Source organism: Helianthus annuus, chromosome 5, assembly GCF_002127325.2.
Source record: "Helianthus annuus cultivar XRQ/B chromosome 5, HanXRQr2.0-SUNRISE, whole genome shotgun sequence".
Taxonomy (NCBI): domain Eukaryota; kingdom Viridiplantae; phylum Streptophyta; class Magnoliopsida; order Asterales; family Asteraceae; genus Helianthus; species Helianthus annuus.
This window is the reverse complement of record NC_035437.2, coordinates 93,854,323-93,915,270: the sequence shown is the minus strand read 5'-3', so window position 1 is coordinate 93,915,270 and position 60,948 is coordinate 93,854,323. Positions and strand designations below refer to the sequence as shown.

The window sequence follows — 60,948 nt, the reverse complement described above, 5'->3', positions numbered from 1 at the left end:
GGAAGACCCCTATCTTTTCAAAATGTGTGCCGACCAGCTCATCCGAAGGTGTGTCTATGGTAATGAAGCACGAAGAATTCTCCATCATTGTCATGAAGGTCCATACGGAGGACATCATGGTGCCGCAAGTACCGCACGAAAGGTATTTGATTCAGGATTTTACTGGCCAACCATTTACAAGGATGCACAAAACCTTGTAAAGACATGTGATGCCTGCCAAAGATCAGGTAATATTTCTTCCAAAAACGAAATGCCTCAAAATGGCATTCTCGTCTGTGAAATCTTTGATGTGTGGGGACTCGATTTCATGGGACCTTTCCCACCTTCAAAGGGAAACAAATATATACTTGTGGCAGTCGATTACTTGTCTAAATGGGCAGAGGCCGAGGCTCTTCCAACAAATGATGGAAGAGTGGTGGTAAAATTTCTGAAAAAGCTGTTCTCTCGTTTCGAGACACCAAAAGCTTTGATAAGTGATAGAGGTACCCATTTTTGCAATCATCAACTCGAAAAAATATTAACAAGGTATGGGGTCTATCACCGGGTCTCAACAGCATATCACCCTCAAACAAATGGGCAAGCCGAAGTGACTAATCGAGGTTTAAAGCGAATACTTGAAAAAACCGTAGGAATAAATAAAAAAGAATGGGCCGATAAATTAGACGACGCTTTATGGGCTTTTCGAACTGCTTATAAAACCACTATAGGCACAACCCCATATAAACTCGTCTATGGAAAAAGTTGTCACTTGCCAGTAGAAATAGCTCACAAAGCCTACTGGGCAATAAAAAACGTAAACTTAGATTTGGAAAATGCCGGTAAAAATCGATTTTGTCAAATAAACGAATTAGACGAGCTTAGGAATTGTGCATATTCTAACTCCGAAATTTATAAAGAAAGAATGAAAAATTTGCATGATAAATATATTAAATCTAATGAATTTCGGGTTGGAGACCAAGTTCTATTGTTTAATTCAAGACTTCGATTATTTCCTGGTAAGTTAAAATCTAGGTGGTCAGGACCTTTTTCCGTCACCCATGTTTTTCCACACGGTGCAGTAGAAATTAAAACTCGAAATGGGACACCATTTAAAGTCAATGGCCAACGGCTGAAACTCTACCGAGGATCCATTGAGGATGAGGAAGAGGAGATCTCACTTCAGACGATTAACGAATAAACTCATACCCGACATGTTACAGGTAAGTGTACGTTTAAAAACCGGTAAATCGTCTAACCATTTTTTGGAAATAAGGGGCATGCACACGAGCACATAAAAAAATATAATAAAAAAAAAAATTTAAAAAACTTTGCCCGGCACGGGGCCGTGTCCGCTGGACACGGGGCCGTGTCGAGGCGACTGTCGGGATAAAACCCTCTTTTCCTATCAGTTACACCATTCCACACGCCCCGTTTAGCCGAAAACTCTCTGGTTCGAGGCGATTTTCTGCAGTTTTTCTACGTCACCACCAAATCTAACAACGTCAAGGTATGATTCTATCTTCATTAGTAGTTAGATTAGTTACTTGCATGTAGTTAAAACATCAAAAATTGGGGAAAAATCTAGGGTTCTTCATGTTCATCCGGATCGAACTCAAAATTTTTGATGAAATTTGTTAGTAGTAGTTTAGATTAGTGTAGTAGAAAGTAACTAGGCAAGTATTGTTGATAGATTTGTCCGATTTCCAAATAAAACCCCAAACCCTTGTTCTTGAACCGAAAAACACGAAATTGAAAGGGTAAACGGTTTGTTTTGGGAAAAATGACACTTAGGGTTTCATTTTCGGGGGAAACCGCTACTATTGGGCTAAAAATTTTCAGGTTTTCGAAACCGGGACGAAAAATGGAATTTTTGGGTTACAGACGCCTGGACACGGGGCCGTGTCCGCTGAACACGGGGCCGTGTCCAGCCCACTGTTTGCAGTTTCACTCTGATTTTCCTTGTTTCGTACTAATTTTTTTATGTATTCTTTTCAGATGTCGAAATTCACAAGGTTTAGCGCAAATGAACTGGATGCTAGGGCACGGTACGAGGTTCTTCAAACACGACCGGAAGAGTACCCAAGGCGGGCGTGTACTGATTTGCTAACCATGGTGAACCAACTTGACCGCTTCAACAACATTGTGAGGGGTCCACTGCATGTCGCATTGACCACCTGACTACGGTCGGTCCATCAATGCACGATGGAGTTCTATAGCACCTTCATTTTCAACTCGAGATGCGAACCGTTTGACCACGAGGCGGTCGAATTTCGATGTGGAGGGACCACGTATAGAACCTCCATGGCACAGTTTGGATCTATCATTGCGGGGAATGAAGAGAATACCGGAGGGTTACGAGACTTGGATGCAACCGAACGCCAAGCCGCATGGGCTCAAATAGGTGAAGGAATCTACAACCCGAGCAGCACCAAAAGCACCAAACTGAGGGACCCGTTATACCGCTACATCCACAGGCTCCTCACGTACTCGCTGAACCAACGCCATGACAGTAGTGGCGTTGTTGGGTTGAAAGATTTGGTTGTCCTTCACTGCATCCACAACCAGAAGCCTCTAGATGTTCCGTACCTCCTACTGCGAAACATGCACCTAAACCGCCTTGCTCATGCTCCTACACCGATCTTCTTCGGAGGATGGGTGTACCGTCTTTTCAAGCACTTCACGAATATCCCAAGATCCTTCGAAAGGAGTCCATGGTCGGGCCGGGTCCATTATCACATTTGCCGAGCCATGAACTTGCTTTATGAAGCGGAGGACGGGACGGTGAGCTTTCAGAGGACGCAAGGCTATGCATGGAACCCGCAAGAGGCTCTAGTTCTTCATGCACCACATCCCCATTTTCAGTATCCACCCCAAGGCGATCCGGGTCAATCCTCCTCTCAAGGAGGCGGTTTTCCTAACTTCCAAAGTTTACATGATCTTTTGCAGGAAAACCTTATGTGCACCAGGAACACCTACAACCTCGCCAACAACACATACCACCGGGTTGGAGCTATCGAGCACAACGTCAACGATATACAAGATGATATCGGTAGCATCCGGGAGTACATGGCGAGGCATGGGGGCGGAGGTGATGGTAGTGATGAAGACATGGAGTAGGAGGCTGGGAGGAACAAGGGGCTGGCTGGTGATGAGCCCACAGGTTTAAGTGCCCTTCTTATCTATCAAACAATTCATGGCCTGCGTGCCATTTGTCGAACAATTTACTTTCCCTAACTACTTTTTATCTTTATTTTGTTTTTACTTTATGTTTGGATAATGCTTGACAATGGTAAATTAGGATGGTTTGTGCTTGGTTGGTTGGTATTGAATGATTAAACAGGTGCAAAGCAAGGGTTAGAGTGCTAAACATTAGCACTTGCAGCCCCAGGATGGAGAAACCGGGAGAAAAACCTATTTTTCGGGCTAACAGACTGTCCACACGGGGACGTGTCCAGCCGACACGCCCCCGTGTCCATCTCCCAGATCTGCTGTTTGGCTACTGACCTGCAATTTTTTGCCCGACACGTGGCCGTGTTCACCCGACACGCCCCCGTGTCCACCTTCTGTAAGTTTTCGTTACTGGCAGTTCACCACGGGGCCGTGTCCAATGGACATGGGGCCGTGTCCAGAATGCCAGTAACACAAACCTTTGTTTTTAAACACACTTTTATACATTCTAATCAACCAAAAACTTTATTTTTGGACACATTGAGGACAATGTGTAATTTAAGTGTGGGGGGGGGGGGATGCTAAAACCTTGAAATTTTGCAAAATCCTAAACACAAGCCTTACACAAAACTCTATTGGAACCGCTAAACACCCCAAATTTTTTCAAAAACTTTTTCATTTTTTTATTTATTTACTTATCTTAGTTTAAGTTGGGAATAACAAGTTCTAAAAAGGTTATATTTTTACAAGTTTACAACCGATAGCGTCGTGATAAAAAAAGGAACCAACATAAGAAAATTATGAAACGGCATAACAAGTCTAGTTTAAAAATTCGATTATATATGCTTGGTCACATTAAAAACCCATTCCCACAAAAGTGAGTTTTGAGCCTTTATTGAGCATAAAAATACACATATTTAGATTAAATGCTCATTTTTCGTTTCTTGTGTGAATAGCCGCTCGGTCCTTACAAATCTAGAACTTGCCACGACGATACATTCCCGGTCCTTACCAACTTAAACCCAAGTAAGTAAATGATGGAGGCATTAGGACTAACCATTTTTTCTTTCAAAACCATTATTTTTCATTTTTTTTTTACCTACCCAAAATCCCCGTAGATAGCCCCTTTGAGCCAAAACCTTTCATTTCATTACCCCAAAACCCTTTTTACCCACCAAAAACCTTTTTATTTATTTTTTTTAGTAAGAAGTTCGCTTTTTAGTAAACTCACCTTTTTATGTGACGATCAAAAAAAAAAAATATATGATGAAGTCAAAAACAAACAAAAGCTATAAAAGCTTGTTTGGAGAAATACTTCAAAATAAAAAGTCACTAAAAACAAGGTGCTTCATGAAAACCGACGCTTGTTACGATTTTCGCCCTTTTTACTAACCACTAACCAACTACCCACCTTTAAACCCAAGCCTTCACCCAAAAAGTCCTCTTGATATTTACAAAGGTAAAAAGTTAAAAAGGAGGAGGATTGATTGCTTGGCAAGCCTATGGAAGACGTAAGTTCCGTGCCGCTCTCGAGTGATTCACTAAAATATACACCTTCGGCCGAGTGTTGAGTGATCTCCCGTGAGGTATGTGAACTTGTATATAAATGGAATTTTAATAAGGCATGCTATGCCCAAATAAGTAATTTATCTTATGAAAAGTTCAAAATAAATCATAACGAATAGGATTGTAAATAAATAAAAATAAAACCGATAAAAACCTTGGATTCCCGACACTCTAGGACAAGCTAAAAAACTTCTCTTCTACCTATTCCATTTGGGAGTGTAAGCCACATTTAAAGAGTTTTGCTTGAGGACAAGCAAAAGTTCAAGTGTGGGGGTATTTGATGTGTGTAAAATGCAACATATAAATCACATCAATTAAGGCATAAAACTAACCCTTTTTAAGTACTAATGTTGGAAAAATAGTGTTTTTGTCTTCCTTTTGTATTTTCAGGATGACTTGAGCTCAAAATCACAAAAGAAGCAAAAAGACTACTAATTCTACCATAAATACAAGAAAAGGAACAAAAGTGGATTGCCCGGACCCTCAACGGCATCTCCCAAGGCAAAAGAGAAGAAACAGAGTCTGAACACGCCCCGTGTCCAGCGAACACGGGGGCGTGCCCAGGAAGCAGCAGAAAAGACAAACCAGTAGAAGCTTCCATTGCCCACCACGGGGCCGTGTCCAGCGGGCACGGGGGCGTGGTGAAAGTACAGCAGGCGCATTAATTGTAATTCGCAATTACAATTAATGAGGAGAGAGAGTGTCAGGCGGGCACGGGGCCGTGTCCAGCGGACACGGGGCCGTGTCCAGCCTTCTGTTCAGCCTATAAATAGAGGAGCTTGGCTTCATTCTCTCTCATCCCTTGGCACACCACCTCTCTCACACCTCATCCACCACCCACCACCACCATAACACCATCATCCACCACCATCATCCATTGTCCATCGTAGAGTGTGTGAGTCGTCTCGGGATCCAAGATTGATCGTAAGAGTTCTTGACAATCAAGGCCATGTTTGCCTAAGTCTCTTACATCACTTGGTGAAGACAAGTGTTTAGTATAATACTTTTTATTTTTAATCTTTTGCACTTTTTATTTGGTTTTGTATTAATGACTTTAATAACTAGTTACTTATGTTGAAGGTGATCTTTCCTTATCGTTTGTCCGTGGTGTCTTGGCATTATTTTACTGTCTATATAAAATAAAAGATTTTCACCATTCATATCTCCACGGTCTATATGGAGGTATGTTGGCTACCTGGTCGGGGGTTAAGGGAACGGTTTGGTAAGGGTCTTGCCCTTGTTCAGCGTTTAGAGGTCCTGCTTGGGACCTGGGTCAAATTTAGTAGGATCTCCTTCAATGCCCATAGGTATTGGATGGCGGGGATCCAAACTCTTTGACCCCCTCATAAGTTAACTACTATTAATACTATAACCCGGTTATTTAGGACTGTATCCCTGCTGACTCAGACTACTTAGCCGAGGGTAACGTCACCGCCAAAAGCGGGGCCTACCATAATTTGCATTAATAACTTAATTCATTATCTTTCAATAATCCGACCCTTTAGGATTGTATCCTTGCTGACTCAAACTACTGGGTTGAGGGTAACGTCGCCTTCAAAAGAGGGGCCTACTACAATAACTAAGATAATCTCTTAAACAAGTGCAAAAGTGCGAAAATAATCAAAGGTTATACTAATACACGTGTCGGATCCAAGTGATTCATCTTGTCTATCTGTTTTTATTTTTATTTTTATTTTCAGCATTTAGTTAGTTTTTATTAGTTTAAAACATTTTTCTAACTTTTTGATTTGATTAGACGTTGAGGATAAACCGGTATTAAAAGCTCTTGTGTCCTTGGACGACCTCGGTATCTTACCAACACTATACTACGTCCACGATGGGTGCACTTGCCCATATGTGTGTTTAGTGTTAGTGAATATCGTGTTTTATAAATTTAAAACTTGGCTAAAAGTGTAAAACGGGCTTAAATATATATCTAAAAACATATATACACTGACACGCATCATTATTCCTTATACAACTATGGTCGCCTAAAGTGTTTCGTCGGATCCTAATGATCGACCAAATGGGTCAGGTTCGAAAGCATAAGCGATTGTTTAGATCGCTTACCTTTACGACCCTAGACAAGCACAATTCTAAAAGTGACGAGTTAAACATGTTAAAACATGTTTAACAAAGTTTAAAAACAGGTTTGGTATCAAGACAAATGGTCTTGATACCCAAAAGTAGTTTGGTTACAAAATACGCAAGAATACGCATTTTGGCCGAAACTACGACTCGTCCCTAAGCCTATATAACGTGGTAATCAGTAGGTATAGTCACTAGGGACTATAACCATCGTGATTACGCTCACGTTATGAAGTTCAAACGAACTTTGCATTGACCATAAACTAGTCAATGCAGAAAGTCAAACACAGTTTGACTTTAACGCTAAAACGAAAGAAAAGCACGAAAGAATACTTACAGAAGGTCCCCGCAAGATTTGATCCGATTTACCCTCAGGTATGAAGTATGAACTCCAACTTAGAGGGCCAAAATCAGATTCAAATGTGGGTTTTGCAAATGAGAATGGAGTGGTATTTATAGATTTCATGGAACCGTTAAGATCGTTCGTCGAATAACGTGCTTTAATCTTAACCGTACACATGTGCCCATGGTTTTGTAAAGCCATGGGAGCCCCTAGAATGAGTCCATGATATAATAAAAACCATTGAATATTAGCCCATGATATTGCAAAACCATGGGTTAAAACCATCAAATCTCAAAAGTGGACCAAGTTCAATGTATCTGACAGAAATTTCAAAAATGGTCCCTGCACTTGTAAAACTTGATTTTTTTTTTGCACTTTTAAGCCCCGTTAACCCCATTTCAAGGCTCTAAAATAAACTTAAAGTATAGGGAACTTAAAATATGCTCATAAACATCTCGGATGTCAGTTCGTTGGGTCGTATGGTTGTGTTGTTCGGTTAATTACGACGGAAATCGTAATGAACACAAAAACGATCCAAATTACGCGACGAATGGAATTTTTCTTATGCCAAACAATAAAATAAAATATTTTAATGCTTACATAAATTTTTGGATGTCCGGATGTATTCAGGACGTAAGATATGTGCGAAAATGCAAACTTATGCACTTTTGACGCTTTTAGTCTCTATTGATCAAATAAGTTTATTTTAGCATACCGAACCCCTCAAAGCCTATTTCTAAGCTATGTAAAGGATATTTAGGGTATGTTTAACTTATGATCAAGTTCCGGAATGTTAGTTACAGTACGAATCGGAATACTTTCACAGTTTGTCAATTTTAGTCCCTGTAAGCGAATTAACTTGATTTCGGCACACCAAACCTTCCAAAACTTATTTCTAAGTTGTGTAAAGGTTATTTGAGGTATTTTAAGCCTATGTCACTATTCCGGAGTGTTTTTTGCATTAAACTGGTTATATTTATGCATCAGTGCGCGTATAACCTTCTAGAAAGCGATTTAGGGCCCGAAATCGAACAAGAATTGATATGTGCAAATGATACACATATTTATAAAAATCCCAAGTATGAAACACAATATTTCATTGGTTTGGTAATTGTTTGATGGTTGAAGTGACAAAGGTGTCACACCTACATTCTAGATCGGAACCTAATCTAAGTGCTTTCGACCCGTTACGAAACCATTAAGGTATCTTACGCTACTCTAACACGTCGTTAGCGCAAAAGCGCGTTCGAGACGTTTAACTAGTCCTATGACAAGTATTATATGCCTAAACATGTTTAATTATGTTACATAATCAGTTAGGTGACAAATGTTTAGGTTACATATGCTTAAAATCCAATTATGCATGAAAAGGGCATTTTGGTTATTTTCCTAAGGCATATAAACTACCTATCATACAACTACTTAAACTAGGTGACCATAAGTTATAACCTCGGAAGGTTATTCCCTATGCAACTATGGTCACTAATCATGCTTGGTCAGATCCTAATGATTGACCAAACGTGTCGAGTTCGAATGTCTAAGCGGTGGTTTAGACCGCTTGACTTACGACTCGAAACAAGCACTAAACTATAAGTGACGAGCTAAACATGTTGGAACATGTTTAACTAAGTTAGAAAACAGGTTTTGATATTAAAACAAAGTGTTTTGATACCCAAGAGTAGTTTGGTTGCAAAATACGCTTAAATGCGCATTTTGACCGAAACTACAACTCGTCACTACGCCTAGTAAACATGGTAATCAGTAGGTATAGTCACACGGGACTATAACCATCGTGATTACGCTCACGTTGCGAAGTTCAAACGAAGTTCGTCTTGACCAACACGTGGTCAAAGCAGAAAGTCAAACACTATTTGACTTTCACGCTCGAAAAGCGATAAAAGAACGAAAGAAGCTTACAAAGGGTCCTTGCTAGGGAGAACTTGATCTTAAAATCTCAGGTATGAAGTATTATAACTTCAACTTAGAGAAATCAGATCAAGGGTGCAGAAAATGGAGTGAAGCATGGCTTTGTATAGTTTTCGCAAAACCGTTAGGATCATTCCTTGCTAAAGAGGGAACAATCTAAGCCATACATGTGGGCTAGTGGTATTAGAATACAAGGGGTACACAAATACCAGTCCATAGAGTGCAAAACCAAGGATTAAAACCATTAGAATAGGTGGTATTGGCCAAATTCAATGTTTCTGCAATTCTGCTGATCTAGGCACTGCATACGCACCGCAAGGGGGTCTCACATACGGTCCATAAGGGGCCTATCAGACCTGCACTTTCAGAAAATGATAATTTTAGTCCCTGAAGCCCCAAACTTGGTTTTCGATACATTTTGACACGTTTAAGCCCCGTTAACCCCATTTCAAAGCCCTATAATGAAGTTAAAGTATAGGGAGCTTAAAATATGCTCAAAAAACATCTCGGATGTCGGCTCGTTTGGTCGTACGATTGCGTCGTTCGGTTAATTACGATGGAAGTCGTAACGAACGCAAAAACGATCGAAATTATGTGACGAATGGAATTTTATCATGCCAATCACTAAAAAAAAATATTTAAATGATTACATAGATTTTTGGATGTCCGGATATATTCAGAACGTACGATATGCGCGAAAATGCAAACTTATGCACTTCTTTGACGCTTTTAGTCCCTATTGATCAAATAAGTTTATTTTAGCATCCTGAACCCCTCAAAGCATATTTCTAAGCTATGTAAAGGATATTTAGGGTATGTTTAACTTATGATCAAGTTCCGGAATGTTCGTTACTATACGAATCGGTATAGTTTCGCAGTTTGACACAAATAGTCCCTACGATCGAACAAACTTGATTTTGACACACCAAACCATACAAAACTTATTTCTAAGTTATGTGAAGGTTATTTAAGGTATGTTAAGCCTATTTCACTATTCGGGAGTGTTTGTCGCGTTAAACTGACTGCGTTTACGCACCAGTTTGCGTATAACTTTCCTGAAAGCGATTTAAAGCTTGATATCGGAATCGAATCAAATTGTAAAATCATCAAACATAAATACACACATAATAACACCAAAACACATTGTTTTATTAATAATCAACATTTTTTTATATTGAACATCGATTACAGAGTATAGTTGTCACATAAAACTCTATGGAGCCCAGGTGTTAACGTGTATGATTCTTATAAGAAAGAATATTGCTTGCCATGATATTTGAACTATCAGTGATTTTCCAGCATATGGTAATTTTTCAGGATATAGTATGAAAGGTAGACTAGCTTGTCCTATTTGTGAAGATGACACAAGTTCGATATGGTTAAGTAATTGTAGAAAAACCGTGTACATGGGACATCGAAGATTCCTTCCGGAAAATCATGATTATCGGAACAGAACAGTGGAATTTGATGGAAAAATTGAGCATGGAAAAGTAAGGGAAGAATTTGATGCATTTTCACGAGTAAGAAATTTAAATGTCGTGTTGGGGAAAAAACCTCAGGGGAAAAAACAAAGGGGAAAAAGACTCATCCTGAGCCATCCAACATTTGGAAAAAAAAGTCTGTCTTTTGGGATTTACCTTACTAGGAGCATTTGCAAGTTAGACATTGCTTAGATGTTATGCATATTGAGAAAAATGTATGTGAAAGCCTGCTTGGATTATTGTTAAACATTCTCGGGAAAACTAAAGATGGGATCAATGTCCGTAAAGACATGCAAGAAATAGGAATACGTGAAGGGCTTCATCCTGTCCCGCACCCCAAAGGTTTTTTTCTGCCACCGGCGTGCTATACAATGTCAAACAAGGAAAAATAATGTTTTGTGAATGTTTACACAGTATTAAAGTGCCATCCAGCTATTCAGCAAACATTAAAAGGTTGGTGTCGTTGAAAGATTGTAAATTGCTTGGTATGAAGTCTCATGATTGTCATGTTCTGATGACACATATGATTCCAATTGCAATCCGTGGATCATTACCAGATAAAATCCGACATACAATCACAAAGCTTTGTTTGTTTTTCAACACAATTCATTTGAAAGTAATTGATCCTCAATCACTTGAAAGTTTACAAAAGAAATAATCGTCACGATCTGTGAACTTAAGATGTATTTTCCGCCGTCATTTTTTGATGTGATGGTTCACCTGGTAATCCATGTTGTAAGAGAAATTCAGGCTTGTGGTCCTGTATTTCTACGCTACATGTACCCTTTTGAAAGATACATGGGTTTCTTAAAAGGTTATGTAAAAAATCGTAGTCAGCCTGAGGGTAGTATTGTTGAAGGACATACTTCCGAAGAAGTGAATGAGTTTTGCATAATTTATCCCGTTGTGAATTATTATGGTGGTTCGGTGAGACGAGTGCTGATTTACCTATAGCCTACGGTCTTGTATATCCTAGTTTCGATACTTGGATGATGACCTTCGCATGCATGAGCATTGCGTGAAGGTACAAGTCGATCATGTTCTTCCAACATTTATGGGTATTCAGGTCCCTGACGAGACTTGTATAGAAGGTAAAATGCTATTGATGAACCATACTTTAAGAAAGTTTATTCAGTGGCCAAGAAAGGCAATTAAGGTATATTTAGTTGATAAACAAATTATATATTACTTTATTTTTTTTATTATATTATCATTTACTATAATATTTATATTAATTGTAGATTTTGGATGCACAAACTCACCGTACATCTAAAGAATTTCAAACCCCACCCCAAACACGCACGTGTAATTTGACACCGACTGTTGATCCATATATACCAAAGGTAGTTTATATCACTTTAGTTTTTATTTGTTTTATATTATAACAATGGTTTATTATTATAGATGCAGCTTTCCTCGGAAGTTCCTATTCAGTTAGGAATTAATGATTTTCTGACTGGTGATATTTTACTACCCGATGGATTTTTGGACACAATGAATGCGTCGGAATGCCCGCAAAATAAAGACGTCGAACAACAAATGGTAATCAATCATTTAATCTTAGTTGTGTGCTATATAGGATGGAGATTATTTCAGAACTCATAAAGTTTTTCAGAACTTTAAGAACTAATCAAGATTAATTGATCAATGGTTTAAGTTAATAATTGTTATGAATTATTATGTATTAATTGTGTAACTATCCACTTTTCTTATGACTCTCCATATATTTAACCCCCATTCTTGTAAGCCTATAAATAGAGGCATATATGTAATCCATTTTACACATCAATAAGATATATCCATCTCCCCAATCTTTCTTTCTTATCTCTATAATTTAATAGGCTAGTTGTTACAAAACACGTTATCAGCACGACTTGTTTTAGAGTTGGATCGTATTATCACAAGCGCCATTGCTTTGGATCACACCATCGTAAGGTATAATATATTTCTAACCATTTTATCATTATTCATTATTTTCTCATACATGATCCATATTGTAATTCATACTATTTTGGGTTGTGTTAGAGACTTGTTCATACTATCCATCTTAAGGTCTAAAATAAATGTTTTATTTATTTATTTTTTTTATTTGACACAAGTTTGAAAGAGTAGTTACAATTTATATAAATAGTAATCTAATATGAGAGAACAAACTTGTATGAAATGGTACGTCACTTTTATGAAGACAATTTGCAAAATAACTATAACAATTACCTTGGCGCCTCATATTGTTAAGCAAGTTAGGGTAATCCATCAGACACGTTTTTTTTTTTATTTTTTTTATAATCTAACGAAAGACCTTCCATCTAGTAATCATTAGTAAAAAAAATTCATTATGCACATCAATACTCTTATTAAATTATTGTAGCTTTGATTCATTTAAAATATTTAATTGATTTAAATCGATTTACTATCCATATTCTATAACATTTATATTCCTTCATATGTTTTAAATATTTGTTAACAATATTACACATTATAATATAGGGTTAGGTTCAATTGTGAACACCCCTCTCCATTGTGAACTGTGTGAACTTATCCTAGCCCTTGATCTTGTTTAAATATTATAAGGGTAGGATTGTAATTATATAATAAAATTAACTTTAAATCATTATATTAATAATTCAAATCAGTTACCTAATCTATTTTTAAATCCTAATCGTAAATATTTTTTTCTTTGTTGTCTAATAAACAACCCGATTATCAAGAGATTCTCCAGATTTTGAATTCAACTCTTATCAAACTTCATACCCAGTTCATCACGTTCTTTTCATCAAAAGCTCGAATATTTCTCTCCGGCAATTGCATCTGCCCACTACTTCTTCTTTGACCACCACCACCAAGTTCCAACTTTACACTTTCTCTTCCAACATGAGCCACTATCAGATCAGCCACCATCACAACCAGGTAATTCTTGTTCTGATCTTCAATCTCTACTCGATTTATGATTGCCACCCAAATCACCACCATCCGCCAACACCACCAACATCCTCTAGGGTTTAGAAATTGCTAATTGATGTATTCGGTGTTTAGAAATTGGTTGGTTGAATTACAGTGCTTAATTTGCTGTAAGAATGATTTAGGGATGGTTCAACTTTTGCAAGAATTGAAATCTCTAATCAAGTATTAAGAATGATTTTTTTGTATGAATTGAAGTTAATCATTCTTTTCTTACGACATCAAGGTGATATTTTTTTTGTTCATCTTTGTATGCACAACAAATGTTTGATGAAATGCCTTGATTATACATTGTGTGAAATTTATATGACTTTTCTTGTTGAATGTGTGCTAAATGAATCACAATCTATCTAGAATCATGGTGTACACTTAAACACGATCTTTTGCAAGAATTGAAGTCTCTAATCAAGCAGTAAGAATGATTTTTGTAGGACTTGAAGTTAATCATGCTTTTCTTACGACATCAGGGTGATATTTTTTGTAAGCTTCCATTGTTGATGAAATTAATAACTTGAAATGGATGACTTTAGCTGAATTAAACACCAAACGGGTCAAACTCATGAGCATTTATTCATAATTCATAAACGCCATTTCTTTATAAAAACTTACGATCATGGTCACATTTTGGGTCTTTTTTAGTATTCCTTTCATTTGGTATTTAGTTTGATGTTGTAAAACTGGACTCTCATAAGCAGAGTGTTGATTGCGATTCGGGCTCAGTTGAACAACCCAAAGCTAGGAGAAGCATTCCCAATGGAAATTCGAAGCATAAGATGGATCCAAAACCTGTTTATATTCATGTGAGGGCTTGTCACGGGCAAGCAACCGATAGCCATAGCTGAGCTGAAAGAGTAAGTTACCGAATCTATGTTTTTCACTAAGCATCGATGTCAAAAAGGGTGAAATCACCCCTACATGTATATAAACTTTATGATCATTTGATTTGGTGATATGGTAGGCCAGAAGGGAGAAATTAAAAAAGAAAATGCAATATTTGCAAGATTTGGTTCCAGGTTCCACAAGCGTAGACTTCAATATGGACAATTCATTGCCTGAAGAGGTAAAGAGTGCATCTTGATCTTAAATCACCTTTGGCTGTTTAAATTAATGGTACATGACTAAATATTATATGTACCATGAAACTCATTGAGCATTTTCAAATGTGATATGTTTTAATATTGCAGAACCAACTATCATAACAAACTCATGTGTAAGCCTAGGCGGTTTAATGTATTTTCAATGAAAGTTTGGTGCTTAACTGCTTATATTGCAAATTTTCAGCACCAGCAGATACATGTTTCCCAGTGGTAGTGAACCCAGATTGCCAGAAGAATTATGGTTCAGACAAAAATGGTAGCTAGGAATTGTCCGCTAAAAAAAGGCAACACAACTGTGGATGATTCATCAACCGAAGAAGAACGTGACGAAGAAACGGAGTCCGTAATTGAAGAATTAGAAAGCGAAGACAATGTGAGCGAAATATAGATTCATTAAAAACCTTCATTTATTTAATTCCAATGTTTATTTTCTTTTAAAACTCATACCTGTTGGTTATATATATTCCTAAACGTAAGGATAATATGGCTGATGTTATATTTTAGATGTTACAAACGTTGGAGCACCATAATTTCAACTTGAAAACAGAAAAGTCTACCAGCTATTGTTACTGCATACATAATTAGTATGGTTATTTCTTTGAAGTGTACACATGTGAACGATTATACAAATAAATGTACACATGTGTACTGTAGTATATACACACCAGTGTACATATGTACATAGTATACACATAACCATATACATGTGTACAAAAAATGCCAACTCCTGTTAATTTGTACAATTGTAGTTAGCTTCCTTAAAAACTTTACACAGGTGTACTAATTCTATTACATTATGCACTAAGTCTGCTAATATGTGAATCATTTATTGTACACTTTATACATATGTGTACCAAAATTACAAACTGAATACATACATAGGGTAGGTATGAGTAAAATATATTATATTATCAACTAAAAGCCAATTCCATAATGTGTATCAAACCTAGCAAACAAACATTCCATAACAAACCCAAAAAAATAACAAAACAAACTACCATCAAACGTATATTGTTGTCAACAACCATCAAACGTACTAATTAACCCAAATTGCACGCCTACCCGTATTCTTTTGCTTCGGCCAATATGCGGTCACGATGCTTGTTAGCGCTTGAAGTTAGCAACTTCATCGCGAATTTCTTCCAACCTTTGTGGCACTGCATTTTCAATTTGCCGATACTTTGGATGATTAACTAGCTTCATATACTTTGTGAAAACATCCTTCTGAAATCAATGATCATGTCATAATCAGTTATAGTATGTCCACTTAGGAATAAAACCGTATGTATTCACATGTCGGTTACCACTTTGTACGGTGTGGTCTTAGCATTGATGCAAAGCAATTGATGACTCCATCATTAATCCACTTAATTGGTTGCAAATCCTTCACTTGGAAATGATACATCCTAACACCACATGCGGTTTCGAACACAAATTGTCTACTCAATAAAGTATTAGCTATTTCAACTACATTAGAAAATGTGTTCACTGTGTACATACATATATGTATAACAGTATCATACACATGTGTATCTCGGAAAAATACACCTGTGTACAACGGACTATAATGAACCTACTTAAAAACAGACTATAATGCCTAAAAACAGAGTATAAACAACATGTCACATATGAGTACACATGTGTACTTAGTTGAATAAAATGTATATACACATGTGTACACCGTACAAAACTAACATATGGTTCGAAAAAAGTGTAGTCTACTGAACATATCTAGTTCAAATCAGCTTAACATCAATATACGCATGTGTACAACAATGACTTTACAACTCACCCAAACAACCAGCCTTAAATACCTTAAAAAACAGAGCACAATCCACTGTTCTGTTAAATCAACCTTAATATCAAAAAAAAATAAACAAAGACACCAAACGATTTTCCAAAGTCTCAGGCTTATTAATCACGTTGTACACAGGTGTACATAAACAATTTTATACAAAACATGGGTCAACAAATCTGTGTAAAGAACATAGTACATGTTTTAATCGAATATTAATCTATACAAAAACGACCATATCACACTTAAATCCAGCAACTTATACTCAATATATTGAACAATTTAAGTTTCTTTTCAACAAACTATGAACTACAAACCCTAGATTTTACGTGAAACAAAAAGGGGGGAAACAATGAAATATATACACAATCGGACACAAAACAGAGCAAGAAGAAACCACAATATGCATTATTATATACCTTGATTTGCCACCAGAAGTAGAAACACGGTAGAAGGATACACAATCGGACACAAAACAGAGCAAGAAGAAACCACTATTATATACCTTGATTTGGCACTAGAAGTAGAAACACGGTAGAAGGATGATGTTCATCTGCATCAGAATCGTTGTCGACTTGCTCTTAGAGGGAGAGAGAGAGAGAGAGAGAATAAGGATTTTTATAATTTGGAACAATGATTTACTTGGTAACTGACATATGCGATATTTGAGGGAATTGAATTATGTTTAGAAGATGGAAGAGAAGGAATGACTAATATACCCTTTTCCATTTAATTAAATAGTAAAAATTAATCAACTATTTACCATCATGTCACTCATTTAAAATCTCAAGATGATGAAAATCAAGGGTCCAGATCAGTTCACACGGTTCACTCTTGGGAGGTTGTTCACTCTAGAACCCTACCCTTATAATATAATGTTAAACACAATCATATTTAGTTTATGTTTATTTCGTGTATATACATTTCGGGTGTCTACATGATTAACTAACACATTATTAACTACCCTTGATATATGAGTGGACATACTGTGTACTAAACTTTGTAAACAATATTTAGAATTTAATTATAGGCTGTCTACTTCTAAAAAAAAGTTCTCTTGAGAAGGAATCTTTAATTATGTTTCCAAGATGTAAGTTATTTTTAGAAGCCTTCTGTTGATTTTGAAAAAAAAATTAAAAGTATATTTCTTAGTAAAAATAATTTACTTAGAATGGGCAAAAGGTTAAATAAGATGTGATAGCGTTTTTATTTGTAGTCAATAATTGTTATCCTAAATATTATTTAATTGGATTATAATTTTGAATAACATAAATTAATCCGTGCATATTTCTTTAATATAGATAATCATGTCGAATCTTGCAAAGCTTGAATTTATGGCTTTAGACATCACTGAAAAAAATTATTTGTCATGGGCTTTGGATGCTGAAATCCATCTAAACGCCAATAAGCTTGGGCACACAATTAAAGAAGGAAATAAAACAAGTACCCAAGATAAAACAAAGGCAATGATTTTCTTACGCCACCATATTCATGAGTCATTGAAAAATGAATATCTCACTATCAAAGATCCACTCGTCCTATGGACCAATTTAAAAGAAAGGTATGACCATCAGAAAAAAGTAATATTACCAAGAGCTCGTTATGAATGGATTAATTTAAGGTTGCAAGACTTTAAGTCTATAAGTGAGTATAACTCAGCAATGTTTAGAATCACGTCACAATTGATCCTATGTGGTGAAAATATTACTGATAAGGAGATGTTGGAAAAAACATTCTCCACCTTTCACGCCTCAAACATTGTCTTGCAACAACAATATCGTGAAAGGGGCTTCACCAAATACAGTGACTTAATATCTTATTTGCTTGTGGCTGAGCAAAATAATGAGCTACTAATGAAAAACCATGAAACTTGTCCGGTTGGTACAACCCCATTCCCAGAAGTGAATGTGGCAACATATAATGACCAAAGTGGAAGACACGATCGTGGTCGTGGCTATCAACGTGGGCGTGGTCATGGTCGTAGTCGTGGTCGTGGTCATGGACGTGGTCGTGGACGTGCATATGGTCAGGGGAATTATCATGGTGTTCAATTCAAAAATAAAAGAACCCACCAGAAGGAAGTTGCATGATAATGAAAAGAAGTCCAATGATGAAAGAGGTAAAAAGAAAAGTGGAACCTCATCTAATGCATGCTATCGATGTGGTGGTAACAACCACTGGGCTGGTACATGTCGTACAGCCAGACCCTTAGTAAAGCTTTACCAACAATCTACAAAAGACAAACAAAAAGGAATAGAGACAAATTTCACATATGAAGATGGAAATGTTGATGTCCCAAGTGGTGAAAAGGACCATACTAATGCAACTAATCTGGATTATGATGATTTCCTTATCGAGCAAGCTAATTTGGATTCTGGTGATATCATGGCTGATACATACCAGTTGGATGCTTGCAATTTTCCCTATGCATGAATGATTATATTTAAAATTATGCTATTTCCTTGATGTTTTATTAAGACATTTTGTTTGGGATTTTGTTATGTTTTGTTTTTGGGGCACTTTATGAAATTGTTATGTTTGAACTATATTATACTTTTATTTATGAAGCTTTATTTTGTTTTGAAGCATATGGAGTATTCAACTAAACTTCATATTAATGGTGAAGATGTATGTCTAATAGACAGTGCTACTACACAAACAATCCTAAAGAAAAGGGATTATTTCTCTAGTTTAACAATGAAAGAGGCAAGCGTTGGTACTATATCTGGTAAAACAAAATTAATTGAAGGCTTTGGAGAAGCAAATGTAGTTCTACAAAGTGGAACTTTGCTCAAAATTAACAATGCCTTATTTTCCCCAATATCTCAAAGAAATCTAATAAGCTTTAAAGATATTCGTCTAAATGGATATCATCTTGAGACTACATGTGAAGGACATGATGAGTACCTTCAAATCATAAATATTATTTCAGGAAAAAACACATATTAGAGAAGTTACACGCATTTGCCTCTGGTTTGTATTGTACCAAAATTTGTGCAGTTGAATCAAATGCAATCATAAACCAAAAGTTTATGGATTGAGAAAATTTTATCATTTGGCATGACCGGTTAGGCCATCCCGGATCAATAATGATGCGAAAAATTATTGAAAATTCATGTGGTCATTCTTTGAAGAACCATAAGATTCTTCAATCTAAGGATATTACATGTGTTGCATGCTCACAAGGGAAGTTAATCACTCGCCCACCACCAGTTAAGGTAGGGACAGAATCCTTAAGTTTTTTAGAAAGAATACATGGGAATATATGTGGACCTATACACCTTCCCAGTGGACCGTTTAGATACTTTATGGTCTTAATTGATGCATCAACTAGATGGTCACATGTGAGTTTACTATCAAGTCGTAAGATGGCATTTGCACGACTACTTGCTCAATTAATAAGGTTAAGAGCACATTTTCCAGATTATCCCATAAAGAAAATTCGGTTGGACAATGCTGGGGAATTTACATCCCAAACCTTCAATGATTACTGCATGTCTATTGGCATAAGTGTAGAGTATCCAGTACCTCATGTACATACGCAAAATGGACTTGCTGAATCGCTTATCAAGCGACTTCAAATGGTTGCAAGACCAATGATTATGAAATCAAAACTACCATCATCTTCCTGGGGGCATGCAATTTTACATGCAGCAACACTAATTCGCATGAGGCCAACAAGTTATCACACTTCCTCCCCATTAAAGTTGGTTTTTGGTCAGGAACCAAATATTTCCCATCTAAGGATTTTTGGTTGTGCCGTATATGTTCCTATCGCTCCACCACAACGCACAAAGATGGGACCTCAAAGGAGGTTAGGAATATATGTTGGGTATGAATCACCATCGATCATTAAGTATTTAGAGCCATTAACATGTGATTTATTTACAGCTCGATTTGGTGATTGTCATTTTGTTGAAACAACATTCCCAACATTAGGGGGAGATGAAAAGCAGCTGAAAAATAATAATATAATTTGGTATGAATTATCACTATCTCATCTTGATCCTCGAACTAAAGAGTGTGAACAAGAAGTCCAAAGAATAATTCATTTACAAACATTAGCAAATCAAGTACCAGACGCATTTACTAACCCAAAAAGAGTGACTAAGTCACACATACCAGCTGCTAATGCTCTAGTAAAAATAAGTATCCCAGAAGGACAACCACATGTTGGAAATGAGTCTAATGCACGTCTCAAACGTGGTAGACCGATCAGTTCTAAAGATAAAAATCCTCGAAAGAAAAATGGAGCAAATAATGATGGTCCAGTCGAGGTAATGATAATGCCAAGAAAAGAGTCTTCTGAAGAGACACTAGATATGATGGTTCCAGAAGAACCTCAGGTACCTGAAAACAAAGAGATCTCAATAAATTATATCATGTCTAGAAAGGTATTGAACCGAAATGAAATCGACATCGATGACAGTTTTTCATATAACATAGCGCTAGAAGTAATGGAAAATAATGAGGATCAAGAACCAAAATCTGTTGAGGAATGTAAACAAAGAAATGATTGGCCAAATTGGAAAGACACAATTAAGGCATAATTAGATTCCCTCAATAAACGAGAAGTTTTTGGAGAAGTAGTCCCTATACCTAAAGGTGTAAAGCCTGTCGGATATAAGTGGGTCTTTGTGCGAAAACGCAATGAGAAAAATGAAATCGTACGATACAAGGCACGATTAGTAGCACAAGGATTTTCGCAAAGACCTGGGATTGATTATGAGGAGATATATTCTCTGGTGATGGATGCGACAACCTTTCGTTATCTTGTTAGTCTGGTAATACAAGAAGGGATTGATCTGCGCCTAATGGATATTGTGACAGCCTACCTTTATGGCTCACTTGATACTGATATTTACATGAAACTCCCTGAAGGATTCAAATTACCAAACTCATGTACATCTAGTTCTCGAGAACATCTTTCAATTAAATTAAACAAATCATTATATGGGCTAAAACAATCTGGGCGTATGTGGTATAATCGCCTTAGTGAGTATTTATTGAAAGAAGGTTACAAAAATGATTCAATATGCCCGTGTATCTTCATAAAAAGGTTAGAATCTGAATATGTTATAATTGCTGTATACGTTGATGACTTGCATATAATTGGAACGCCAAGTGAGCTCCAAAAGGCGGTTGAATGCTTGAAAAGAGAATTTGAAATGAAAGACCTTGGAAAGACAAAATTTTGTCTTGGGTTACAAATCGAACACCTCAAGGGTGGAATCCTTGTACATCAACAAAACTATATAGAAAAGTTACTTAGAAGGTTTTATATGGAAAAATCACATCCATTGAGTACCCCAATGGTTGTAAGATCTCTTGATGTCGAGAAAGACCCATTCCGACCTCCGAATGATAGAAAGGAAATTCTTGGTCCAGAAGTACCATATTTAAGTGCAATTGGTGCACTAATGTTTCTTGCTAGTCATACACGACCAGATATATCATTTTCTGTAAATTTATTGGCAAGATATAGTTCATGCCCTACGAAGAGGCATTGGAATGGGGTAAAGCAAATATTTCGATACCTTCAAGGTACAAAAGATATGGGGTTGTATTTTACTAACCAATCGACAACAAGTTTGGTTGGTTTTGCAGATGCAGGGTATTTATCTGATCCTCACACTAGACGATCTCAAACTGGATATTTATTCACAAGTGAAGGCACTGCTATTTCATGGCACTTTGTAAAGCAAACCATCACAGCCACATCATCTGATCATGTAGAAATATTGGCGATTCATGAAGCTAGTCGAGAATGTGTTTGGTTAAGAAGTGTAATACAACACATTCGTGGGTCTTGTGGTATTTCTATGAGAGATGGGGGACCGACAATTTTACATGAAGACAATGCAGCATGCATTGCTCAACTTAAGGAAGGATACATCAAAGGTGACAGAACGAAGCACATTTTACCAAAGTTCTTTTTCACACATGATTTGCAAAAGAATGGAGATATTACTGTCCAACAAGTTCGTTCTAGCGATAATTTAGCAGACTTGTTTACTAAATCACTTCCAACCTCTACATTCAAGAAACTTGTTCATGGCATTGGGATGCGTCAACTCAAGGAGCTTAAATCATCAGGGGGAGAATAATACGCGCTGCACTCTTTTTCCCTTAGCTATGGTTTTATCCCACTGGGTTTTCTTGGCAAGGTTTTTAACGAGGCAGCATCACCAAGCGTATTATAAGAATAATATATTATTTTGTCACATGGATAGTCAAGGGGGAGTGTTATGAATTATTATGTATTAATTGTGTGACTATCCACTTTTCTTATGACTCTCCATATATTTAACCCCCATTCTTGTAAGCCTATAAACAGAGGCATATATGTAATCCATTTTACACATCAATAAGATATATCCATCTCCCCAATCTTTCTTTCTTATCTCTATAATGTTAATAGGCTAGTTGTTACAAAACAATAATGACATTATTGTAATTAAAGGAATTGTGAGTGACATTTTAATAGCTGAAAAGGGTATTTTAGGAAAAGTAAAACCAATTAGTTCCTAATTTATCTCCATCTCTCTCTAACTTAAAATTCGATAGTATCTTTAATTTTATGTATTTAGTAGCTGAAAAGCGTATTATTGTAATTAAAGGAATTGCGAGTGATATTTTAATAGCTGAAACGGATTGTTTGATATTTTAGGTTATGAGGCCTGTTGTTCAAAAGTCCCAAACGAAACAACCAAAGCCGAAAAAAGCTATGGCAACACAAAACAAGTCCAAAGGCAAACGAAAACAGGTTTAAGCTAAATTGACATATCAAGAAAAACAAGCCGAAAAAGTGAAGTTACATTTACAATTGATCGAACTAAGACCCGAATGGCATAAGAAGATGGTCGGTCGACTAGGTGGATACATCGGGAACGACTGGGCTACTACACTTCCATATTCAGCTCATGAGAATATGTTTCCTAGCAAAAGTGGTACCTATATTGAGGTTGAATCAATGTTAACATTATTTGTCAAAGACTGGGTTGATCTCACCATTGTGTTTTGGTTTACATTGTAAGTTGTTATCACTATAATATTGTATAGATATAACTGAATTCATTAAGTTTTATCATATATTTTATTCTTGTTTTAAGGTATTTTATAAGGAGTCAGAGGCTAAAAAATGCAACCAATGCGCCTTTTTAAATGTGAACGCAATCACAGGTGATATGTGCAAAAGAAATCCTAGAGAGGTTGAAGATCGCATTTTAAGTTTAGCGACTCATCATGTCGATAAAGATTTCATTCTTGCACCGCATTTGGCTGAGTAAGTTTTTGTTAGTTAACTTGCTTTTATTTTATTACTATGATTCACCTAACTATTCTATAACGCTAATTTTGTAGCGACCATTGTTCTTTGTTCATCATTGCCCAACACACAGGACATATATATATATATATTTTGGATTCAACAAAGATAAAAGGCGAAAAGAATGCTTCTAACTATCGTCTTTCAAGCCTAATTCCTACCGCGTTAGGATCAGAGTTCAACTACACAATGGTTGATATATGTGTGTTTGTTATTTCTAAATTGTTTGAATTTCGTTACTTTTAAATAATAATTTGTGAATTTATTACAGTATAAGCAACAAAAGGGTGGATGAGAATGCGGCTACATGGTTCTCCAACATATGTTTGACTTTCTCAATTTGTATCAAAACCAATTTCCCGATGAAGTAAGTAAATATACTTGTTTATCAATTTATTACTTAACTGTTTATTTTTTTTTAAACTTAGAAGGTTTAGATGTATATAACATGTAAATATGTACATAGCTTTATTTCCGATGTTGTTATCGATTTTTCTCTTTGCCTTTAGATTTATTCTATAATATTTGTAATAACTCTTTCTATCTACTTTTATTTTAGATGTGGCATGACACGAGAGAGGCTACGGATAATGAAATAGATGTTTTGTTGATGACGTTGATGCCGAAGTTTTTTAGCGAGTTAGGTATTTCGTTAGTTTAGCTTGTGTGTAGTTTGTTATGTATTCACAAATGATTGTAATTTGACGGGTTTATTTCCGCATTGGATGTCTACGGGTTTATTTTGGATTTGAATGTGTATTGTTTTGGTTTAATTTGAAAATGTTCCACTCGTGTATATAAGGTTGATGTATTTTTTTTCTAGCAAATGTATTTTTGGAAAATATGTATTCAGTAAATGTATTTTTTTCAGTTGGTATTAAAAAACGGGGTTCACTAAGTTTATAAGACGGTGTTAAAAGTATTTGTTTTAATAAATGTTTTGATACTAAAAGACGGGGTTCACAAAGTTTAAGCCGGTGTTCAAACTGAACACCGTCTAATAAGACTTGAGTTTAAGCCGGTGTTCAACTAGGACACCGTCTAATAAGACTTGATTTTAAACTAGTGTAGTTTAAGACGGTGTTGAAACACCGTCTTAAAACCCATTTCACCCTGTCTAAAGCTATGTTTTGTAGTAGTGAACGGAGGTGCATTTAACCAACCCTTTCTAATATCAATCACAATGAGGTTGACTTATGGAGTCATGGGGACTTGCATTATTAAATACGGATAATTGTTTGGATCACTTATTTTAATTTGTGAAACGTGGACAACTGACCACCTCTGATGTGTTGTTCTCAGATATGATAAGCCGTGGTAAAGGGCCATAAATAGATCAAACAACTTGTGTTAATTATTATCTTACTTCTTACCTACATTTTTCATCGCCAAATATGGCACAACTAAACAGCCATGGATGATGGTGGTGGGAAGTCATGATTAACAGCAACAAAGACGAGTTTACTCTATCAATACTTGTCACCAGTGCAGCAGTCATGTTGGCTGTTTTATGGTACAAGTTTACAAATTCGAGCACCAAACCTCCACTGCCACCTGGTCCCCGATCCTTGCCGATTGTTGGGTACCTCCCATTTCTTGGTCCTAACTTGCACACTCAATTTACCAACATGGCTCACAAATACGGTCCCATCTTCAAGTTCCATCTCGGAAGCAAGCTTCATGTCATCATAAACTCCTTAGAGTTAGCAAAAGCAGTGGTTCGTGACCACGATGAGATCTTCGCTAACCGCAGCCTAACAGTCGCTGCATCGGTAATAACATACGGAGGCCAAGATTTCGTATGGTCCGACAACAACTCGAACTGGCATAACCTTCGTAGGATATTTGTCCATGAGGCCATAAATAACAAGAATCTTGAAGCATGTAGTTATTTCAGAAGGGATGAAATTAGAAACACTATCAAGAATGTGTTTAGTAAAATCGGTACACCAATCGACATTAGCGACATTGCTTTCGTGACTCAGACAAACGTCATAACTAGTTTGATTTGCGGAAACACATCAGATAGCCATCTTGGATCAGAGTTGCAGATGGTGGCTTGGAACATTGTTGAGATTTACGGACGACCGGATTTATCTGATTTCTTCCCTATTCTTGCGAGGTTTGATCTACAACGTGTTGAGAGGGACATGAAGAAACAACTTCATAGATTGGATCGAATTATAGAAACCATGATTCAAAATCGAATCAAAGCGAACTCAGAAATGTCACATGAAGAAGTTGGTGATCATGGGATGATGAAAGATTTTCTGCAGATCTTATTAGATCTCAGGAACCAAGAAGATGTAAATTCTCTTAACATCACTAACATGAGGAAGGCCTTTCTTCAGGTAAATGTTAGAATTGGATACAAAAGAACGTATTGAATCAAAACTCGTTTATTGATAATTGGTACAATTAGGGTTACAAATAAATCTGTTTGACTCAAACGAGGATTGAAACACTATCTCAAAAAAACCCCAAGTATATAACCCGGTCACTTTTTACCCGAACTTTGTAAGTCGGTCACTTTTAACCCGAACTTACACATAATATGCAAGATTAGTCTAACGATCACCCCCATAATCTTGCAATACCGAGAAGATATCTCATCTCGATAATCTTCAGTAGTGGCACGGCTTTTCTGAGGATGTCAGTCCGTTGCAAATCCCCGCCAATACGTTCCACTTTAACTTGCTCTTGCAATAATTTCTTGACTTTCAAACTTGTCTCTTCATTTGATAAACCGAACATCCATTTAAGTATTGAAGTGCGGAAAAACTGATCTGTCGCAGACTCGTCGCTAAAAGCTGTCATTGGCTTATCAGATTTTGTCGCTGACTGGTCAGATTCTGTCGCTAACTAGTCAGTCTGGTCACTATATGCCTAATGTGTCATTGACTGCCTAAATTTGTCGCTAATTCCTGTTGCTGACTGATCTGTTTGGGAGCTAACTTCCGTCACAATAGAGACGGGTTGGTCGTTATTTTCAGCCTTATGCAAACCGGAGATACAACCTCAAGATTAATCTTGTAAATGCGATTAGGTGAACTAGGTACCTTCATTAGCAAAGTTCCGTCTTGCTCAAACATCCAAAGTATACTGTCTCGGATTGCGATCTTGTACCATCTCTCGTCCAACTAACCAATGCTTATTATATAACTTAGGGCTGTAAACGAACCGAACGAACACGAACAAGGCCTTGTTCATGTTCGTTCGTTAAGGAAATAAATGTGTTCACGAACGGTTCATGAACACCTACCGAACGAGATTTTATGTTCTTGTTCGTTCATTAAGGAAATAAGCGTGTTCGCGAACGGTTCACGAACACAATTCAACGAACACAAACAAACACAAATAAATTTGGCGAACGCGACGAAGGATAAAGATAGATGGCACAGAGAGTAGCACTCGAACTTGAATCCCTTATTGTGGAACAGAGGTCGATCGTATTCGCCGATGTAAATAATGAGGAATGAAAGGGAAATGATGCATAAACAAGGTGAAAGTGAGTTTCCTAGTTTAATTGTTAGGGTAATAAAATAAATAAAAGTTTAATAATATAAAAAGTACAAATAAAATATAAAAAAGTTCAAAGATTTTCAATTAAAACACAACGAACATAAACGAACGCAAATCAACGGATGTTCATGAATATGTTCACGAACACATTCACGGACACCTTACCGAACGTTCACGAACACAATCGAACGAACGAGACCTCTATTCATGTTCGTTCATTTAACTAATCGAACGAAATTTCTTGTTCATGTTCGTTCGTTTATTAAACGAACGAACATAAACAAACTTCCTGCTGAACGGTTCACGAACCGTTTGCTGAACGTTCGGTTCGTTTACAGCCCTAATATTACTTTCAAGTGCAAGTGCTGGAATATAGTAAACATCACGCAACACCCTTTGTTCCCCAGATTTTCCTTCCAAGACGACCATCCCTTGTCCTTTAATCTCTACGCATGACCCGTCTCCAAACTTCACTTTTCCGTTGATGTTGTGATCGTGGTTAGTGAACAACTCTTTTTTACCCGTCATGTGGTTACTCGCCCCGTTGTCAAGTAACCATGTATTGAGTTCACTTGGGCTCATACATCCTTGGAATAATCCTTTCCTCGTCTAGAAACACATTATTAGCCTCTTCAACGTGTGTTTGCAAGTAAACAACCGGTTCAACCCTTTGAATAAGATTGTTTTCCTCGTCCTCGTCCTTTTTACATGTAGGACAATCTGAAGAAAAATGTCCTAATTCATCACATCGAAAACACCTTATCTTAGAACGGTCCTTCTTTGGTTTTTGATCCAGTTCCTTGTCTTTATCTTGACCCCCGGTTTTTCCTCAACCGCGACCCGAACTCTTTGACTAGACTCGGTCGTTCCTTTGCCTCGATCGTACCCTTCCTTTTTTCTAGCTTCCCACTCCTCATAAGTCAACAGCAACTGATCACTTCTAACTGGTAGCTCCTTATCTTCAAGGTTGACATGTTCCTCATAGGCTATAAGACGACCCATGACATTATCAAATCCAACTGTCTTAAGGTCAATGGATTGCTTAAGAGAGGCAACCATGTGAATAAACCTTTTAGGCAAACCATGTAGAAACCTTTTAACCAGTTTCTCTTCTTTAATCATTGTTCCAAGAGAAGCAGATCTAGAAGCAATCCCTGAAATCTTTCCTGCGAACTCAACGATCGTACTTGGTTCCTTCATCTTCAAACCCTCAAATTCCGACATTAAGGTTTGAAGTCTTGCTTCTTTCACACGTTCAGCACCTTGATTGCGAGATTTCACCACTTCCCACATCTCTTTTGCTGAATTATTGTTCCAAATCTGCAACACTAGCTCTTCAGGTAACCCTTGGAATAGCAAATCGATTGCTATAGAATCTTTGTGAGTATCGATGGTCATTCCTGGGTCATTCACATCCCATACCTTGTAAACCTTGAAGATTACCTTCATCTTCATAGCCCAAACGGTGTAGTTTGTATCCGTAAGCATTGGACATGGAAGACTAGGCATCAGTTCCTTCGTTGGAGGTACCCGATTCGCGTTATCACCCATCATTCGGTTTCTTCTACTGTATGTTAACGGAGTACTAATAGGACTTGATCAACCTTTTTTAACCTCAAATCAAGTCCCTCCCGAGAATAAAAATCCAGCTACTTCCTTTTAATAGTAAATTTTAAGAGAAAAAAACAATAAATCCTTTAATTGTTTTGTTCTTTCTGTCGTTACTTTAAAAAAAACCTTTTCTTGCTTCTTATAAAAATACTATTCCTTTTCTTTTAACTTGATGTCAAAAGAAAATAACCAAAACAAATTGCTTGTCAAAATAGAAAATCACGTTGACTTTTGGAACAATAAATTTTGGTTGCTTTTCCAAAGAAAAACCTTACTGTGGTCTTTTGTGTGGCTTTGTAAATTAAAGAAGAAACAAACTCCTTTATGTTTTTCTTTAATCGAAGCTTAAAAAAAATAATACCCTTTTTGCTTTTTCTTTATTTGATTCAGCCTTGCGCACCACTCCACCATCTGTTTAAACGAGTAACCGACAACCCATCTTCTTGACAGCCCTAGCGATCCCCGTCTCAGTCATTTCTTCCTGTTCGGAGACTACTCAGAACCCGTTGCAGGACTTCTATTGATTGCAGTCCTTTGTCAATCAAATACGCTTTCCTGCGGTAATCAAAATTGCCGACTAAGATCTGTCGTCTTCCTGATCGCCGGTGTTCTTGAACAGAATAACAAATTTTACGTGTTCACGGAATAAACTGTGCAGACTTGTGCGCCATTTCTTTTCGGTCACCGCCTTCTACGATCACAAGAACCCGTTGCAAGATCTTCTCAACCGCAGTCCTTCGACGGTTGCTTCTCTCTTGCCGGACTCCAAGATCGATAGTCTTGAACGTGGATCGAACTCCTTAGAGCTCTGATGCCAATTTGTTAGAACTGGATACCAAAGAACGTATCGAATCAAAACTCGTTTATTGATAATTGGTACAATTAGGGTTACAAATAAATCCTTTATAAGCCTAATTACTTGTTCAACAAGTAAACCCATTTCACTCAAACTAGGATTAAAAGACTATCTCAAGAAAACCCCAAGTTTATAACCCGGTCACTTTTTACCCGAACTTTGTAAGTCGGTCACTTTTAACCCGAACTTATACATAATATGCAATAATATGCAAGATTAGTCTATCAGTAAACACTATCCTCAAAATAATTTTTTTTTCAAGTCAAAAATCAATATATCCTCAAAATATTTTTTTTTCAAGTCAAAAATCAATATATTTGTATTGTATTGTGTGCATAATATAGATGAGTCGCTTTCCATTCCATTAATAAAGGGGTAAGGATCCTGTACATTAATCCAGAAGTGTATTATAACACTATATAACACCATATAAACACCGTATAACAATATGTAACACCATATAACACCATATAACACTATGTAACACTATATGACACTATATAACAATATATAACACTATACATCTATCATAGACATGCTATCAGACAAACTATAGTGTTATATTTGCTATGTAGTGTTATATAGTGTTACATAATGTTATATGGTGTTATATGGTGTTACATATTGTTATACGGTGTTTATATGGTGTTTTATATAGTGTTATAATACACTTCTCAAACAATCTTGACCCATCGGGAAGGGCTGCACTCGGGGTCCATAATGCTGAATACAAGAAGAACTCGGGATCGATTAGTTCGGAAAACTTAGCAACAAGCATCGTTGAAAACATGCCGCGAATGATGGTTATTACAGGTCCTGAGCTCGTGATTCGGAGTTAACGGTTTATCGTGAATAAATTAGATGAGTCGCAACGTGTTTTTATTATGTGTTGGTTGTAATTTGTGTGTGATAGCAACTTTATGTATAGCTTGGTTTCTTGGATAATGTTGTTTTTCTAGTTGGTTATGTGCATTATAATCTGCAAATAAATAAATAATGTTGTGAAGGATTATCTACATGTTTCTTATTAGGTTTGGTCTACAAAACGTACATGGCCCAATTCTGTATTGTATTAACCAAACTGACTAAAACGAATAACCGAACAAGTTAAAGTAATAACCAGTTAAAACAAAAATAAGAAAATAACAGACAATTAGTAATTTGAAACTGTTAACTGATCTCAGAATTTTCATAATGCAAATGTCATAGACCATTTTAACCCGAATCTATTATTGTCATAGCTCGTTCTGACCCAAACCCATTTTTATCACTCTATTTGGATCTGAACCAAAATAACATTTTTTTAAATGACTGTCATGAACCAAACCCATTTTAACCCAACCCGCTAAACCCATTTTGCCAGGTATATTCGCAACCAAACTCTCAAAGGCTATGATTAATGAAATGAAATCTAAGGGGGGTGTTTGTTATTTTAATATAAGCTTTTAGCGTTTTGAGGGTGTTTGGGATCCAAAATGGCTATTTGATTATATGTGATCAATCCCCTGCTCATGGACCGGTGAAATGAAATCTAAGGGGGTGTTCGTTATTTTAATATAAGATTTTAGCATTTTGAGGGTGTTTCAGATCCAAATTGACTATTTGTTTATAAATGATCAAAAAGATCATCCTCAACTCCACATTTTTCTAATACATGTAAATATACTATTTCCTACTAATATTCCTTGTTAACAGTTTAAGCTTGATCTTGTGGATCCTGAAAGCAAGCCAGAAAGGCTACCTTGTTGATGTTAATCATTGATGTTTCTAACCATGGTATCACATTACTTTAGAGAAGTGATGGATAGTTTAATGAAGTCTTGCTGAATCAAAGTGTTAAGAGTTATTTTTTGTTTGTATTGGGTTACATTTAGAATGGTTTGTAATAATGCATTTGTTCTAATAATTTCAATAAGGGCTGAGTTTGAGTACTCACATGTATGGGGCCCGTTTGTTTAGCTGTACTTAAGATTTGGGCTTAACTTGGGGACAAATGACATATCTAAGGTATGTTTGTTATTTTTTATTGTTACTAATTTTAGAATCTGAAATATGACTTTCCTAAAGTAACCAGATGTTATTTGATTTCAAACTTATTCTGATTTTCTTTAAAATTCAAAGAAAGAAAGTCCTAACATTCTATTACATTGATATTTACCCGATCGGATTGATAAACTAACAGAATCGAGTATGTTTCCCGCCCCGTACATAGCTCTAAACTCACCAACCTAAGTGATGTGTTTTCCGCCGCATCGCGCAGGTAAACAGCTAGTAATAATAATAAGCATTTATGAGGAATGGTCATGGTCAGTTGGTTCGGATGCCACAACTGCACATAGAAATAGTTTATCCCAAGTTATTTATGAAAATATAAGTACCATTGTGTACATAAAAATGATTTTGAACATTTTCAAAATGTGTCGGTTATTTGTATTTACCAGTATAGTGTAAACTGACGTATCTTCAAAAGACTAAGTGACAGGTTGCAAGGTTATGAAATAGGCTGGAATGTGCCAGGTAATGTTTAAGAGGAATTTGCAACTCCTTGCATATGAAGCCTAGTAGTCTGTTATTTCATTTTATAAATTTTCGATCCGCCTGTGGATCTTTTGATACATCTGTCTGTATTATATCGTGAACATTCGGACATTATTATTTGTAATAGTATTTTAAATCTAAGACTTCTCCTGTGTATTTGATATCAATATAGTCACGTACCCATCCGGGCCCACCGGGAAATATCAGGGTGTGACAAGAACAACGATAACTTCAGAGAAGCAGCAGATTTACATCTCAAGTTGAATTCACAAAACAAGTAATCGACAAAGTTGAATTATAGATGGTTAAATCAATTGATTCATAACCCACTCTGATACCACCAGTTTAAAAAAAATATATATTCTAGAAATAATTACAACAGACTGCTCCTAAATTTAATATTGCATGCAATTAATATCAGAACACAAAGGATTGAATGTAGCATGCAATTCACTACAATGGATTGAATAGCCATCTTAGATGTAAAGGCTTCATTAATCACAACTTAAACTTGTCTAAGATATTTAGCAAGTGATTTCGTAGAATATTTCAGACAAGTTAAACACCCAAATTTATGGACGGGTTGTGTAATACTGAACTGGCTAAGATATATATATTAAAAGAAATACCTCTCGACATAAATCACAAAAAAACATCAAGCAATAGACATTTAATAGAACTTGGCTTATAGTTTTCTTTTTATCTTCTTAGCATAGTAGCATTTATACTTCCGTTTTGTGTGTCTACTTGAATGTTTATGGGTGAAAATTGCACGTAAAAATATAGGCCGGAACAAATAAATGTGACGCAACTAGTTTTAAATGAATTACTCTAGTGAAAAGTAAACAACAAATAAATGTGCTTAACGATCATAGGGTTCGTATCTAAAACTCTGGGATGACAAATCCTGAAAATTTAAATAAAACCAATGTTAACTTAGTTCAATAAATATAAAAGGATTACCTCCTCATGTCAATATTGCACCATATATATACAAAAATATATTATTTAAGAAAACCTTAATAAACTTTGAGATCGACTACGTCACACCGTGTTCATTTTTATTTTGCTTGTTTCTTCTTCAACATGTTTCAACACCCCATGGTTTGTTTCATAACTCCAACATCTCAATGTAACCTTCAAACACCACCCATTACATATAAGCGTACCAAAGTGAAATGTTTCTATATGCATTTACCACTAACAACACGTATTGAGTTATAATTCGCATGCAATATCGAACATCACACCGTCTTTAGATATAAAACAAATGACATCGTTGTATAACTTGCTGAGCACAATTTGTGTATCTACAATAAATTACATATTTTTCCACTTGTCTTTCCAATTCTAAAAAAAAATGAATTCATTGTCGAAACTTCCATTCAAGACTAATTACTTGTCTTTTCTTCTTGCTGAAACATTCATAGGTTAAAGGCTCATTTGTGGTATTCCTTGCAATTAAATTATCATTGATAAATGGTATTCCTTTCTAAACTTCGTAATCAAATGAGATTGGATTATAGATATGGCTTATAAGGAAGTCAAAATTGCTTGTTCTGTGACGATCTACAAGGTTTATCTCATTTATCTATACATACATGGCATAGTAGGTTTTAAATATCACTTGGTAAATAGTTATTTTCCTGTTATCTTTCATGGCGAAGGCATGCTAACTAGCTTACAATAATATTTAGGGTTTTTTTTTTGTCTTTTTGTTTATATGGCGATGGCATCCTGGCTTACAATATAGTATCATCAATCATTATTCACAGCTAGCTATTCGAAAAATGGTAATAGAAATGTATTGCATAATGTAGCGTTAGATTCGTGCTAATCAAGCTAAATGCGATCTTGTGCCATACCTTTAGCACCTTTTGCACGCAATACAATGGTTTAGTATATATTTTTATCATTCGTACTATATCACAAAATTTGTTTTTATGTAATTTAAGTTACATTATATTGCTATCATTGCTGAACCAGTTATCCCTTCCGAATGGATACTTATTTGTGAAATGGTTAAACCTCTAATTTCCCTAAAGTATTGAAACTCTTGTTTTGTGTTTACTGACTCCTATCTAAACTAATTTGGGGCCTACATACTCACAATACATATACTTGCAGGATGTTTTATTCACCCTTTTTAACCTAGCTACCTGTGACAACACAATGGCAAAAAACTCATACGCCCGCGATCAAAGACAACCAACGCTTGTCTGGGTAGCCTAAGCCCACCATCTCCGATTTTGAGGAAAACCTGCCACCCAAATGGCCCACTGAATCGATTTGAACTTGAGACCTGTGGCCCCTGATCGTCATCCATAAAAAAACATATATATTTGTGGGATGTTTTATTCACCTTCATAAAGACAATTTGGTGAAAAAATAGGACATGAAAGATTAGATTTGTAAATTAAACAAATGGGAGTAAAGGGAGGGGTAGAATGAAAAAGCATTGGGTTAGAATTGTATATCTTTCAGGTTAAAAAGATTATAAAGCCGTACTCCTTGTTCTTCGTTTGTCAGATTTATATATTCCACATATCGACCCGCGGCAGCCGTCAAACTATACTAGATGGCCACTGCTCTAGCGTCTGGGGTTGATGAATTCTGGCCTCCCGATACGTCAAAGGAAAATTGGTATTTAATAAACCAACATTTGCCCAGTTGGTAAATAATAATCCAACCTACAGAATTGGTATATAATAATCCTATCTATCAATATGTTGGTACTCAATGAACCTCCGTTAGTTTTTTTTAACAAAAGTTAGTTTTTAAGTTTTATTTATTACACAAACAGTCCCTTTAGTTGTAATTTACTAGTTTTAACTATGAGTTAATAGCCAAAATGGTCCCTGAGGTTAATAGCCACAGCACCGCCACCACCACCACCACCACCACCACCACCGCCGCCGCCACCGCCGCCACCGCCACTGCCACCACTACCCCCGCCACAGCACCGCCACCACCGCACCGCCACCACCATCGCCACAGCACCTCCACCACCGTAACCATCGCCACATCACCACCACCACCACCGCACCGCCACCGCCACCACCACCACCGTCGCTAGAGCTGTTGGATCTGTGATGTTTTTGGTCAGTCATCGTCTGTTGCTGCATCTGAATTCAAACCCCTTAGGCGTCGATGATCAAAGACAGAGATGGTGGTGGTGGCGGTGCGGTGGTGGTGGTGGCGGTGCGGTGGTGGTGGTGGCGGTGCTGTGGTGGTGATGTGGCGATGGTTACGGTGGTGGAGGTGTTGTGGCGATGGTGGTGGTGGTGGTGGCGGTGCGGTGGTGGCGGTGTTGTGGCGGGGGTGGTGGTGGCGGTGGTGGTGGCGGTGTTGGTGGTGGCGGTGCTGTGGCTATTAACCTCAGGGACCATTTTGGCTATTAACTCATAGTTAAAACTAGTAAATTACAACTACAGGGACTGTTTGTGTAATAAATAAAACTTAAAAATTAACTTCAGTTAAAAAAAACTAACGGAGGTTCATTGAGTACCAACATATTGATAGGTAGGATTATTATATACCAACTCTGTAGGTTGGATTATTATTTACCAACTGGGCAAAGGTTGGTTTATTAAATACCAATTTTCCTATGTCAAAATCATCGGTGAGTGGTATTTGATTTTTAAATTCTTTTCATCTATATTCTTCTTAACTTGTTCGGAGCAAGCCTTGTTGTGATCAGAAACTGTTTCTTGTTTTTATTTCAGTCTTTTTTTTTTTTTTCACACGTAGAATCGGTATTATCATGCAGGCTGTTGAAGAACGATCGTTGACTGTTCAAAGGATTTCGGAAGACAATCTCGTTTCAGATAACTGTTAATCGATTAAATGCTGTATTCATTTAACAAAACCTTCTAGATCTATCGCAATTTATGGAAGTTTTTATACAAATTTTGAGCGGATTTGTGGATCTGTATTTTATGAGGTTCAGCGTTCATATTCCGCTTATTGTTTTATGATATCTGAAGGTACTCCAAGTGTGATATCTGGGATGAGTCACGGCCTTAGATGGATAGTATACAAAACCCTAGAAAGCATAAGAGCGCCGACTGACGTCTCCAACGATACGTTCTTCTTCAGCAGCTGCCCTCGGTTAATCATTCTTTTTCTCTTCGTTTTATTGGAAAGAGTTGTTGCTGGATTCCATCGGTGTGCTCATAATTGGTATATTTTTGAAACTCTGTAAGTATATTCATTTCTGTAATATTTTCAAACAAGATTTGAGATCCGCTTTCTTGCATCTTTGTATGCAATTTTTTTTAACAATGTAATTTTGACAAAGGTCTTAAGTTCATATATTGCTAAATTAATTTGTGGATCTGTATGAATAAGAATATTTGTTGCTGCATTTGGATTGTCGGGTTGTCTGTTATACTCCCTAGGCTCTAGATTCTGATATCTGATGAGCACAGCTGCACAGGGATGAAATCCTGTCTTCAATTGCATTCGAGTCGAGATTTTTATTCCCGTTTCCGTTGTTTAACTAAATTTAGATCTACTTGTGTTTACCATTACTTTCATGACTAGCTTTTATACAGAGTTAGTTCCATCTTATAATTCATAGGTAGGGTTAATTTTATTAATATCTCAACTCTTGTGTATTTTTCTTGATAAAGCAATCAACTTCATCCAACCCGAAACCGGACAAAGCATCAAGACAGATGGATAAGAAATTTGTGAAGAATCAGGATTCCAAGAAAGTACATGTGGATCCTAAAGGCCAGCCATCAAAAGGAACAACAGAAAAGGGGAAGATTCTGATAGTACATTTGTATGTATCGCACCATTTCCGGCCCATGATTGTATCAATTATGCTTACTCCCAGGCCGGGATCGGATGTCAAGAAAGAGGCCAGCTAATACAGAGGCCCATGATTCTGATAGTACATTTGTACGTATCGCACCCTTCGCCCCACAGGGGAGGACCTGGTAACGTGGATCAGAACTATGAATATTGTGTGGTGTTCCGGAAGCTTGGGGTATAAACACTTGCATGGTTGTTTTGTTGTTCATCGGAATCAGATGCGAGAGATATTAGGAAGCAACGCCAGAGCCAGAGGAACCATAGGTCTCAACCCAGAAGCAGCAGAAGTTGGTGGTGGCTGGAGTTGGCGGTTGGTGGTGGTGTTTGATGAAGAAGAAGGTGGGCGCCTTTTAATAATAACAGGGGCGTTATGGTTATTTGACATAAGGTCGTTCTATGGCGAAAAAGTGGTTTTTAGCAACCATTTGATTTGCAAAGCACAGGGATCATCCAAGGAAAGTGTGGTTCACACTTTACACAAATGAATCACAATGGTTATAACGACGTATTTTCTAAGCTTTAGTTGAATAACAAGTACATAATGAATCTTGAAGATTATTAATGAGTTGTAATTATCTTTACCTTTTAATGATAAATTTCTAAATCTTGGTGGTTTAATGATGAAAAATGTATTGATAAGGAAAAGTGTTGATTATCTGATTTCTTTTATGATAGTTTTTACCTTTTGGTTTACTTTTGTTATGGCATTTTTAGTTTTGTTCATATTGTATTTGATGAATATTATATTTGATGATCATGTTTAAATTTAATTTTACTTTAAAACAAAATATATTTGCAATCTAATATTAATTATAGAGATTATTACGTATGAGGAAGATTAATTTGAGAAGAAATTTAATGCGAGAAGAAAAAGAAGAAATGCCATATTAGTAAAATACTATTTTATTTATAACTCATATCATTAATTTTTCTCTTTTTAATTAATTAGTCAACTAATCATTAGTTATGCTACATATAATCTACAAAACCTACACATCAAATTTTCCAACATATACCCTACACATTATAGAATTTTATTCTACATAGTTGAAATTTATCTTACACACCTCGAAATATATCCTACATAACTCATAATTTATCCTACACAACTAGTAATTGATTCTACATTTTAAATTAAGTTGTTTTTTAATTTGGAAAAAGTATATATTTTGAAAAATAGTAACAAATTTAATTTAGTTAGTTATTAAAGAGGAACAATACAAATTAATGATTTATGTGAGTTTACCAATATACCTTTATATTAAAATTAAATGCAAATATTAAATAAATTAAAATAAAGCATTCTTATTGGTTGAAACTTCTTCTTTTTTCTTCTTACAAATTTTTTTTTTCTCATTTGAACCCTCCACTATTACATATATCCCGTTATTTAGATCCTTAATTACATATTTACTCAGCCTTAAAATTAAATTAGATATTTCCCCTTTATAAGGTTAAGGACAAAAATGCCCTCATAGTTATTAAAAAAAACTTGTTTTCATTGCATCTGTAACTCATATCCTCCATCTACGTAAGACTCCCCGACTTTTCATCCTCCAACGAAGATGGGCTCTAATCGGCCAATTCAGTTGCCAGATTTTGGGATTCCGGTGGCCATGCGGCTTATATATGTTCAAATTTTGGGTATGAGATTTTTCACCGGATTTGTGCTATAATATTGACCATACATGCCCAACCATAATGCTTGAAGAAGTTATTTGGTGTTCTTGTTAAAAAAATGATATTAACATTTTAGATCAATCGCTTATTTTCTGGGTCTTCATTTTATGTTTATGATATAGGATAGTAGTACCCGTATTATTGTTGACGGTATTTATGCTTCATACGCCACGTTTGACAAAGTATTTATATATATGTCCACATAAGGATAAAAGCATACTTCAAAAGGGCGCAAGAATCAGCAAGGAAATATACACAGGGACATTCAAATTTCTAAAGAAAAGAGGGGCTATGATGAACAATCCGAAACAAATGTGGGGAAAAGTAAAAAATAAGAAATGTTATATACACCTGTGTGATTTTGTATAATATAACTCAGAGAATGAGAACAAGTGAAACACGATTTTCCAAAACTATGAAGATGACCTCTAATCAGCATCTCTACTACTAAACGCGTAAGAGAAATGAGCAATTTGCGCTTAATTATATGTAATTGTATTTTTTTCTACTAATAGTTAAGATTTGTATTTTGTTGAAAAATGTATTTAAAGATATAGCGAAATTAGGTAAGTGTTAAACAATTAATATGTCTAGTGAGGCCATTACAAACGATATGGAAAATTGAGAGAGTAAACACATTACATAGGCTTTGTAGAAGTGACGTGACCCCAACCTAACTCTTATACATGTGTTTGTTAACCTATATAAGAAAAACCAGATAAAAAAGGATGATAATAAATATACTATTGTAGACATGAACAACTAGATTTATTAGAGGAAAGAGAATTATATCATATTGCACTATGCATTGAATCATATTACATTACTATAATCACCTTATATCATATTACATAATATTACATTGTATATTGTACCACTATATAAATTATAAAAAACTAATCACATATCCTTATCTAATAAAGGATTTCAACTAATGTCACGTGTCAGTATCAAATATCTTCTTCCGATTTTAATTTTATAAGTAAACTAGGTAAGAACCTCTACGGGTTGATTAAATATATTTTTATATATACTAAGTAATAAAAAAGTTACTTTTTTAAAAGCCCGTGTATAGTACGAGTTGAATAAACAAGTGTATTACAAGCCTTGATTAATTATAATATAATTAGTTAACACACACAGTCGTCAAGTTATTGGGAAAAATGAACTTTGATGTACTATTTAAAAATGACATTTTACTTTATTTTTTAACATATTTATTAAAAGGTTAGAAACGTGTACGTCACACGTGGTTAGATCAATAAAATATTAAATAGTTATTATTAATAAGAGAAAAATAAAGAGATAAATGTAGGATCGTTTGTAGACCCAAACGAGTCGTTCAGAGGAGTTTTAAGTGCGGAAAACAAGTAACCGATGAAGAAACAGCTAGCAATTCACTTAAATCACTTCTCTGATTGATATTACAACTTGCACCTTCAAGAATCAAACCGGAAGCACCTCGGTATGATTTTCTGATTCCCCACGAAATGACAATATCACAAGCCTATTTATAGCATTTCTGATTCCCCACGAAAGTGTAATTTTCTAATTCCCCATGAAATGACATGTCCATTTCGTGGGAAATCACCATTTCGTGGGAAATCAACTCTAAAACTCTATTTTCCCGTACAATGTGCCCTGATCTAACATGTCACACCCCCAAAAATCCACACGCGGAGTACCACCGCTTGGAGGCGTGACATGACCAAGATCAAGCCATCAATCATATTGAACATAGCATAATATAAATAAGATAGTTTGTAAAACCCAAATCAATAAAATTGATGTTCCAAACCAAACATAGTACCAATAGCGGAAGCGTAATAATGAAAATCCAAAGTAAAGTTATAAGTTCAATTGTTTAACATAAAGTCTACGATCCGAATCCCACAACGACCTGCTCCTCCTTGTGCAAGCTCCAAAAGTACCTAAGGTCCTGCAAGGCATGCAGCAGAGAGTCAACAACTAGTTGAGCGAGTTCACAGTTAACAGTTCAGTAATAGTATAGTGTGAGTATTAGAATGTTCGTTCGTTTATATCATGTATCATATTTCCATCGCGGCCTCCCAGGCAGGTATGCGAAGCTTAGGGGATAACTATCCCAAGTATTCTAGACTAGGTTTATTTGTATCGCGGCCTACCAGGCAGGTCTGCGAAGAGGTTAGTAAGTTTAGTTCGCGGCCTTCCAAAGGCAGGTGTGCGAAGTCAGTCATAATATCGCGGCCAACCCTTGGCAGGTGTGCGAAGATCAGTTCAATAAGCGTTACTAGTCTAGTCGTGTCTTATCGTTCGGTTCTATCAGCTGAGTAGGTACAATAATTCAACAAATCCCATTCCCACCCGGGAACCCCATGCCTTGGCTGTGTGAACTCACCTTGGTTTGCTCGGTAAGACTTAGTTACTTGTTTGTCAATTGGTCAAACACGTCCTTGAGGTATACTGAAGATACTCGGATCGCTAAGAAGGAAGGGCTTCGAAGGAGAGGGGTTATCGTCGAAGGGAAGGAAGGCTCTAGGGTTTTGCAACTCTTGCGATTATGAGTTTATGTAATCCTTAATTACCACTAGGTGCAACAATATTCACACAAGTGGGCCGGACCCAGTTGCTCGGTGCAACAATAAGAAGAGGGGTGTAGAGGGGTGTGCGGCCCAATGAATGGTGTTTGTGAGACAACAAAAATTCACAAGTCAAACCGTTGATTTCGGTTTTATGATGTTGATGCCAATGTGTTAATATATTTTTTTTCTACCATTTAAATTATTCGTACAATAACCTTGTCAAATGTATCACCCAACTATTCAATTAAACAAATCAAATACAATAAAACCAATCATATAAACTATTCGTCCATACGTACACCTCAATCGTCAAAGGAACTGATACATAAAATGGCCTAAAAAAATACGAGTTGTCACATAACATATCTAGTACTAGACTCGATACAAGACGAAGTCGACAGATGTATGCACCAACAGACTCCCCCTCAGATGTTGACGAGTCTTCAGTGTCGAGTCTATTCATCTTCAGTCTTTATCAGTCTTTGGGTTTTTCTTTCCAATCAACATCAACAGACTCCCCCTAACAATGTGCTGGCATTCCTTAAGTTCATCAGCATCATCTGCTTCAGGATCGTAGTCTGGCAAATTACAGATTCAAGCAATACAACCTGGATCACCTGCAAATTCTCTACCCAAATCATAAGTTTTACAATTAAGAATAAAAATGTATGCACTAAAACAAACTCTCCCTCAAACCAAACAGAAACTTCATCAATGACAATATTGATGAACCACTTGAAGATTTGATTAAAAACATATTTGTTTAAGAACAAACTTTCCTTCACAGAATTTGTCATCATGTCTAGCACTTAGAATTTTGAAAATCAGCTCTCCAACACCAGTTGTCGAAAATCTTTTTGAGTTTTCAAAAGTTTATGCTAAAACACACTAAAAATCTTTTTGGATTTTGTAATAAAGGAAATGTAATGCAGTAAAGAAATATTTGCACACACTATTTTTGTGAGTTTGTGTAAGAGGATCATATCAGTTTTTGAGACAAGTCACCAACACTGTGACAACTCGAGTTTCGATATTGACTTGTATTGTACACATTGTGATATGATGTAATGTATCGTGAGTACTGCATGTTTATGTGTTAATAATATTATGTGAACCTGTTAGTACACACTGGAACTAGTTAAGTATTGTATAACCTTCACAACCTGACTAAACAGAATTGCATAGTCATAACATACTCGACGAAACAAAAGCTTGTTTCGCCAAACACTCTTCGACGAAACAGGAGTGTGATTCGTCAACCATAGCTCGACGAAACAGGATGTGTTCCGCCGGCCCAGTTTCGCCAAGGCCCAGTTCGGGCCCAGTACGGTAAATTGTACATATTAACGTGAACAGACTTCAGTTGTATACTTTTTGGCAAATAAGAAAAACCCTAGGAGCTCTATCCACTGTGTGACGGCAACATCCATCCTTCATCATCATCTTCCCTATTGAATCCTTATTTGTTCATCTTGAATCGGTTAGTGTAAACTCTATTGTATGCATATCTTTAATTGAGGTCTTATGTGTTTGAATTAGGGTCAGTTAACTATATGAAATCAGAATTATGATGTTGAAATATATATGATGAGATCCTTGAATGCGTTGGTTGATGTTGATGTGATGTGGTATATTATCGGTGATATCGTGATTAAAAGAAACATGGTTACCGAATCCGTATGTTTCGATCTAGGCTACACATGACTATCTCGTGACCTAGGGTTCATGCTAGATGATTGGTTATGATGATACGCTTGTTTAGATTAACGATGTTCTTTGTGAATGATAATGACTGCGTAATGATATGTGATTGATGATGATAGTGTGATCGTATGATATTGATGTGTAACGGCTGAAGATGATTAGGGTTTCTGGGTTGATACTGTAACTGATCGGCATGATTGACGTAATTACTAATTGACGTAACTGATGTCGACGTAACTGACTTGTTTGACGAAACAGAAATATTGACAAAACAGAATCTTGTTTCGTCAAGGGGTAGTTGACGAAACAGAGAGGGTGTTTCGCCAAGGGAAGTCGACGAGACAGAATCAGTTTCGCCAAAGGGTGGTTGACGAAACAGGGTATGTTTCGTCAATCTGTGTTTCGCCGACTTGAATAATTTGCACAGTAATCTGACTTAACTCTGTTAGAAGTTAACTGAGATATTTAACTGTTGTTAAGTGATACACATGACTTATATGAGCTTGAATGTGTACAATGTGCTACTTGGTGATTATCGACGCATTGTCCTTTGTGATTACACATACGTGCCAACTTCATGAATATCAACTGATCAAATACATGTGAATAATTAGGACTTGACTGATTAAGTGTGAGCAAGTAGTTAATCTTACCGAGCAAACCAAGGTGAGTTCACTGCATTCCTCAAGCATGCGTCTCGGTGGTTTGGGATAACTAGTAAACGTTTGGAAAGGGAATCTTGGGTAAACAATGTAATTGGGTCTTGGTTATTGTACATGGGATCGATCACTACCAATGCTTGGTTAGGGGCATTGGGGGCTGGACACACTCCAGGTTATTGAGGGACACACTTCCCGGATACATATGGGCACACTCCCTAGGGTATCTCAACAAGTTATGAACCGCATCAAATCATAACGTTGAACTGACTTAACATATACCCGGTAACAAAACACGTTAACTAATCTTTGAACTCACCAGCGTCGTCTGACACACTTGTCTGCATGCTTGCAGGTCGTTAGAATACAAGACATGGACTTGCTATCTGGGAGTGCTGGAGTGGTCATGGATCGAGGCTATTGGATTACTTATATTTGATACATTGGTTTTAAGTATTATTATGAAACAATTTGCTAAACGATTTATTACATGCTTCCGCTATACAACTCTTTGGGAATTAATACTATGTTTGACATTTTCTATTGGTAATTAACGACATGTTTATTTAAATAACTATCATTGGTTCAATGTGATTGGTGGCTCAGACTCTGATGCGTAACACGCCTCGCGGAGTTCCCGCAGGTGGTATTTTGGGGGTGTTACAAACACCGTTAAGCTTCATTTCATTTTAAGTTCTAAACAATTCACCTAGATTGTCAGTATACCGGTCCACTTTAAATTTTCACACAAATTTCAACTGGTCCGAGATACAAAATTAATGTTTTAAGCACTTAAACTTATTCGCGTGTCCCACTACTTGAATATACTCCCGTATCCAGATCCCAATATTCAGTCTTACAGGTGAGTATACCTAGATGATATCTGTAAGGGGTTAGATGCGAAACCGTGAGAGCTCAGGTCAGAACTTCCGTTCAGCAGAGAGATGACGACTCGACTTTAGGTGAGTCCCCTTTAGAGGATCTTTTTTACAACATCAATGACTATCAATTTTATTCTTTCATCAAGTTGCTGAGGGCGGCGCTGTATTTCAAGCATTTGCGGAAAGTATTATACGGGGACTAGGTCAGTATTTCCATACAGCAGAAGTCCCGGGATAACCCAGATATCACTGAGCATAAAGACCTAGTATCTCAGAAAGAGGGACCTTTCAAACAAGATTTCGGAGGTTACCCATATATCCAAGAAGTTGTTACCCACGAATTAAGCAAGTTTGAATTTTAGGTTTATATCTCGTCACAATCTACTAAATGTGCAAAAACCTACTGGCATATCCGCAGTAAGATTGTTTATCACATTTTAACTTTTCAATTCTTTAGCATGTTGTGACAGTCCACTGATGTACTATCATTTCCTCTTTTATACAACAAAACTCATTTTTGAATTTTATCATGTTTTTGGCTTTTTCAAATTTTCTAATGTTTTTGGATTTTCTGAAATTTCTTACCCCCCCTAAAATGCAAACACATTAAAGAAAATTGAAAACAAACTGTACAGAAAATTGACAACCGATATCAAATCGCCTCAATTCGCCATCCACTTGGCATAGACACTCAGAACTCCCCCTTTCAACAAACTATTTTCTCATTATGATTTCAAAACACTTAAGTTTGTTTTAATCAAAATGATTTTTCCGGAAAATAAGTTTGTTTTTACCACTTGTAGGTTTGATAGAAAACCACTTGTAGGGATTGGTTCATCATCTTGTCCATTCAATCATTCGTATCAGGATTACATCAAGTTCAAACTAATGACCTTGAGTTAATCACTTTATCAGAATCAACTTCTTACCACTTGTAAGTATTTCCAAAACATTTAACCACATGTAGGAATAAACATCTACACAAATACATGTTACCAATCAAGATGCCGATTTCCGCTTCACACTTATCAACCTGGAAGCTCCGGCAATTCACAACCTGTAAAATTTAACACTTTTAAGATTCTTTTACTCAAATAGATTTTAAGAAAGATGCCGATTCCTGATCCACGATTAAAAACTTGGGATCTATGGCAAGTCAGGTGTTTACTCAAAGAAAATGTCCACCCAAGCCTGACCAGCCTTGGGTGAAATCAATTCATCAGCAGTTGGGGCGTAAGTTGCTTTCTTTTTAGCATAAAAGTCTTTTACCCCTTTAACCTTTCTATCCATCATCTTTCCAAAAATTTTCTTAACATTTCCATTAAATGTCTCCTCGACATCAAATTCATCCTTTCCAGAATAAAATTGATTCGAGATCTCAACTTTTCCAATTTTTCGTTTAAAATTTTCAGTCCTAAATTGTAACGCCCCGCATTTTCATACTTTCAATATTTAGAAACCATCGTTTGTAAAACTATTTTTGGAAACTTTGTATTCTTGTAATCGTTCTTTCCTTGTAATCATTGTAAATCCGAGACTTGGATCATAAATAATACCCATATCTAATACCCATATCACTCATATACTTGCGTTCTTTTGGTGTCAATTGTTCGCCCCATGCTCCTATTTCCTTCCTGTCATACGAGCCTCGGTCACAATCAAGCTCACTCAAGCATTCGAATCCTAACTTACCTTATTACCTTTAGAACCGATTTTCTAATTTTAGCCATTTCAAATCATTTTTACCTATCCACGTTTACCCCTGCTTATGCCTCAAAACCATTTTATCCCGACAAATCATTTTACAAACTTATTTTCCCAAAGTTTTGTGCCTTTCGAAACATTTCAAAATTTTCAAGTCTCAAATTTTTACTAGAACTCTTCAAGTCTACCTCTTGAATAAATTTCGGGACGAAATTTCCTAAAGGAGGGGAGACTGTAACGCCCCGCGTTTTCATACTTTCAATATTTAGAAACCATCGTTTGTAAAACTATTTTTGGAAACTTTGTATTCTTGTAATCGTTCTTTCCTTGTAATCATTGTAAATCCGAGACTTGGATCATAAATAAAAATCGTATTTCTTTAAATTCACCATCTACATATTCATACATGTTCATACGTTCGAATTCATTGTACATCAAATCCTTATTTGTAATTCATACTTATACGATACTTATTCACGATGCATGTCCATGCTTGTCCTTAAATTGTTGATACCTAAAACCCCCTAATAATATGCTTATTTATACAACGGTTAATCATCTAATATGTGACATATACTTTTCACTTACAAACATGTTACATACTTGTACATTACACTTTTTACCTAGTTAAATCATGTTTTATTTCATATTTCACCTTGTTACAAGTTAGGGAAACATTGTTACATATTATTACACAACTTAACTAACAAAATTACTCATTATAATGTCTTAAAAAAAATAAAAAAATAAAGAAATATGGCAGCCCCAATTCAGCAAAATTCAGCCCCATATAGTTGGGTTTTGTGGGCTAGTTTCAAGGTGTAACCCCTTCTAAGCACTTCCAAAGCCCAACCCATTGAAACCCTAATCCTTCCCCGTATAAATACCACTTATAACCAGCCTCTCTACCACTTTTGCAACACTAAAAACTCTCAAAACATCCTCCAAACCGTAGCTGAAAGCAAAGGTTCGAGCAGATTGACACCCCTTCACGAAAATGAGCATAACTCACTCATTTCTTAACGAAATCACTTGATTCTTTTTCCTACTTACTTGGATAATCATGGGGTTCGATTCCTAGACTTCTCCTTGGAGAAATCAGACCTGGAAATGCCCCGAAATCGTCCATAAACTTTCTGTTTGTTTTTATGTTCATCAAAAACTTGTTTAAACCTATGTAACTTGTGTTCAACACATCTCATACCTATGTCCTAATGCTTACAACTTATCCCATGGCTGGTTAAGCTTAAAAACAAGGTTGAGACATTTAAAATCAGAGGATTAAACCTCATAAACTTGGTGTTTTGTCTAGGGTTTCAACCCACAAATCATGTCAAGCTTACGTCTTGATGAATGAGTGATTAGGGAACAACTTGGGTTGTCCTACATACAATCCTCACGTGATTTGATGATTTCTCTATAGTTAGGTTGTTTATGTTATTGTGCAAATCCTAGTTCGTGACCCTCCTTGGTTGTTGTTACACCAAGTGAAGTGGTGAACATTCAAGGGGTTCCTAAATGGAAGCATGTCCTTCCACCCCATACATGACATCTATGATAACACGAGGTGCCTAAATGAAGATTCTAATCTTCTACCTCCTACTTGAATTATTGGACTAAATAATATGTAGTACTTAACCTAGATATATATATACACTCATTCGAACCTTTGATGTTGAACTCATGTTTATATGTTAAAGTAGTAGAACATCACCTAAGACCTAAACCTTGTTGTGATTCTTATGGGTGTTCAACTCATGAAAACATTATCATAACCCTTGTGGTTACCAAGTGTCATACAAGTGTTAAGTGTTGAAGATGATTATTTTCACATGCTATTCACATATCTTACTTTTTATGTTGTTTTGAATGCCGAATCACGACTCTAAGCATACTTGAACTTTAACCCTACACATTCAATCTTCCAACCTCATCAACTCGTCAATAAATGGATAATTGGAAAGCAAATGCAAACTTTGTGAGTATACTCGTATTTCCCCCTTTTTACTTTTACCACTTTTGGGGTGTAACATGTTTATCTATCAACTTACACATGAACATTTTGCTTAACACATGAACATTCCTATAACATGCTTGTATACGTGATGGCTTGATGCTTTAAACTTGGATTTATCTTATGTGTTGAATTTATCATTAACTTCGTATGAGCCAAACCGTGACATATGTAGCGCTATAGGATTAACGACCCGCCCCTTTATCTCGGTAATGTCATGAGCTTATTGCGTTTCCTTGGTTTGATATGTTAGACACATACCACGTTTAAATGTTTATCTTGAATCACATGCTTGCTATGAGGAATTGTTCAAAACTTATCTTTTGCTATGTACGTATCAAACTTGTATACTCGCCTTTGCTTTTGCATTGACTTTATTTTAACATGTTACAGGTGGATGTTGACGATGCATGGAATCTAATAGGATGCTTAGATACACACTTAGAAAGAATTGTATTTGTATTGTATCATTTTATTATTCATGTTGTTGTACTTTGTTTCAAAACCTTGTACTTGATTCTTTAGAAATGAAATGAAATGATTATTTAAATACTTGTCACAATTATTAGCGTTATGATGTCTCGAGCAATCTTCACACTTCGTCTCATCCCGATGTTTCCGTCATTGGTTGGGGTGTGACAGATTGGTATCAGAGCCATAACTATAGGGAATTAGGAAAAGTAGGAATGCTTTCACCTAGTCTACAGTTTTAGAGCCTTATTCGTATGCTTTGCTTGGGCTACTACATGATACTATATTTGTTAGTTATTTATGCTCTTTGAAACATGTATGTTACTCATGTGTAATATTTGACATGTTATTCTTACGCATTAATGCTTGTTTTATTATGTGATAACACTTGTTTTGTTGTTTGATTCTTTATGTGTTATTCTTGACATATTTCTCTATGTGTTAATACTTGTTTTATCATTTCATTATTTAAGTACCATTCTTGATATGCTTTCCTATGTGTTTACACTTTGTTTGTGTATCTCCTTCGACATACACTTCCCTCATGCATTTTACTCGATTATTCTAAATCCGACAACACTCATATTGTACAAATGAGACGAATGCACCAAAATAGGCGTGAAACCCACAATTTGGTGAACGACTCTCAATCTACCTATTCGTTTTTTTTTACACGAGATATCGCCATTAAGCTAGGAGTGAAATCCACATCTTAATGGTAAATCTCAAATTTCAAATTCTAGTGGACCCTCGTCAACACGTCGAAATTAAATTTTGACCCGACGAGTACCAACCACACTTAGGATACGGAATCGTCAAGTTAGGGGTGAAACCCGCACCTTGTCGACTAGTTCCACTCCTTGGCATTTTTTTTCATAAATCCCGCCAAGTCTCGAAATTTCGATTGATTTGGGACATGTAGTAACCGGAAGGGTAAATACCGTTAACCGACTTGTCGGCGAGAGTATTTTACCTATTAGGCCAAAGCATGCTCCTCAAATTCGAAAGACTTTTCGACCACTTTGGTTAGTCAAAGTTCCGTTTTGGAACACTCCAAACTTTGGTCAAACATGTGTTTCTATTGTTCATTTTATACGATGCAATCTTTCAACCTCGAGTTTACCTTTGATTTCTCTTTTCACACGCACAACATATCGAACCTTTTCGATACATTTATATATGCATGATTTTCATATAATTTAAATTCATATTCCTTGTAACAACTAGTGGATGGGTATCATCGAGATTGGAGTGATTTCCTTACCTTGACGATTAACTCCACTCCCCTTTTCTTAAAAACGACCTCACCAACGAGTTAGGGGTGATTCCCTTACCTAGGTGATCGTTACCAAAACGTCTCTTCAAAATATCTTATTATGCAAACTCGATCATATTTTATACCCAAATTGTTTATCATTATTCAAAATACCCACTCATACCGATTTCAAAATACATTGTTTTATCAAACGTACATCTTATTCTACAACCTATTTTCACTCAACTCATATACACGAGATTCTTAATCATGTCTTAAAACGTTTTATTACTCGAACTCCAAAACCTTACGAAATGCTACCTATCAATTTAATCGGTCCAACGAAACTCTTGCCTATGAACTTCATATTCGACTTAATCACTAAAACTTGCTCACATTATATCGTCATACTAGAGACTTCCATTCTTAATTGAAACCAAACCAACCTTTCTCAATTACTTATAGGATCTTATAGATATTATGAGATCGTTTTACCAAAGAATATTTCCAACATCAACGAACCATTTGTCAAAACCCTTTAAAATGAACACTAAGACCTTTGATAAACCCCTTTTCCAAGGATCGACGTATTCACAAAAACTCCAAAATTTCTTGTTTTGATGAAACGAACTTACTTTTTCGAAGACCTTTTCCTACACCTATTTTCCAAAACACGTGGGCAAGAAGACTTCATGGGGGCCGACCATCTTCGGATTTTGTACACTCTTTTAAAACAAAGGTAGCATTTCCATTCATTACAAAATACGATATGCATGACCAATAAGTACTTTATATCCTCTTACATATGCAAACTATATTCTACCTTTCAAACCAAGCTTAATCTAAATTTGATTCAATAAACTCAACGTTTCGTTTAAACAACTATACACGCATATCATCCTACATGTTTTTGTCACTATCTCACGACAACTCCACTTATATCGTTCGTATCTACATACTCAACCTTTTGAGCACTCTTACATACGTAACTTTGTTATGTTTCAATTAATACTATATACGTAATCAATAGTATTTGTACTCACCCTCTCACTCATATCCATAACAACACATTTTATGCTTATACTTGTAATCGTATTCATACTTGTACTCATGCGTTTTATGATTTTAATTATATTTATACGTTTCATGCTTACACGTATACTCATACTACTCATACGTCTGATACCCATACTTACGTGTAAATTCATACTTAAACTTATACTTATGCTCATAATTTTGCTTATACTCATGATTCATACATTCGTACCCGTACGCGAGCGGAATCCGAGGGATTCGCTTATGTGGGTCCCACACATACTTAAGCATGGACTTGCTTATATACTATATCCTTGTACGGGCACATTCTAATTTTTTTGTATACCCTGATTCATACACAACTAGTACAAGCTATGCGGATCATGCGACGATCAAAATAATCACGGGTGCACACGGGATTATAGTGATAGGCGTATGAGAACCATAGAGTGTGCTACTGCGTATGGTAATGCACGGAACGTGACATGACATCGAAGACGAAACGGATGTAACATGGTCAAAACACGGTGGATACGCCGCTGGTACTTCCTATATATAAGTGTTTTCACCATATTACCAAACTTTTGTAAAACGTGCCATGAGAAATTCAGTGTTTTACAGACCTCTTGGACCTAATACAAGCTTTAAACAACTCACAAACGCATTACGTCCGATTATCCATGACGAGACTTCATCTTTAACATGCAGCTTTCATCTATCTAATACCCATATCACTCATATACTTGCGTTCTTTTGGTGTCAATTGTTCGCCCCATGCTCCTATTTCCTTCCTGTCATACGAGCCTCGGTCACAATCAAGCTCACTCAAGCATTCGAATCCTAACTTACCTTATTACCTTTAGAACCGATTTTCTAATTTTAGCCATTTCAAATCATTTTTACCTATCCACGTTTACCCCTGCTTATGCCTCAAAACCATTTTATCCCGACAAATCATTTTACAAACTTATTTTCCCAAATTTTTGTGCCTTTCGAAACATTTCAAAATTTTCAAGTCTCAAATTTTTACTAGAACTCTTCAAGTCTACCTCTTGAATAAATTTCGGGACGAAATTTCCTAAAGAAGGGGAGACTGTAACGCCCCGCGTTTTCATACTTTCAATATTTAGAAACCATCGTTTGTAAAACTATTTTTGGAAACTTTGTATTCTTGTAATCGTTCTTTCCTTGTAATCATTGTAAATCCGAGACTTGGATCATAAATAAAATTCGTATTTCTTTAAATTCACCATCTACATATTCATACATGTTCATACGTTCGAATTCATTGTACATCGAATCCTTATTTGTAATTCATACTTATACGATACTTATTCACGATGCATGTCCATGCTTGTCCTTAAATTGTTGTACCTAAAAACCCCTAATAATATGCTTATTAATACAACGGTTAATCATCTAATATGTGACATATACTTGTCACTTACAAACATGTTACATACTTGTACATTACACTTTTTACCTAGTTAAATCATGTTTTATTTCATATTTCACCTTGTTACAAGTTAGGGGAAACATTGTTGCATATTATTACACAACTTAACTAACAAAATTACTCATTACAATGTCTTAAAAAAATAAAAAAATAAAGAAATATGGCAGCCCCAATTCAGCAAAATTCAGCCCCATATAGTTGGGTTTTGTGGGCTAGTTTCAAGGTGTAGCCCCTTCTAAACACTTCCAAAGCCCAACCCATTGAAACCCTAATCCTTCCCCCTATAAATACCACTTATAACCAGCCTCTCTACCACTTTTGCAACACTAAAAACTCTCAGAACATCCTCCAAACCGTAGCTGAAAGCAAAGGTTCGAGCAGATTGACACCCCTTCACGAATATGAGCATAACTCACTCATTTCTTAACGAAATCACTTGATTCTTTTTCCTACTTACTTGGATAATCATGGGGTTCGATTCCTAGACTTCTCCTTGGAGAAATCAGACCTGGAAATGCCCCGAAATCGTCCATAAACTTTCTGTTTGTTTTTATGTTCATCAAAAACTTGTTTAAACCTATGTAACTTGTGTTCAACACATCTCATACCTATGTCCTAATGCTTACAACTTATCCCATGGTTGGTTAAGCTTAGAAACAAGGTTGAGACATTTAAAATCAGAGGATTAAACCTCATAAACTTGGTGTTTTGTCTAGGGTTTCAACCCACAAATCATGTCAAGCTTAGGTCTTGATGAATGAGTGATTAGGGAACAACTTGGGTTGTCCTACATACAATCCTCACGTGATTTGATGATTTCTCTATAGTTAGGTTGTTTATGTTATTGTACAAATCCTAGTTCGTGACCCTCCTTGGTTGTTGTTACACCAAGTGAAGTGGTGAACATTCAAGGGGTTCCTAAATGGAAGCATGTCCTTCCACCCCATACATGACATCTATGATAACACGAGGTGCCTAAATGAAGATTCTAATCTTCTACCTCCTACTTGAATTATTGGACTAAATAATATGTAGTACTTGACCTAGATATATATATACACTCATTCGAACCTTTGATGTTGAACTCATGTTTATATGTTAAAGTAGTAGAACATCACCTAAGACCTAAACCTTGTTGTGATTCTTATGGGTGTTCAACTCATGAAAACATTATCATAACCCTTGTGGTTACCAAGTGTCATACAAGTGTTAAGTGTTGAAGATGATTATTTTCACATGCTATTCACATATCTTACTTTTTATGTTGTTTTGAATGCCGAATCTCGACTCTAAGCATACTTGAACTTTAACCCTACACATTCAATCTTCCAACCTCATCAACTCGTCAATAATTGGATAATTGGAAAGCATATGCAAACTTTGTGAGTATACTCGTATTTCCCCCTTTTTACTTTTACCACTTTTGGGGAGTAACATGTTTATCTATCAACTTACACATGAACATTTTGCTTAACACATGAACATTCCTATAACATGCTTGTATACGTGATGGCTTGATGCTTTAAACTTGGATTTATCTTATGTGTTGAATTTATCATTAACTTCGTACGAGCCAAACCGTGACATATGTAGCGCTATAGGATTAACGACCCGCCCCTTTATCTCGGTAATGTCATGAGCTTATTGCGTTTCCTTGGTTTGATATGTTAGGTACATACCACGTTTAAATGTTTATCTTGAATCACATGCTTGCTATGAGGAATTGTTCAAAACTTATCTTTTGCTATGTACGTATCAAACTTGCATACTCGCCTTTGCTTTTGCATTGACTTTATTTTAACATGTTACAGGTGGATGTTGACGATGCATGGAATCTAATAGGATGCTTAGATACACACTTAGAAAGAATTGTATTTGTATTGTATCATTTTATTATTCATGTTGTTGTACTTTGTTTCAAAACCTTGTTCTTGATTCTTTAGAAATGAAATGAAATGATTATTTAAATACTTGTCACAATTATTAGCGTTATGATGTCTCGAGCAATCTTCACACTTCGTCTCATCCCGATGTTTCCGCCATTGGTTGGGGTGTGACATCAATGATGGAAAGTTCACCTCATCCATTGGAGGAACTGAGTTTTCACTCTTTTTAACAACAACTTGTGGCTCCTCTGATTTTGTGGAATCAGATTCATCGCCAGATTTTACTTCAGATTTCTTAGCAACCCATTTTTGGTTGTCAAGTTTCACACTTCGCCTGTAAAATCTTTTCGAACATTCACCAACTTCATATGTAGAGTTTTTAAACACTTTAAACTTCCCAGTTGGTGGTTCGGTTTTATCAACAACAATTTCTTTCAATTTTCCAGAAACTCCCTGTTTTGTGTTGGTTGTTTTAGGACAGTTCCATGCAATGTGACCAACTTCATTGCATCTAAAACAGGTTCTGGTTTCTTTTCTCTGAACTTCATTCTTCTTTTTCTCAGCAAGAAATTCTTGATTTGATTATCTCCAGAATGAGCTCTTCTTTTCCTCTTCAGCAGACGGACCTGAAACAAATTTTGTATTTGTTTTAGAAAATTTTTCATTTTTATAATTTTCAGGTGGAATAAAACCTAAACCTTTCTTTTTGAAATTACGGTTATGGTTTGGTTTCTTTTGAAAACCACAACCAGAACTGTAACTCTTTTTCTTGTTTAACCGTTGTTGAACTCTTGAAGTGTACCTTTTAGGTTTTTCAATAAGATTTAAATCTTTTATTTCAGAAATATTAATTTCTGTCATTTTGAAAACCTTTTTAATCATGTCAAAACAAACACTTCTTATTGGAAACTCTTTATCAAAATATAATTTGTCAGAATCATTCAAAGTATACACAACTTCAAATGTTTCATCATTCAAATTAGATTTTGACAGCAAAAACTCTGTACTATAAACCCGTTTTCCCGATGTTTTCGAACTCCTGACAGACGAACTCAAACTCCCGATAGACTGACACGAACTTTCGGACTCAGATTTTAACTCTGACTCCTCATCCTTATCCAACACCCGATCGGCCATTCTTTTTATTAATTCGGACTCATGATCTGTGTCGGACGCTATGAACGTGACATCAGTGTTATCTGGCAATACATCGGTTAACTTGGACTCTAACTTTAGATTAACTGCCTTTTCGACTTGTTCCTCATTCGGTTTTCTAGGCGAATACCCTTCCCAAATTGGAGGCGGACACCTATTATAACAGACACTATGTTTCTTACCAGTATCCGTTTTCTTCTTTGACTTCTTGTCTTTATCTTCATCTTTAAATGCCTCGAAATCTGCAACAGTAAGGTAAATTCTATCAATTAAGTAATCAGAACTTGTATAACTTCTCAGCAAACGTCTGATTCTTTCATTTTCAACTTCTTCACCATCCAACTCTTGCTTCCATTTCGCACATTCTTCAATGTAGAAATTTATCTCTTTCTGCTTCGACATCATCGTTGCATTCAACATTTTCAACGCTTTTTCTCTTTCAGTGTTTGTCGTTTGCAAACTATTCCTTGTTCTGTTCAAAACATCGTATGATTCTTTCAAATTCTTCACATCAAACAACAATTTTTCTTCCATCTTTTCTGATTCACTAAATCTCGCGTCTTTTACTTCACACTGTTTGCAAGATTCCAAATATGTGAGACATGGTTTTGTGACTTCAACAATCTTCTCAACCTCCACAATCTTCTCTACTTCAACTACCTTTTCAACTTCCGCTATCTTCTCAACAACTTTGATCTCTTTCAGTTCTTTTGCAGCTATTCTCTCTTTGAGTTTCTTCAATTTTTCTGCAAAATAAAATTCAAATCTGTCAGAAGATAAATGCGTTTTTCCAAGATTTATCTGTTCAAGCTCTTCATCATCGTCACTGCTTTCTGAAGAAACAGATTTTCCATCTTGACTCTCTTCATTATCTGACATCACAGCCATCCACTCCTTCATTAACTCTGGTTTTTTAACAATCTGAGCAATGAAAGCTTTAACATTAGGATCAGCTGGAATATACTTGTCCCAGCTAAAACCATCAGCCAATTTCTCATCATCTTGATCAATGATGCCATAGTAAGCTTTCTTGTTTGCATCCTCGATCATTTTTCCATGTGCAGTTTGAGATTCCTTGTGTTGATGCGGTTGATGAGTGATTTGCTGATATATAGCCTTCCGATAGTAATCATCTTTTCCAAAAGGATTCTTGGCTCCACTAGGCTCTTGATTTTTGCATTCTCTTTTAAAGTGACCTTTCTCCCTGCAATGAAAACATACAACTTTAGATTTATCAAATCCTAGATTAGAAAGATTTGCATCCAAGAAATCACTTCTTCCTGTAATCATTTTAAATTTCTCTGCTCTCCTCAAAACACTAGCTAGACACCATTTGATGTCCATGAGCTCCAATTCTTCTGCATCTATCTGGTCATAATCTTCCTTTGTTAGCATCGGACTACCAATCTTTCCGGCAATCAACCCTTCATAAGATTCCAAAGCAGTAACCAGTAATCCCATATGACTCTTCACAACTTCTTCAGAAAAATTTTGTCCATTTTGAAGATGCAATGCCACATTGCACTGAATCATATGCCCATTACCAACATTCGCACTTTGAACACTTGGAGGATTAACATTTGAAAACCCACTAGTGTTGACTGAACTTTGACTGTCTGATCTGGATGAATTTCCTGCACTAAACGCGGTTTGGATCTTTGGACTTGCTTCAGTCTTCTCAACATTTCCTTTGTAATATAACTTGATGTCTTGTTGAACATTTGAACTATTCATTCTTGCAATTTTCTGTTGTTCAAGATCTTGACCTTCAAGCTTCTCAATAAATTATGCAATTGATAATCTACTAAACACTCTTGTATTCTTTAGAATCATGAGATATGTACCCCATTCTTTCTGAGGTAAAGCATCAGCTAACTTCTCGACCCACTCTGCTGGAGTTTTAGTGATTTTCAACAAAGACATGGTACGCACAAGATGGCAATATCTTTCTATGATACTCTACGTAGTCTCCACTGGCATACTCGTGAACAATTCAAATTCTTTTTTCAACAAAGAAGCTTTGCTCTGTAGCATCTCGGTACTTCCTTCAAACTTTTTCTTAAGTGCTTCCCAGATTGAAAACGCAGTTCCATTATGCTGAAGCAAAACAAATATATCTTCTTTGACAGCTTGTTGCAACAGGCTTATCATCATTTTCTCTCCTTTATAGCTTTCTCTCTCTTGGTCTGTGAATTCTGAAATAATTTTATCAACTCTCATGGCGTTTTGTGGTCTAACATATTCAGTTTCAATGCTTTCCCAAGCTTTCAGATGGTTCGCCTGAACCCAGTTTTCAAATCTTTCTTTCCAGCTATGCTATTCTTCAATATTCATAAGTTTTGGGGGTTTTTGCAACATTCCGGTTTCATATTCCATGTTCATCTTTTGAACCACAGCAGCTGGAGTAGTCGGAGTAGCAAACGCATTGTAGAATTCAGAATCCATGTTTCGGTATCGAAGAATTTTTCAAACAAGCTTTCAAACTAACTGGTTCACCTCGTAAAACACCTGTATCACCTATAGACACACAAACAAACAAAACACAATCAGTTTAAACACTTATCAAAACAACTGAATCAAACTGATACTCTGTGCGAACTGAATCACTCGAACTGATGAATATTCTGTGCGGACTGAAGATTGACAAACTATGCGGACTGAAGGTTGACAAACTGTGCGGACTGCTATGACCCACATCAAATTCAAACAACCTAACCACTACGTGCAAACTGAGTTCACTCTCAATTGACCTGGTTCACGAAGATACGAACTGGACTGTTTCAAGCGATTTGACTGAACTGCTTTGAACCGTATGACTTTGATGCGATGAATCTTGACTTTCAATCCATGCAAACTAACATATCTCATGCACACACTAATCAAAGTCGACAAAAACGTGAATGGGATCTGACAATTAATAAATGCTTACACACATTTCACAATATCACATGCAATGTCTTTTTAGTCAAGAACCGACAAACTTTGATTTTTATTTGACCGAGAAATTTATTCAAACACTAAATGACTGACAACACTTTTGATAACACTTTGTGATTGGGCCGATAACCTTTTCATCCAATGCTGATTGGGCCGTTTAATTGACAATTAGAGCACATGAATCGAACAATTTGATTGGGCCTTTAAAATGCACTTATCCGACAACAATGATTGGGTTGCAAATGATACTCATGTGGGCTGATAAACTTTTAACTCTTTAATGGGTCGGTGCCATGTTTAGAGAACAAAGTAAGATGATTGGGCCATTTGACTAAGTGAATGTGATTGGACCGATGTTTTATGTATACCCACCAAACCGACAAAACTCACTTGTAGGATCTGATTGTAAATCCACTAAATGCTTTAATGGGCTGACATAGTTACACAACTATTGGACCTCTTTTTAAATGTGGGCGGCACATGCAATTACTAAACACACAAATCTTTTTGAGCCGACAACAACTTTTCAATGTGATTGGGCCTCTAAATCCACTGAACCGACAAGTATTAATTTTGTATGAAACTGATTGGGCCTATTCAATTCACATGTGATCGCCGGCAGCCGACAACATAATTGTTTAGATAATTCTGATTGGGCCGATAAACATTAATCACATTTGACCGACAATATTCCTCAACAATCGGACCTATTAATCCACGAACCGTCAAACAATAAATGGTCAATTAAACTGATTGGGCCATTAATATCGGTTGTAATTCATTGTGATAGGGCCAATGTTATTTTCAGGCGGAATCTCAACATATATTCAAGCGGAATCAAGGTGTAATTGTTGGAGAGAAATCAAGATAATACTTGGAGCGGGATCACGATACGAGCGGAATCAACAAATTTTTTCGAGTGGAACCTCAATTCGAGCGAAATTAAACGGAAACTTCGAGCGGAACCTCATTTACAAGCGGAATTAACCGAGATTTCAAGCGGAATAAGGAATTTCAAGCACTTTTGGAGCGAAATTCAGGTCAAGTCTCGAGCGAAATCACTGTGACGTCATCATTCAATCGAACACTTTCAAGCGGAATCACGAAAAATGCATGTTTTAGATTGAATTTAAAGCTCAAATTTTTAAGGCTTTGTTAATACATGTTTACGCACAACATATCCAAAAATCAGCCGATTTAGACCGTAAAAACCCGTTCGATTTTGTAAAAATCAGAAAAAAAACATGAAAGAATGAGTAGAAATCAGAATTTTTCAGCTGAATTCGACAGAACTCCTCCTCCTGAGCTCTGATACCACTTGTAGGATCGTTTGTAGACCCGAACGAGTCGTTCAGAGGAGTTTTAGTCAGTTACAGGTGCGGAAAACAAGTAATTGATGAAGAAACAGCTAGCAATTCACTTAAATCACTTCTCTAATTGATATTACAACTTGTACCTTCAAGAATCAAACCGGCAGCACCTTGGTATGATTTTCTGATTCCCCACGAAATGACAATATCACAAGCCTATTTATAGTATTTCTGATTCCCCACGAAATGACTAATTTCTAATTCCCCACGAAAGTGTAATTTTCTAATTCCCCACGAAATGACATGTCCATTTCGTGGGAAATCAACTCTAAAACTCTATTTTCCCCTACAACGTGCCCTGATCTAACATATCTAGTACTAGACTCGATACAAGACGAAGTCGACAGATGTATGCACCAACAATAATTAAGAAAAAAAATATTAAGTAAATAAGACATAAGAATAAGATAAAATAAGGATAAAAATAAAGATTATATAGATTAGAAGATAAATTTAGAATCCACTAGTTGTGGCCTAGTGGTAGAGAGGCTTGGATCTCCAATGGAGATCCAAGTTCAATCGCCACTTATGTCACGTTGGTGGATTAGGCAATGATGGGTAGAGCCTAGCCTCCCTGCAGGGATGCCATATCTATCCTATCTATCTTGAGCCCACCTGGGTTTTTGTCCCACCCTGTGTTACGCCAGAGAGTATTGTTCTTGTGGTGGCATAACGACTGTCAAGTGATAGCAAACGGTATGGTTTCCGGAGGAACCCCAAGCCAAACTCTTAAGCCAGCCTCTGGGCCTGATTAAGACAACATAGTCTGGCCGAAGTGGGGTACTGGGCTCTCCAATTTACGGAGCGTGGTAGCCTAATAGAAGAAAGTCATCGTTAAAAGAGAAGATAAATATAAGTATATAGATATTGATAAATGTTTTATGAATTTCTAGATTTTTTAATTAAAAAAGTAATTATCTATAATTAAGTAGGAGAGAAACATCAAAAAACTAAAAAATAGATGTCTCCGGTAATGACACCTGTCTCTTATTAAATAGCTAACACAACTGTGGTCACGATATGTTATTGTGAAAAATGAATTTTGATGTAGTATTTATATATAAATAACATTTTACTTTGTTTTTTATTTACTTATTAGAAGGT

At 36.2% G+C, this 60,948-nt stretch overlaps 2 protein-coding genes and 1 long non-coding RNA gene across 5 annotated transcripts; all 3 read left to right on the top strand.

Annotated features, from left to right (window-relative positions):
* Nucleotides 1–13,284: 13,284 nt before the first annotated feature.
* On the top strand, nt 13,285–15,135 carry LOC110938707. Its single transcript, XR_002591611.2, has 4 exons — nt 13,285–13,458; nt 14,205–14,360; nt 14,468–14,569; nt 14,791–15,135. It is a non-coding gene; the product is annotated as an uncharacterized LOC110938707 (long non-coding RNA).
* Nucleotides 15,136–17,708: 2,573 nt separating this feature from the next.
* On the top strand, nt 17,709–18,491 carry LOC110942907. Its single transcript, XM_022184670.1, has one exon. The coding sequence runs from the start codon at nt 17,709–17,711 to the stop codon at nt 18,489–18,491; it is 783 nt and encodes a 260-aa protein (XP_022040362.1).
* A 6,604-nt stretch (nt 18,492–25,095) lies between these two features.
* On the top strand, nt 25,096–30,729 carry LOC110942908 (cytochrome P450 93A3). Of its 3 annotated transcripts, none has more exons than XM_035990229.1 (2): nt 25,096–26,079; nt 30,418–30,729. In XM_035990229.1, exons 1-2 carry the CDS (start codon nt 25,165–25,167, stop codon nt 30,436–30,438), a joined length of 936 nt encoding a protein of 311 aa, XP_035846122.1. In that variant the 5' UTR covers nt 25,096–25,164; the 3' UTR covers nt 30,439–30,729. The 3 variants fall into 3 exon arrangements, with proteins under 3 accessions (XP_035846122.1, XP_022040363.2, XP_035846121.1); XM_022184671.2 differs by having other exon boundaries at nt 30,376–30,729; XM_035990228.1 differs by lacking the exon at nt 30,418–30,729 and adding an exon at nt 30,062–30,184.
* The last annotated feature ends 30,219 nt before the right edge of the window (nt 30,730–60,948 follow it).

What these genes read in the sequence shown, in the direction of transcription:
- LOC110942908 (XM_022184671.2), top strand. Translation starts at nt 25,165, where the DNA reads ATGATTAACAGCAACAAAGACGAGTTTACTCTATCAATACTTGTCACC. An exon ending in TGAGGAAGGCCTTTCTTCAG is followed by an intron (nt 26,080 to 30,375) that starts GTAAATGTTAGA and finishes TGTTTTATATAG; the next exon opens with TGTTATAATACACTTCTCAA.
- LOC110942907 (XM_022184670.1), top strand. Translation starts at nt 17,709, where the DNA reads ATGTCGAATCTTGCAAAGCTTGAATTTATGGCTTTAGACATCACTGAA.